At 43.9% G+C, this 71,008-nt stretch overlaps 1 protein-coding gene across 3 annotated transcripts; it reads left to right on the forward strand.

Annotated features, from left to right (window-relative positions):
* The first annotated feature begins 4,326 nt into the window (after nucleotides 1-4,326).
* Nucleotides 4,327-47,523, forward strand: MRAS (muscle RAS oncogene homolog). 3 transcript variants are annotated; one of them, XM_053402939.1, is made up of 7 exons: nucleotides 4,327-4,458; nucleotides 19,872-19,940; nucleotides 29,502-29,712; nucleotides 35,989-36,142; nucleotides 37,279-37,378; nucleotides 38,639-38,718; nucleotides 47,198-47,523. In XM_053402939.1, the coding sequence occupies exons 3-7, from the start codon at nucleotides 29,520-29,522 to the stop codon at nucleotides 47,295-47,297; spliced, it is 627 nt and encodes a 208-aa protein (XP_053258914.1). In that variant the 5' UTR covers nucleotides 4,327-4,458; nucleotides 19,872-19,940; nucleotides 29,502-29,519; the 3' UTR covers nucleotides 47,298-47,523. The 3 variants fall into 3 exon arrangements, with proteins under 3 accessions (XP_053258914.1, XP_053258924.1, XP_053258904.1); XM_053402929.1 differs by lacking the exon at nucleotides 19,872-19,940 and having other exon boundaries at nucleotides 4,328-4,458; XM_053402949.1 differs by lacking the exons at nucleotides 19,872-19,940; nucleotides 29,502-29,712.
* Nucleotides 47,524-71,008: the final 23,485 nt, after the last annotated feature.

Genomic DNA, 71,008 nt, shown 5'->3' on the forward strand with positions numbered 1-71,008 from the left:
GAAAAGTCTAAATATGAAGCAAGAAACTGGAAGAAGTCAGCTTCCACTTCTGTTAACGGCCAGTATGACGTAACGGTTAGAGGGTCAGACTTCGAGTAGGAAACCCCGGGTTCAAATTCCCACTTAGCTGTTAAGTTCACTTGGGCCAGTCACAATCTGTTCGCCTAACCTACCTCCTCACAGGGTTGTTGCAAGGACAAACATGGGATGTTGCATTATTCCACCAGTAACAAAGAATTCCCACTTCTGACATGGCTAAACTGAAGTTTTCCAAAATAGGGATTGTCACAGACATGGGCAAATCCACTTCCGAGCTAGGGAGGAGGTGGGGTTGCGCGCTTCACGCCCCTCCCCACACTCGCGGGGGCTGGCTCCAGCCCCACGCAATAGCAGGGAATCCTCGGCTGGTCGCTGTCAAGGGGCCTGGTAGGAATTTTTCCAACTGGCAAATTGGCCCCAGCCATTTGGTTTTCGCCTACCTTGTAGCAAACCGTCACAACTCCACAGTATGGGCGGTAGGCATTGGTGGGGGTACAGTCTATTGTTATGCAGATGAAGGGGGAGAGGGAGCGCCATCACCTTCTCCCAAATAAAGGGTAGTCTGGTAAGGGATTCCGGGGGGGCGTGGCCTTGTCCTAAGCCTATGGAGGTGTGGGCCCACGGCACGCCCCCACACGGTGACCTAGGGGGAGGTCCTAGTTGACGTGCCTCAGTAGGACTCCTCCACTGGTGGTTAACCCTCACCGGCCAGGCCAGTTAGTTGTAGGTCCAATGCCTAAGCCAATACCGCTCAATTCTTGTAATCAATAAAGTTGTGGCCTAATTTGACCCATTAACTCGAATTCTTGTGTCCTGTGTCTTTATTTCTAGGGGGGGAGGCGGGAACTTGCCACACAGCCAGCTGCCTGTCGCACATCATGATAAATGAGATATTATTTTGCACCAAAGTTCGGATACGTTTTCTTGATACTTGTCCTTCTATTCTTCTTACTATTTTTAATGTAATCAATTCTGAACTGAAGGAGTGAGTGAATGTTTAAATGGATGTTAGCCATCAATAGCTTTCAGCAGTTTAGCTATCTCAAATAAACAGGACTTTGCCTTGAGAAGATGAGCTACTTTCCTTGCAAGTTACGAATCAGCAAGGCATGGATTGGCGTCAATCAAGGCAGTAGTCTTACAAAAGCATCCTGATAGGGCCAGAGAGCCCTGTAATCATGATGCCAACTTGTCTCGCCACAGTAAGAAGAGAAAGAGGCTCGGAGCAAATGTGTGGGGTTTTTTTTGCTATCCCTGCCAAACATGTGTGCATGGATGAGAACTCTTGAACAGATAGAACTAATAAATGATTGAAAACTGGTACCGTTGCCTGGGTCCCCTTCCAAACCCAGGCTACATTCATGACATGCCAAGAAGGACAGTGTTTTTGGTTTTTGTATGTGAAAGCACCTTTGCTATGGCTGCAAGTTGGTGTATAAGTCAACAATGGATACACGCATTGGAGCCCTGAAGGCATATTTACACTGCAAATGTACATCATATTGTACCATCGTAACTGCCATGGCTTCCCTCAAACAATTCCAAGATTGTGTTCCTTAATGATGGTGTTGAGAATTCTCTGTCACCATCCCTCCTGCACACCCGCAGAGAACTACAAGTTCCCAGATATCCCCTGCTGTGTAGATATGCCAAGTGGCAGGAAAGTGAGTTGGCGCAACGTCTAGTCATCCTGATGCCAAAGGCACAAGTTACGCAGCCAAGGAAAAGCATCCCACTGGGAGGTTCCCATGTTGTGGTCCACAACATGTTTTGGAAAGTTAATGTTGGATAGAACAAGCACAGGATTTTTGCATTTAAATGAGTACAACTCTGTTAGCACATGACATCTCACGTTCCAAAGACTAACATGACCCAACAATCTCTCCCTCCCTCCTCCATGCAAACAAATCTCACTGCAGACAACCAACCATGCTTTGTCCCACTCCACCCCCACCTCTCGCACTGCCAAGGAAATATAATGAATGAATAGAAAGAGAATCTACCTAAGTGACACTGACACAAAACCTCACACATACACTATGTAAAAGAATGCAAGTTTGCCACCCAGCTCTCTTCTCTCCCAACCTTATACTGTATACAACATAAATGCCTCACATAGGACATAACTGATTTGTAGGAAAGATACTATGACTTGAAAATAGACAATGCATGTGCTTTTGAAACCCCCAAAAACTTAAATAAAAATTTTATGTGTGTGTGTGTGTGTGACTGCATTAACACTCCAACAGATCTCACCTCTCCATTAAGTTCCTGGGGTGCCCCACAAACCATAGCTTTGGTTTCAGCCCACAAAGAAAGTCAGCTTTGAGCTCCCAGCATCAGCAAAACTCACCCACATACGCTAACCCTCCTGGCTATGGCTCTCCTTCCTAGGGTGGTAAGGCATCTAGCCAGGTGAGGCAGGAAAAGGCCCACCCCACTCCTCCTGGGAGCATCTCCTGTGAATCTCTATAACAACAAGGCCATACCTCCAGTTACAGAGATAAGGATATTTAACTGGCCATCAATTTGACAAAGAAACTAGCTTAACCAGTTCAGCAGTTCCTCGATCCTATGACAATATTTTCTCATTTAAAGCTGGATTTACTTTTTCCATGGAAAATCTGGTGTTTTTCTATAAAAAAAACAAAAAGAAACCCAGTAACTAGACATCGTAAATCCAGATGAAGGATGCAATCCCAACCCTGGTTTCAACTAGCCAACAAGGAGGGCATGAGCACAACTGGCTTCTCCATCTTGTGAAACCCCCCCCCCCCAACAACTGATAATGGTTCTGGAGATACTACATAGCCATCATAACTAGAAGCCACTCATGAGCTGGCCTCTGTAATAGATCTAGTAGTATTAATGCTTGGGGGGGGGGTCGCTGAGGCTGAGAATTCCTGGCCTAGTTAGGCCACCTAATGATAATGTGGCAGAAACGGTTTTTTAAACCAGGTACCTTCTCAGTTTATTGTTTCAGCTGCTGTCAGCCAGGGCCGGATTTAGGTTTGGTGAGGTCCTAAGGTAATGGGGCCCTTTGGATGTCCAGCTGTCCTTTGTCAACAACAAATTGTCACTGTTTTTTGTGTTGAATATATGCTAATTTATGGACTTAATAGGTATCTAAAGCTATTTGCACATAACAAAATATGTACATCATAGGAGCCTACACAACACAAAACACTGTTGCCGTATATAAGTTTTATTTGTTTTTTATCTTATATTTTGGAAATGTACATCCAGGTGTTTTTCCACTCTAATTTTTTTGGGGGGAGCCCCAAGAGAGTGGGGCCCTAAGCTATAGCTTGTTGAGCTTATACATAAATCCAGCACTGCTTTCAGCACATAGCAGTATCTCTGGCTTTCTTGTTTTTTAGTGCAAGGGCTATGTCCCCTCTCCACTCTCAGAGGCAGAGGCAGAATACTTCTGAATACCAGGTGCTGGGCCCTGCCAAGTGTCTTGGGCTTTCCAGCGGCATCTGGCCGGCCAGGTGTGAGAACAGGATGCTGCACTAACTAGGTGGGACCCGACACGGCTCTTCTGGAGTCCTGACGCGCAATGCTAGCCCGCAACAACGATGCACTAAAGGCAAGAAGCGTAAGTGGGCGGAATGGATCTTTTTCTCCCATTAAGGAAAAAAAAAGATGGAGCGAAGGGTGGCCAGGATCAAATAGCAGCGCGTACACAGGGCAGGGATCTGGAATGCGCAGAGTTGGGAGCGGCGCGTGCCGTTCTTTGGCACCGATGACGGCTAGGGAAGCGCTAGCTTGGCTTTATTTGCGGAATAAAACCGCCGCCCCTCCCTTCTCAACCGTTGCTGGACGATCCCTCCAGCAAGCCCACGTGCAAACGGCCAGGGATCCCAAAGGACTGAAGGAGCAGCGCGTCTAATGCCCCCTTAAGGTGCCGCCGCTGCCCCCCAAACGCCTGCACCTTGTAAGTCCACCTTAAAAGCCAATTCATGGAGGGAACTGGGGAAGGACCGAACCATTTTCCTGAAGGAGGTGGGTCCGCTCTTGCTGACCCCGATGCCAAAAAGACTGTCTCCGTCTCTGTCAGTCTTAAACAAACCCGTTCAGAAAAATAAAGCCTGCCAATCGCTTTCATCCCTCCCCGCCGCCTTCCCGCGCGCGTTTGAGCCGATTCTATTTGTAATCGTCCCGGTCGGCCTTTAAAGAACCCCACAGGGAGGTCGCTGTAGCTTTAAGAGGGTAGAGCTGGGCTGATTGGTCGCAAACGGGGAGGGGGCAGGAGAAGGCGTGACTGACGGGGAGGGGGCGGTTTCATGACCATCTTCTCCTCGGAGTGCTTTTCCAAAGGGATGGATTTACTTTGAAGAGAAAGAAGCGCCAACTGGAGCCAGAGAGCGGCTTGTCCTGGGACGGGCGAGGCTTGGGCCAAGCCGGGTGCTGGCGGTGAGTGACTTCTGGGCTGCATAAAGCGCAGTCTTTTTTGTTTTGTTTTCGCCCACCGAGAGGCGATGCATGTGAATCTTGAGCAGAGTTCTGCTATCAAAGCTTGTGATTGTCAAACGCTGCACACCCTGTAACTTGCAGATCTCTCATTTCCAGAAATGTAGATCTCTCTTCGTATTAACTAGCCTGGCCAGAGTTATAATTCTACCCCTTCGAAGAGGTGCCAGTAAAGAACTTCGCCTGTGTAGTTCGCCTCTTTCCTGCAAACTATTTTATGCTCTTTAAATGATTAAATATAGTTCTGTTCGGATGACCTAATTTGTTGGGCGATATAGGGAGAAGCCTCTTTTTTGGTAACTGTTTAACAGTACAGTTATTCGTGAGCAATAATAATTTATGCAGCATACTTAGGAATGCTCCCCCCCCCCCGCGTCGGTTCTGTGTTTACTCAGAAGCATGTCCCATTGTACTAAGTGCGGTTTGTTTCCAAGCTAAATTTATACAGAACTGCAGCCTCAGTTGATCATAGTATATTTCACATGCCTGACCTTTATGCTTGGACTCTTCTCTGGCTGCTTTTGGAGATTCCTTTCAAGAATATACTTTTTTAAAAAAGGAAAAATGCATACACCTCTCTTTTCTAAAAGATCATTGGCTCAAAAACCGAAAGCCTCAGAACTGAAGCTATTGGCCTGAAAGGTACATAATAAAGAGCTGGAAACAAAAACAAAAAGCTGCTTCACAGCAGGGGAAGATGAAGGAAATGAATGAATAGCAAGCTTATACCACAGTAGCATGCACATTTACTCAGAAATAAGTCTCACTTTGTTCAATGGGACTTGCTCCCAAGTAAGTGGTTCTAGGGTTGCAGCCTCAACGAAGCTTTTTTTGTGTACACAAAGAACAACTAGCATACAGAATCTAATGTCCTGACTGAAAATCTGGTCTCTAGCTAGGTATGAAACAGATTTCATGCGGAAAAATCCAGTCAGTAGTTAAGCCAATTCATATAAGTAACAGATTGATTCTGTGTTGTGTAGTGTTGGGTTTGTCCAGAATCTGGCACTGTGGACTTGGCTAAGTGAAATATGAATAGTTGGAAAGTGGATTACCCCATCTCTGCCCAATTTCTTGTAGGAGTTTACAGCCGAAGCCTCTGTTCTTCTGCTCTTAAAGCAAGCCCCTGTCAGTCTTATTCTCAGGAAAGTATGCATAGGATTGCAGCCTTAAGAAAGAAACTGATACTGGTCATTATTAATAGTTCAGAGGGTGTATCTGTGCTTGACAATGTCAAAACAAGAAAAGAATAGTTTTTCAGTGCATCAGATGGAATGGACTCTCATCCTCAGAAGCTTTTGTCACAGTAAACTTTTCAGCCTTTTTAAGGAGCTACTTTTTTTGTGTCACGCACAAAGTAATAGACTAATATGGTTATCCCTCTGAGGGTCAAAATGTGAAATGGATGAGGTAAAATAACCTTGTGATGAACTGCTTCTCTCAAAAAGTTGCATGTGACTTGACTCTTTGGCATGTAGCCATGTGACAGCATTGCCACACATCCAGCTTGCAACATTTAGAGCTTCTTTACACGTGATTTTCCTGCACAAATATGACTTGTAGGTGGGGGGCGGGGGGGGAATTAGCACAATGTGTTCTGCCTCTTCTATGCATTTGCGTCTCCCGCAGTGGTGTGCATGGAAACCATCACCCCTTTGTCACAACAACGCTTCAGCCACATTGCAAGTGGAGCTGCAAACTTGAGCCTGTAAGAGGGGAAACTGTATGACTACATACGCCACATCATGGGCATAGCCAGGATTTTTTTGGGGGGGGGGCAGAACCGAGTTATCTGCGAGACAATTTTTTATTTATTTACATGATTTAGGGGGGCAGCTGCCCTCCCTGCACCCCCATGGACCACATGCCATGTTTCTGCACGGATTCACTGCTTCCATATTCTCAGTTGGATCAGTTCAGAATGCAAATTATTGCTAGCCCATTTTGTCACAGGACTAAAAGGCACTTTTGAAACTCGTATTTGTGCCTTGCGTGAATGTCTCTGATGCATGGTGGAATATAGAAGAGATATGGAATGTTTGCAAGCATGTTTCCTTTTGTGCAGACAGGGGAGGAGGGCTGGTGAAAAGACTAGAGAGGAGATGGATGGGAGGAACTATAGCCACCTCATTAAACTAGGAGACAGTTCTTGGACCAGTCACTATCCTTAGTTCCACTATCCCTAGCCACTGGTACCCTCCAGGTGTGAGCTCCACTCCCATCAGCTAGCATGGCCAATAGTTGGGAATGATAGAAGTTGCCGTCGGCAACATCTGGAGGGCACCATGTTGCTTTCCCTTAAGGAATGGATTTGGAAGAATGGCATAGTATAAGTAAATGAACTTTTAAACCAAGGCTTATTCATAATTTTAAATGCATTGCCTGTTTGTGGCTGGGTTTTTTGTGTTGTTGTTTTTTGTCTAGGAGTCTACATCACTTTCACAAGAAAGTAAAAGTATTATTTTGTGGTGGGGAGAGATTTCTCTGCAGTGATGTGGAATGCCCTCCACTAAGTGGAGCAACTTGAGCCAACACTGATTTAGTCCAAGGTTTTAAGACATATTTGTTTGTTCTGAGTATTCAGTCCGGATTCTTTAACCTGCTCTGCGATTGGCGGATTTTAGCTGCCTTAATTTGCTGTAGCTACATTTAGTCACTCTGTTGTATGGTTGCCTTATTTGTTAACTTAGTATCCATTGAGAGGAATGTGGGTATAAGTATTTTCAATAAATAAAACACAAAGACTTTAACACACTAGAGGATCAGAAGATACATATATCAAGTTGTTTGTATGCCACGTTTCCACAGTTTATCCATGTTCAGGGTGGCTTACAACATGAAAATAATAATAATAACTGCAACATAACAAAAGCAGTCATAATCAGTAAACCAAACATCAAAAATACGCAGCCAAACTGAATAATTTCCACATAACTCACAACAAGATCTAAAATAGAGATACAAAAAACCAACAAGAGTGCAACAGCCTCTGTTTTTGTCATTGGAGTCACTCAGGGCTCTGCAATCCCAGGCCAGGTGGGAAAAGGCCTGCAAGGCAAGGAGCAGGTCTTCCAGGACTCACAGCCAAGATGCCTCACACATGCACACTGAGTATCAAGTCTTGGTGAAGAGTCGATTGATACAACTAAATAGATGGTTCATTTTCCCCAAAGACAAGAGATGTATGAAGGAATCCATTGTGAATGCAGTGTGTGACAATCAAGTCAAGCGTGCTGTAGTGAATAGAGTGCTTGACTGCGTTCAACTGCTGATTCAGCCACTAAGCCATACAGTATTTCACTAACCTGGGTCCTCCCAATGTTTTGGACTACAACTCCCATCATCCTTAATCATTGGCCATGCTTCCTGGGACTGATGGGAGTTGTAGTCCAAAATACCTGGTGGTCGCGAAAGGCTGCACTAAACTCCTTGGACAGCCTTGGCCCATTTACTGTGTCCTAGCCTAACCAACTCACTGGGTTGCTGGGCGGATGAATGAGGATAACCTTCCATGGGCTGCCCTGATCTCCCTAAAAGTTAAATAGGACCATATGCCTCACTTGAGTCTTTCTGTTCCAAGCTTCCTGTGTTCCTATTACTCCCCCCCACACACACACCTTTATCATTGGAACATTCTTGCATGATAGGTTATTCTTAAGCAAGACCTCCTAGTGAGATTCATGACTTATATAGCTATTAGCTTTCTTGTTTTCACAGGCATTTATGCCTTCGTAGTATTGTATGGTGTGTGCTTTTATGTTTTCCTTTTTGGCAGCTTGCATTCTGCATGTTGCCACCTTTTATTGTTCATTGTGCTATGCCAAAGGCTGTAATCAAGTTTGTAATCTTCTAAGATCTATTGCACTGCCCCACCAAACCAGCTGGACAAAATGTTTCAGATTAAGATATGAGCCCACTTGCCAAATGAGGTCTCCTGATCTCCTCCCGCAGGGGTGGGGACCCTGTGAACCTCCAGATCTTGTTGGATGCTTACAAACTATGGATCTTCTTCCCTGAAGTTAGGACAACTCTTTGCTCTAAATATTTCCATCCTGCCTTTCTGTGAATTCTTCCCATCTGTTTGGAGGTGGTGTAAGACCCTTCTCATCCATTTAGCTCTGGATTTTTTGATTTTTTAAAAAACTGTTTTCTATAGTTCTTTAAGAAATTATGTAGTGATGTTGTATTTTCAGTTTTAATTTGGTTTTTTAAAGACATTCACTATGAACAACTCTGAATTGCTGTGAAAGTGGTATAGAAGTATTTTAATTTTTAAAAATGCATTAATGAAACATATTTCCCTATTAGGAATCAGTCCCTTGATAATAATAATTTTAAAAAATGGATGTGTAGTGTTAGGGGGACTCTGTCAGCATCAAAAAGAAGCATTTATACCCTAAATATATTCAATACAACATGAAAGGTCCTGACCCTGAAACTGAATCTTCCCATAACATTTGCTGGAAATCGATGGACATTTTAAATGGCTGCAAAAATCCATTTGTGTGGGGTTGGGTTTTAGGATGGATGCAATTAAGAGAAATTAGCAAGGGAAAAGTTAACTGGCAAAGAAGTACAACTGCAGCTTCTGCTTGGGACTAATGAGTCAGGCAACTAATGAATAGTTACCATGGGTACACGCACAAAAAGTTGCCACCCCCTATTATAGGGGGTCATATTCATGAGCCCGGAGTTGAGACCGGGGAGGTGCCAGACCATTGTAATGGAGTGGATGAGGACCTATAAGCTGAAGCTGAATCTCAACAAGATGGAGATGCTGTGGCTAGGTGCTTCTCTGGTCTGGGAATTAGGTAGCCCAGCTCTAAACATGGTTGCACACACACACACACACACACACACACACACACCCATATGTAGTTCAGGAGCACTTTAGATCCTGCTTTGACCCTGGGTGCCCAGTGGTTTGCCAGCTATGGCCATTCTTGGACAGAGCCTGGCTATAGTAATCCACACTCTGATAATCTCTTGGTTAGATTACTGCAATGCACTGTACGTGGGGCTGCCCTTGAAAATTATTCAGCAGCTACTTTAGGTATGTTAGTATAGGAATGATGTTTCCTCTTTTTTCCTGCCTGCTGACCTATGGAGAAAGAGCATCTCATCAGAATTGGCCCCCAGAACACTCTGCCTGCTGAAGGGGTGGCCTGCCAGCTATTCTAAAATTTTGGAAAATACAGATAGGAGCTTATGAAATATATACTTTGTGGGTGTTCTAAATACTGAAGGTAGAATTCAACTTCACACTGTTCCAATCGTTCATGCCTGCAGAAGCATTCCAGCTTGCCAGACAGAACAATGCCCCCCCTCCTCCAATGTGCTCTTCTGGGCTTCTCCCAACCGCTGCCCCCAGGGCCAATTGCAGGGGGGAGGAAAGCCCCATGATGCAAGTAGAGGTCATTGCACAGGGCTTTTGCTGATGGGGCTGGTTAGGTGAATCTTGCCCTCATATTCTTTAGATATTACTAATTTGCCTGTCTCCTAGCTTTGGGTATTTTATTTTTCAATTCTGCTAAAGCACACAAGAGTTGTCGGTTTTGCTATGTCTAGACAAAGAGGGTTGTGTCTTCAGCTTTGGATTGGTGTGACTTTTGCTGGTGGAGCTGCATTTATTATAACCGTAAAAATGGAGAGGAACAGAAGGAAGTTCACTCCCTCAGATCTGGGTTCCGACCCACTGACTCATACTCTTAACAGCAAGGTCAGAGGTTATCATGCAGCCTATAGAAAGAAGATGGGAGTCTTGTATTACTAGGTTCACAAAGCAACCCTATGCTTGCTTAGTTGGAACAAAGCTCTATAGCTATGGACTGGGTTTCTTGACTATGTGATTTGATCACCCCTGCCTGATCAAGGTAGGCCCTACCCCATCAAGACAAGCTTCGCCCCTCAATTCTGCTTACGCTCCAAGTCCTCCTCTGCCTGCTAGCCTATGTCCCTTTCCCCAAAGAGGGATAACTCTGCACAGTTTTCCTCTCATTGCAAGTAGCAGGCATAAGGGAGGGCTGTATTTGGGATTACAGGACAGGGAGAGGGGGGCAAAGGGTTAAAGCCCCCTACCCCAGTGCCATGCATCCCAATCTGCTCTGTGTGCAGGCTATAAACTATACAAAGGCAAGCTACATGTAGTTTGACCTTAAGTAATAATGACCCTGATTGAACGTCCGTGTAATCTGTTTCAGAGTGAGATCTTGTCATTCTTATCATATCAAGAATAGCTTTGGTGACCACACACACACTCACGACTTTATTTGTCCAGGAAGGATGTGAAACCCAATTTCTGTTTACTAGCAGACTTGCGGGCTGATTTCACTTACTCACAGTTTTACAGAGGAAGTGAACATTGCATAAAATAAAACGCCTTTCCCCTTTTTTCCTTACGAGAGAGAGACAGAGAGAGATTCTTAAACTGGGTGGAACATCCCAAGAAAGTGAAAGGGGATGGATGAACAACTGATCCGCAATCTGAAACAGCAAAGGGGTTTTGCTTTTTGCTTTTTCTGCCTTTATCGGCCTGAGAAATGTTAACAGTGTGAGGGTGGGGCTGCCAAAGAGACACCAGAGAGACATGAAAAAAAATCAAACCTGATGGGTTCCGTCTGCCCAAGCAGCTGGACGCCAGCCCCGGCCATACGCAGGCTTGTGCTTTTAATTGGCAGCGATGCATCGTGATGTAAGTAGAGAGCATGGAGATGATGAATCACGCTTGTAACTGGCACAGCGCCTCGCGTGTGCTTCCTAGCAGAAGATGCAGCAACAGGAGGCTAGGACTGCATGGAGCAAGAACTGCTTTGTGTGTGCCTCGGAAACTTCGTGCTATTCCGTGTGGAACAAATAAGTCATTATTGGGTGTGTTGATGGCTGAATGTGGGGGTAGGGTGAGGAATGAGGTGCTCAGCCATGTGATCACCCCCTACCTGAGTTCTTGCAAAGAGAATTGAGGCAGGGAAGTATGTATGTATGTGCATAATTATTTTCCATCTATATATGTAATGCAAGAAGAAGAATTCAGTTAAAAGCATCCATCACACACCATATATCAAAGGGGGCATCTATTAATAATATGATCAACTCATTATTCTGAGTTCCCCGGTATTGTAGTTAAAATATGGAACTCACTTCCACAGGAGGCAGTGATGACCTCCAGTTTGGATGGTTTTATAAAAAAAAAAAAAGCGAGACATAATCGTGGAGGACAAGTCTGTCAATGGCTGCTAGCCATTCTGGAGACTGTGCTCTGCTTCCACGGCTGGAGGTGAAATCCTTCTGAACACCAGCTGCTGGAAATCATGCTCTTGTTCTCATGTGCTGCTTGCTGTTTTCCATTTGAGGCATCTGTGAAAACAGGAAGGGGCACGATGATGGACCACTGGCCTGATCCAGCAGACTCTTGCTTTCTTATCATTCCATCTGTGTATATCCTGACTCAGATTATAATTCTAGACTACTGCATCTTAAGGGACACGGGTGGCACTATGGGTTAAACCACAGAGCCTAGGGCTTGCCAATCAGAAGGTCGGTGGTTTGAATCCCCACCACAGGGTGAGCTCCCGTTGCTCGGTCCCTGCTCCTGCCAACCTAGCAGTTCAAAAGCACGTCAAAGTGCAAGTAGATGAATAGGTACCGCTCTGGCGGGAAGGTAAATGGTGTTTCCGTGTGCAGCTCTGGTTCGCCAGAAGTGGCTTAGTCATGCTGGCCACATGACCCGGAAGCGTATGCCAGCTCCCTCGGCCACTAAAGCAAGATGAGCGCTGCAACCCCAGAGTCGGTCACGACTGGACCTAATGGTCAGGGGTCCCCTTGCCTTTACCTTACTGCATCTTAAAATACCATACCATAGCACCAAATACAACAAAGCCCTTCTCCTTATTTATAATTGATTCATTTTTCAAAATTTAAATTCTCTCTGTACTTGAGGAGTTCCCTGCTGGATCAGACCCAAATCCCAAACGGGTTCCGCACCATCCTGTTTGTCTTTCACTTATATGGCAACATATGGAAAGCAGCTTCTTAGACTCTAGAGTCTTCCTCTGAGTTGGTCATAGGCTGGATGGACCATAGGTATATTGCAAAGCTAGAAGGAACCCAAGATGTCATCTGGCCAACTCTCTATCCCAAGGCAGAAGTCTCCACATACCAGCCAGACACATACTTCCCACAGTCCGGTATAACAAATCCAACTTTCCAACATTTCAGACACAAGTATTTCCCATCCCTGTTATCTGAGATCCCTGCAGCAACACTGATAGTAATATATCATGCCAGCAAAGTGCAGGATCTGCTCCACAATGGTGTTCAGTGGGGCTTACACAGGTTTGCAGACTGGAGGCACTTGAGAAGGGTAGATGATTCCTGCTCTTCCAAAGCTGTGTAAAAATGGCAAGCTGCCTCAGCATGAATGCCCTTTCAGTTACTTAAAACAGTCATTTGTGACATTTCGATGTGACACAACTCTGTGGATATCTAAATGTGAAAAAAGGAAAAGAGAAAAAGAACAGCTGAGTTTTCCTTGTGCAGAGTTTTGGAATCCAATGTATTTGTGCTTGATTTCTGAAGATTGGTATGAGCTGTGGAAATAATAAGAGAAGAAGGGTAAGCGAAAGTGTTTTTCTAATCTGTGCTATAATAACACACGTGTGTGTGTGTGTGTGTGTGTGTGTGTGTGTGTAAGGCAAATCTGATAAGTAATTCACTTTCAAGGCTACAAGGGGATCATATTATCCACAAGCTTGAGAAGGAACTTGAAAGGTTAAGGAAACACCACTCAGAACTATTGCTTTAAAGATCAAAGAGGCCGGACTCCTGTGAAATGCTGAGAAAGTAATGAACACGAGGGACTGAGTCCCAATTTGAAACAGAACTTGTGCAAAAGCAGGAGATAAGAGAGTGGGCAAAAGCGGGATGGGTTTGGGGACAGCATTTGTTGCGGCAGTTTAGACTTGCTGTGGAAATCTGGCAGGCAATGGGAGAGGAGGGGGGAAAGATCAATCACGCAAAACATGTTCTGTGTCTTTCTTCCGGAGTATCTGCTACAGACTCTTGCAGAAAGACCATCATATCCAGGACCATATTTCAAGAGGTAAAAATGCGGACACAAAAAGTTGTTGAGCTTTTTTAGGGCAATCACTGCCAGAGCCCGGGTTGCCAGAGCCTAAACCCAAACCACCCATGCACACACACACACAAAAAATGGAAACACAAAGTCCAGGGCATTTGCTTTAAAATGTAAAATTTCCTCCAAATGGGCATGTAGAACCCCCAAAAGAGGACATGTCCAGGAATTCCCAGACGTACAGCAACCCTACTTGGAGTCTTACCTATTTGTGACCCATCTATTCTGCCTGTTCTGTGGAAGACAGCATGACAGTTGAGGCCTTCTAAGTTGGACACATTGCATTCCTAAATATGACTGGCAGAGATGCTACCTCTGATATTACCAGCAGCTACTGGCCATGATAGCTATGTTTTACCTGCACTGTCAGAGGTATAATGTCTCTGAATACCAGTTGCTGGGAATCTCAGGTGGGCAACGTGCTGTTGTGCAGATTGCAGGCTTCTCACAGACATCTCATCAGCCACTGTGAGAACAGAATGCTGGACTTGATGGACCACTTGCCTGTTCCAGCAAGCTCTGTTTTTCCCTATTCAGCTCCTTAGAATCATTGAGTTGGAAGGGACCTCGGTGGTCATCTAGTCCAAATCTGCCCCTCACACAATGCAGGATCTGCATTGCAGGATGGAATCAGAGCTTCCCTAGCAGATGGTTGTCTGCCTTTGCTTTAGTACTCCAGTAACGTGGAGCCTGCCACTCACTGAGCAGTCTGCCCCACTCTCTAACAGTTTTTACCATTAGAAATTTTCTCCTGATGTTTAGATGAAGTCTGTTTTCCTATTATTATTATTATATTGAATTTATATTCCGCTTATACCCAGAGGTCTCAGGACAGTTCACAGAAAAGATCAACATAAAACCTACAATATATATAATCAAAATAAAAACAACAACCCAATAACATCCCCCCCAAAAAACCCCACATTTTAAAAAGGAATAGGATGTCAACCAGATCAACCAAAGGCCTGGTTAAAAAGGAATGTTTTTGCCTGGCGCCTGAAGGTGCCACATGAACTTCTCTGGAGACAGCATTCCACAGACAGGGAGCCACTACAGAGAAGGCCCGTTCTTGTGTTTCCACCCTCCTGACCTCTCAAGGAGGAGGCGCATCAAGGAGGGCCTCAGAAGATGATCTCAGGGTCCAAGTCAGTTCATATGGAAAGAGGCGGTCCTTGAGGTACTGTGGTCCTGAGCCATTTAAGACTTTATAGGTCAAAACCAGTACTTGAATTGGGCCCAGAAACTAACTGGTAGCCAGTGCAGTCCTGCTTTCTACAACATGGGTAGGCAAAATAAGGCCCGGGGCCTGGATCCGGCCCAATCGCCTTCTAAATCCGGCCCGCAGACAGTCGGGGAATCAGTGTGTTTTTACATGAGTAGAATATGTCCTTTTATTTAAAATCCATCTCTGGGTTATTTGTGGGGCATAGGAATTTGTTCATTATTATTTTTTCAAAATATAGTCCTGCCCCCCACAAGGTCTGAGGGACAGACCTTGCTGAAAAAGGTTGCTGACCCCTGCTCTACAACATCTTAAGTCTGTTCCATCTTCTCCATTACAGCAGATCAGATATTTGAAGACTCTTGTCACATCTCCTGGCTAAGCACACCCAACTCTTTCAACCATTCCTCATTCAACTGTTTCCAGAACACTGCCCTGGTCTTCCTCTGGACATGCTCCCGTGTCCGTAAGGATGTGGCTCCCAAATTTGAGCAAGGTGCTCTGTATGCAGCAACATGCAGCATGAATCTGCAGCCTCCTTTCCTTTTCCTGCCTTGGGATGCCCACAGAGTTCAGCTGCAGCTGAACTGTTCAACATTCCCTGATATCCAGGCTTGAAACCCTGAGAGGTCTGGGGTTTTTTTTTTTAAAAAAATCCTAATAGTTGCGGTGTAACTCAATACAACATTGTAATACAATTTCTCCCTGCCCTCCCCATCAAACTGTGGCAGGATGGGGGTGGGATTTGCTGCAAATTCTTCACAGATGGCATACTTACGTGGGAGTCTGCATTTCAAATATGTTCATGTTCCAGGCTGTTTTAAAAAAAGACATAGAAAAAAGTGGAGATTTTTTTTTCTCTGTGGAAAATAGATCTGACTTTAAAATGCCTCTTCTCTTCCCCTCACCCCACCCCCATTCCAATTAAAACAACCATCCCCTTTCATTTCTTGCAATACTTAGCTCTAATCTATACTATAGCTATTCCGAAAGGCTGTGTTATAATGTCACTGCCAGATTCAGCTCAGAAATGGTACCTGGTGGAAGGCCAGTTCAAAAACCTTTTCGTGCTTCTTTCAAGAGGTCCAAGTGCACCCATGGATGCTAGAATGGGGAGGGGCGCTGAAAGTGCTGCTAAGTTAGTCACTAGATGGACTCGGAAGTTTCTTCTTGCTGTTCTTGTTTAGGAGATACAATAATGTTCTTGTCTGTCTTCCCGAGTCGAGCATCCTCTAAGCCTTACATGACAGGAGGAAGGAACTTTGACTTGGTGTGCATTGTCTCCTCCCAGTAATGAAAATGCATTATTATTATTATTATTCATTAAATTTGTGTACTGCCCTTCATCCGCGGATCTCAGGGCGGTTCACAACATAAAACTGCAATATAAAACCCACAAAATACATAGGAAAAATAAAAGCAACAGCAAACCAATAATTCCCCTCCCTCACAACATATTTAAAAGGGCATTGGATGCCAATCATCCAAAGGTCTGGTTGAAGAGCAACATTTTTTCCTTGCGCCTAAAGGTCTATAATCTATAGGTGAACCTCCCTGAGGAGAGCGTTCCACAAATGGAGAGTCACTGCCACCCTCTGGACTTCATGTGGAGGAGGCACACAAAGAAGGGCCTCCGAGGATGATCTCAGGGCCTGAGTAGGTTCATATGGGGAGAGGTGGTCCTTGAGGTATTGTGGTCCTGAGCCATTTAAGCTCAGGTCAAAACCAGCACTTTGAATTGGGCCCGGAAACTAACTGGCAGCCATTGCAATTGGGCCAGGATTGATGTAATATGCTCAAACTGTCTTGACCCAGTGAGCAACCTGGCTGCCGAATTCTGTCCTAGTTGAAGTTTCTGAACCATCTTCAGAGGCAGCCCTACATATAACACATTTCAGTAATCTACCCTAGAATATTAGAAGAGCCCTACTGGATCAAGCCAGCATCCTGTTCTCACAGTGTCCAGCCAGTTGTCTTCCCAAACTCATCCTTCCAAACTCAGTGCTTTCTTTTTGCTGATGTTCATCACCTTGCATGTGAGTGTGTCTTTGCTGCCTGTGGTAGCTGTTTAGTTCTAGCATTCATGGCACTTTTATCAAGCTAGGAGTACCAGCACCTTCTCTTTTTTTCAGCCAACCCTCCAACTCATACCTTTCACCAGAACTTCCCAGAGTAGGCTACAGAATAAGAAAACAATGCAGTAGAACACAACTCATAAACAGTCAAAAGCAGTTTCTGGAAAGGAGGAGAGTGCTATTGCCCTCATTTCCCATCTGTGGTCTTCCCAGAGACATCTGGGCTGCATAGACCTTTCCCTCTGACCCCCCAGGAAACCACTTATGTGCTATTGGCCACACAACTCTTCTGTGAAATGTGCACTCTTGAGAGACTGTTCCATGAATGTCTATATAGTATATAATTTTAGGTGCTGTTGTCTACTGTCAATAAGCCAAACTTATTAATGAGCAGCATATTGCGTAGAAGGCAGCATGGCAGACCCCAGACATTGGCCGTTTTCCAAGCTACCTGAAAGAATGGTGCAAATAGGCAACAAAGCAGCAGTAATCCTGTTCAAATTTATATTCTCCACAGGAAAAATAGGGTGGGGGCTGGTGGAGAAGCAATTTACATTAATCATCATCCTAGAATTATTCTACTGAAGGTCTTTACAGCTTATGCTATTCTGGCTGTGAATTTAACTTGGCACCGTGTTGTCTGAAGTATAAACTAAGGTTGCAGAAAGGTGCCACAAGAATACCAAGTGAGGAGTATTTTATTACACTCTTATTTTCCCTGAGAGGCCCCCCACATTCCCTCTCCCCAAATCATGCTCTGTGTTGTGTTGTAAAAAGAGGGAGGCAACTCTTTTATGCCAGTCAGCGGAGCCCATGAAGGAAGATGTGGTTTCTTACTCACTTTTTTCCCCATCTAGCAAAACTGTTTTTAATTAAGCATTTGGGATTTGAATTATTAAATAACAGAGCAGTTTCTGTCTGCTTTTGTTCCCTAGCTAATGCGCCTGCCAGACCATTATTGACCTATTTTTTAAGAGATTGGATAATGAAAGCAAAATGGGGATGTTTTACAAACATGTGGCAGAGCAACCCTATCCCATTCCATATTTTAAAAAACTGCATGTGCCGGTTGTTTTGGTCAGACCTCCCCACTCCATCTCAATTTCAGCAGGGATATAAATTGCACACTACTCAAGGGACAGCTCTGGTTGCTAAAATATTTTGCTGTGACTATCAACAAGCTATTGTCCCAAATTTCCGAGGAATATTTAAACCCCCATTTTCTTTAGGAATTCGCTAGGATGTTACTTTAGAACGTTCAGATGTTCACTTCTTATGTGGGTTAAGGTCCCCATGAGATATTACTACATCACAAAACTTAATGTGGGAATAATGCCTTTAAATGGTTGAGATGGAGTTGAACGCTAGAACCTGTGTGATAGCTGCAACCATCAGCATTCAATTTTTTGGGCTTTCCTCCAGATCAAAAGCAAGCTAAATCTTCTATAGTGCATGGCTTTGAGAAAAATTTGCCTCTGTTTTTCCAAGTTCTTATGGCTTTGCCAAACACTTGCCACTCACAGTGTGGTTGTGTTCACTTGGGTTCTCTTTGTTTTGTGGGTCATTTCCCTCATATTGATGAGTCCATATTTGTAAGATGTATACACAGTGCATACCCTTCCTAGTTCCTGTGTGCCAAATGTGTCTTTTACATGCCAGCAAAATAACAGCTTAACTTCCAATCCAATAAAGATGAAAGGAATTAAATGAACTAATAAGATTGAATTAAATAAAACTGAGCTGTTTTTAATTGGGTTACTACACTTAGAGCCCAACATTCCTCCAAGGAGCTTAGGGTGATATATATACCATCATCATCCATGGTTCTTCCTCCAGCACCCATCCATTTAATCCATACAACAACCTGTGACGTAGGATAAACTGGGATAGCATCTGGCCCAGTGTCACCTTATGACAGAGTGGGGACCTGAACCCTGGTGTCCCAAGTCTCTTTGCTGTAATCGCTACACTGCCCTGTCATTACACCTCTTGTAACTGTCATGTTACAAGAAGGGTTGAAAAGTACTTGCACAAGCAATTCCCCTTTTCACACTTTTGTCTTCAAAATATATACGTAAATGGTGTATCTTCTATTACAGGGAAATGCAGTTTCCTCCTTAGTCACTAAAGGTCCATGTTGTGTTATGGAATGCCTTTTACTGTACCTTGGGTTTAAGTTAGGGATGGGCATAGATGTCAATTTCCATTTCTCCCGGTTTTTCCAACCTTAAGTTCAGTTCTCCATGTTTCCAAATCAGTTTGTGATTTTTCAAAAGTCCTTATGAAAATTCATCAGCATTTTGTTGAGAATTCGTTCCTGACATACACATTTTTGTATGCAGTTTTGCCTAATGTACGCAATTTTACAAAACAATTCCCACTAATACAATGCATTTCCGTATATTCTTTCCACCAATATATGTGTGTTTATGCATGCTCTACCCTTCTACACACAGTTTTGTACACATTACTTGCCTGGAGAAGTGCATTTCAAACTTTGGAGAAGGGATGTCCGTTTCAGTTTGCTTATTGTGTTGGAAAATTCAACTTTTTGAATTTCTCCTCCACCCCTAGTAACTTTGGATCCTTTTCTTTTCCTTCCCTTGTTTACTATATAATTTTCACAATCAGCCTCCAGGGACTGGAGTCCTTCCACAAATATAAAATTGTGTTTTTATTTCCATTGGTTAAAATAAATGTGTAGATAATGTTGTTCACTTGGTTTGACAGTGAATACTTGGAGGTACAAAAACTGCTGAATGTGACTAGTGGCTAAATGAAAACATGTTGTGGTAGGCCAAGAGCAATTCCTTTCTTAATCATCCCCCAAGGAGGTTTTGTATAATTTCATGTGTTTGTTTTAAAGGAACTCTGTTTTAAAAGCAGTGGCACGCATCTCTGTTTCCTTTTGTGCTTTTTTTTTCAGCAGAGAGGATTTTCTATCCAGGAGCTTGTCAAGAAAATGTCAAGAGTGGGCCTTCTTGGGTTGGTGGTCAAGGTAAAATACATTACACTGTCGAGATCCATTAAGGCCGGGAGAAAATAAACCTCTGGAGGCAGATCTTAGCTGTGTTCTTGAAGTTTAGAAGTCTGTTGAAGCACAAAAAATTGAATATATGCAGTTTTAGAGTGGGAGGAGAAGTGGATGTCCTTTATACACCTTCATGTGTGCACAATTGTTGAAACAGTTCCACATGCTGGTCCTAAAGGAACCAAAGATTAGGACCTTTTGATGTGAAGAGTATTGTTTTGGTTGGCCCAAAACATTTGGCTGCCTGAAGTGGATGAACACACCCATTCCAAGTTTAGAAGCTGACTGGACTAGGAGTTGAGTTTCTTTTCCACACTGGTAGGATTAGCAAGTAGCACACCTGAGGATAGTAGGTTTGCTTAGGAGTTGGGTATGCTGCTTTAGACCAAATCAGACCACTGGTCCATCTAACTCAGTACCGTCCATACTGACGGGCAACAACTCCCCAGCATTTCAGACAGGGGACATTCCCAGCCCAGATGTAGGGGACTGAACCTGGGATTTTTCTGTGTACAAGGCAGGTGCTCTGGCTGTCAGCCTGGCTGTCAAGGTGGTGCTCTGGCTGTCATCCTTCCCCATCCAGCTGTGGAGAGATGTAGGGCACTCTGTGTGACAAGCAAAGAATCAACGCCTTGCTGCTGCCCCTCGTCTCTCTGCCAAATGGTGGCCCAGTCCTCTTTTAGCCCCAGAAGCTGCTGATGCTTGTCTGCTCAGGAACACACACACACACATTTTTGCAGATCGACAGCAAAACAGAAAGCAAAGGTTTATTGAGCTCTTGTGGGTCACAAGTTGCAGAGGCCTGCCTTTAGTACAGCAGCCTCTGCTTTCCCTTTAAATGATGGTTCTTAAGGTTCTGAGGGCATGTAAGCGGCTTGAAGCCACTTTTCTTTTGTGAACCAACCCCTCTTGCCAATTGGCAGAGGGACCTTGCATTCATAACAATAACAACTTACTGTTACAAAGTATATCCACTGGCAGTGTGCATGAACTTGTGCAAATAAGTTTTTCCTCTATAAGGAATCTTCCATGCTCATCCTCAACATGCTGCTTTGAGTCTAGATCCTTTCTACCACTGTGGTGGCTGCGGATACATGACACTTATCTGAAAACCCACTACATACCGAATTTTTCCGTGTATAAGATTTTTTTACCAAAAAAATTAGGTTTAAAATTTTGGAGTCCCCAAAAATAGGGGGCGTCTTATACATGGGGGCGTCTTATACACGGGAAAATATGGTAATTAGGTTATCCATGCCTTTTTTGTCCCTGCACATCCCCCAGGTGAACGAAGAAGGAGGAAAGTAATTGTGATCTTGAGGCAGGATTCAGCTCATGAGTCCCATCAGTGGAAGCCCTCCATGGTGCAATTTCACCTTTCCCCCTCCATGCCCATCTGAAATTGACTATGTGGGGGTCAGTAAAACTACCAGAGTTGGGGATCTGGTGAGCTAACATGCATGCCCAGACAGAACAATCAACAGCATGATGTTGAATTTCTCCCTTGGTATTTGCACCCACCCACAACATGGGTGTGGGGGTGCACCCCCCGTTGCTGGAAGCACATCCACCCCTTCGGACACAATGGATTGTAATGTAGAATCAATCTGCATTGATATTTTATTTCTGGACTGAAACTAATTTGTTTTAAAGCTCTTTTTGGGGTACGTAAAGTATGCAGTAGGCCTAGATTGTATGTGTGCACGAAGCAACAAAATCAAGATGGCATTGTACACTGAATGTTGAATATAATGTTGTGTGTGTGCAGCCCTGTGCTCCAACACCTACTGATAGAACAACAAGCAATCTGTAGTTCTGTTATCTTGTGTTTACAGGTGGCTTTTGTTTTACGAAATGCAGCTGCTTAGATTGCAATTTCACAGGAAGGTGGCAATGGTGGCGGTGAAACACGTTCACCCCCAGCCATTTTCCTGCCCTCAAATTGTCAGCTCCAGCTGCTTTTCCTCCACCTCCATTTTCTTGGAGATGGAGAACTCTTGCCTTTCACCCGTGTGGCACTAGAGCATGTACCAACAAGCTTCCAACAGGATTTGTGATCCTAGACTGGCCTTTTCTGCGTAGTTCCAAAACTATATTATGTGCAGACAAGTCCATATAGGCCTTTCTGACAACTTGGTGATTTGCTGTTTTTGTTTGCTTGTAGTCGACTAAAGCTAAAATGGATTGAAACTTCCTTTGCAACGTGTGAGATGCCCTTGAGAGTCTGAGAACAGATGGAAACAGGGAGTCTTGAGCTTAAATAAGAATTACTGCTCTCAGTGCTGAAGGCACCTTTCTCAGCTACAGTTTATGTAAGTGATCAAGCCTGGAGCTGTTGCTAGGCTTTGAAACCTTCCAAGCAGAGTACAGAATTTCAGAGCTTTAGGTGTATGCGCATAAGAAGCTTTGTGGCGTTAAAAATGATTGTGCCTTGTCCCAAAGTAGTGTCTAAATGTGGTCACCTACTATGTTAAAATCCATAATGCAGATCCCCTGCCAAACCACAAAGGGCTAATGAAAGTGTTAATAGATGCACATTTGAAAGCCTGAGCTCAGTTACCAGTCTAGCCGTGGGATCCTGGAGCCATTCTTGTAGAATGAAAGGGTAGCTTGGAGGAGGTGGGGAGGGAGTTTACATTTCTGAATCACCTTCCCCGCTTCACATCAAAAACTTCCTGCAATGCAGTAAAGCTAGCACACCAGGGAAAGGCCTGTACTCAGCAATAATAAAATAAAATAAATTCAAAAATACATTTTCCCTTCGCGGGTACAGCCTGGGGTGGGGGGATGAGTTCAGCAAAGTGGAATAGAAGTTGTCTGTGCATGGTGTTTGTGACGTCATTAAGAAATTTCCCCATCCTGGAAGAAGTTTGCATGGGGAAGGGAAGTTGTGTTATTCGGGGAATACATGACAAGTTAATTGATAATCCTTTGTGTGGCATTAAAAATATATATGAAATAATAGATGCCTGAATTGTATGGGAGAAGCGCTTAGCCGCTGCTCAGTTTGCTGCTTTGCATGCCTGTCATTTTGGTTGTGACACCAGGTCTTGCTGCATGAGCTCTTTTTAAAATATTGCAGCTTTACGCCCTCCTCCCATAAAGTTCAATAGACATACTACACATATCAAGTCTTCTTTTTTGTGCAACATCCAAAAGAAATATCCAAAATAGTGACAGTTGTAACAGTGATCAAAGGCAATTAAGACGTTTCCCCTTGATTTCCTGGTGTTTTGAGGAAGTTTGATCTGGAACAGCCAAGGGTGGTGAACAGGAGGGATTACTAATTCATTTACTAGAAAGCTGTGATTTCCAAGAGGGAACTTGCCCATTTCCAGGGATTGTGCTAAAAGGAAGGGCAGGGGTATTTTGGAATTCCAAGCAATTTCCTCCTTGTGTGGATTAGCTTTCTTTCTGTTACGTCTACATAGGCAGGCATATGGACTTCTCGCGTATCTGATTTCTTTCTCCTGCCTAGTTAATTCAAATCCACTGTGTCGGTGATTACTACTGAAATGAGAATCGCTTTCTTTGCATTAAGTACTTTCATTGAAGGCGGTATTTTTTATTGTTTAAAAAAGGAACAATAATAATGTTCTCCAGGAGCAAAATGGAGAATAATATTTTTTTTTAAAAAAATAATAATAATAATAATAAAGGAAGAAAGAATAGGGCACAGTGCAGCCAAAGTTAAGCCCTTTTATGTGTCATTTGTTTCTGCTGGGGGAGGTCTAAGTGCAAATTTCACCCTCTCATTGTGAAGTAAGGAGATTTAAAAAGTGCTTAATGAGATAAGCAATGTGCTGCAATGGCCTGGGTTCTGGACCTGCATGCAGGGAACAGTGGGGCCCTCAGGGAAGGAGTTTGGGGCAGAGGTTTAGGGCCACACTCAACAGGTGGGCTCTGAAATAAGGCAGGGCTGGCTTTTAAAAGTTTCCATTTAAAAGCGGGGGCAGTGTGAAGAGAATATAAACACCTTTTGGCAATTACCCATTTATTCATGTGTACATGCAACTGCGGGACGCGGGTGGCACTGTGGTCTAAACCACTGAGCCTAGGGCTTGCCAGTCAGAAGGTCGGCGGTTCGAATCCCCGCAACGGGGTGAGCTCCTGTTGCTCGGTCCCAGCTCCTGCCAACCTAGCAGTTCAAAAGCATGTTAAAGTGCAAGTAGATAAATAGGTACCGCTCCGACGGGAAGGTAAATGGTGTTTCCGTGCGCTGCTCTGGTTTCGCCAAAAGCGGCTTAGTCTGCGGACAAACATTGGCTCCCTCGGCCAGTAAAGCGAGATGAGCGCCGCAACCCCAGAGTCTTTGCAACTGGACTTTACTGTCAGGGGTCCTTTACCTTTACCTTTTTACATGCAACTGCACACATCACCGCAAAACTGGAAGTGGCATTAAAAAGGGCAAAGAAGAGCATGAAAATGGCATCTAGCCATCCCACAAGGTTTTGCAAGTACAATCCCAGGAGCCTTTTCTGTCCTCACACTGCAGGTCTCCTGGGAAATCTACAGACACTTTTTAGTTTTGCTAATTAACCTGTAAGCAGGAGGGGTGTGTAAAATTGCACTCTCCACTCAGCCCTTTAGCTGCCTGTCTTCTTGGAAAGTTTGCAGCGCCGTGACACTCTGATTCTGCCTACCACAGTAATTTACGGTGACGTGGGTTTTATTGCCGAAGCTATAATTTTGTGTTTCCCAAAATAACTGTTAAATGTTCATCAAGGAGCAAAGGCCTTTGGCTGTTCCTTTGTGCAATTCCAGGACTGTGTTGCTTCTTAAACGCACTCCACATAGATGGCGAAGCGAGCAAATGCTGCTCTTTCAGCAGAGATGGAAAGGGCATCAGGTGAGGAGCTCTGGTTCCCTTATGTGAGGTTTGGGGGGTAGCAGGGAGAGAACAGCTGGCAGCCGTAAAATGAGGTTAAGAATTGCCAGCATCATATGAATCAGCCTTGAAGGGTCATTCACTCTTCACAGAAGTGTTCTCATTTCAGCCACCAAGTTGACTCATGAGAATTTTAGAAATGGCGGCAGTGAGAGAGTGGGGGCAGGAGTCATTGCCCTTGTTTCGAAAGTGGAAGGATAAACACATGCTCATTAGAGTTCTCCCCCCACACCCTTTCCCTCGTATGCACCCAGGGCTTTGGGGGAAACAAAAGAACATATTTAGGGAGAGGAGAGGGGGGAAGCTTGGGCACACAAGTGTAAATTCTTGTACTGATGGAATGGGGGACTTGGCACTGCTTTGGATATAAGCCATAGTTTTTTAAAAAAATAAACCAGCCGAACTTGAATAGTCATTCAAGCCATAGTTAGGGACAAACAGACCATGTCAGTTTTACACATGTTCACATGTCCGTTCTGTCCCATTTTTGCCGTAATTTGTGATTACTTTTTTAAAAAAGTGAAAACTTACAGTTAAATATATATTCCTCACAATCTTAAAAACATATTTTTCTCTCTCAATGTACACAATTTGAAACAGATGTAATCCTAAAATATGTGTTTTAATGCACTTTGCCACCGCTTTGAGCCAAGATCTGCATCTCAAAATTCACAGGAATCCAAAGGATTGTTGCGTTCCACCAATATATTAGTCTAAGACATTTGAATTTGGTTGGTTCATTTAAATGCAGGCCTGAACAAAGTTTTCCACTGTACTTAGCAATGGTTTTCAAACCTTTTGTCCTCCAGGTACATTTTTCCGCATAGATCTGTCCACCGTGGGTACCTTTATGTACTTACCTTGAAACCGCTATGGATTACACAGCAAGTTCTGGGGTGCATCTAGCCATAGATTCTAGGACACATACTTAGTTAACAAATGGGTGTCATTGTCCATTCTTATTCTGAAAGGCAACTCTACAGTGCCCGTTTTCTTATTTCCCATTTATCACTGATACCATCCCTGTAGTTCCACTGATTGCTTGATCCTAGACATGTGTTGAGCTGCTGGCAATAACTATAGAAGTAGATAGAGACTGTGCCTTTAGGTCTAATGACCAGCTTTCTCATTCACTCCTGCATTCATCCCTGGGTCTGAAACCCTTCATTAATAAGGCTGAAACACCCAGGGAAGCAAAAACCAATATTGATAGTCCATCACTTGGCCTGCCCTTTGCCCACCAGTCTGCTGCAGATGCACATTGCAAGGGCAGATTGACAGTGAGAGACAGAGCAAGCTCCGTCTTTCGAGGAAGCTTGCCTCTCTCCATTATTTGTTGTTATTTATTTGTTAAATGTATAGTTTAGCCTGACTTTTGTTTTATGATCCCAGGGAGAGTTTCAATGCAATTAAAAAAAAAAATCCATTCTAAACAATTAAGAATTTTTTTTAAAAAAAATCCACTAACATTCACTCATAAAAACTAGTGGTGTGCCAAAAAATTGTCCTTTTTTAATAATAATAAAAAACAATTTCCCATCTATTAATGAGAAAAGAGATTTAATCTGAAAATTCTCAAAGGGTGGAGAGAAAATGCCAGTGACATTCTCATGGATGGGATGCAGAGCTGTGTTGAGCTGACCCTACTTTCAAGGTGGCTGAGGGAGGTCTGTGAGCGTTGTTTTGTTCTGCAAATTATCTCTCCAGGGGTCTGTACTCTGCGGCATTCTTAAGTGCTCACCTTCCCTGAAGACCTCAGCTGGATGGTACACCTGACAGCTTTTTGTTGGTTGTTTTAAAATGAAGTTGTTGGGTTTTTTACTTTTAAAGAAATGCACGTAGAACATTTTTTGGGGTACGTAAAATGCAAAAGGAAAGACTTCCATTAAACAGTATTAGTGAGTGCACCAATCTTAGGCGTTTGGTAGCCATCCTCCTTGGCTTTCCACACTTCCATTAAAGCTCAGGAGAAGATGCCACAAAGTAACTCCTCCCATGGTGATTTTTGAGATCCAGAAGGCTGCTGAAGTACAAAAAAAAAAAATCTCAAGTGGAGAGCAAGTGCACCCTAACCTTTGGCCACTGTGCAACAAGGCATAATAAAAAAAACTCATACCCAGTGAATTCTAAAGTGCCATTAGAACAAGACCAAAAAACAGAAGCCACTTTTGAACTGAAATAAATCTTTTGATAAACTGGAGGGCAGGTTTCAGCCCAGCAACTAATAAAAATCCTCCTTACAGCTCCCAGGTGCAGCTAATGTCCCATAAATGCCCAGGCAAACAGGCAGGTCTTTTCTTGGTGCCAATATGCTGTAAGCTCTGGCACCAGAACTGCTTCCAGGAGAACAATCCACAATGGGGCACCACCACAGAGAAGACCCTACCCTGTGTCACCACCAGGCGAATCTCCCTCAATGGTGCAATAACAAGAAAGGCCTCCCTCTGCCATACCAGCTATAAGGGGTAGGCTGTTATGGGGAGAGACACCTGTTCAGCCATCTGGGCTTCAAGTCATGACTGACCCCCACCAGTTTTACTTCCATCTCTGAGTTCTCATGATCTCCTCTGGAGCTTCCTGCTCCTGTAGAAGCCCCCAACCTGAGCTGGAGCAACAAGATTTCCTAGGGCTCCAAGCAAAGTTGCCTTGAGCTAGGGAAACGGGCAATGGTTGGTATGCGAGAACCAACCAGAATACGCTGGAGACTACAGAATTGCGGACTAGACGAATGTAGGTCTGATTTAGGAAGGAGACCAGCCCCAGGGACCCTGGCAATTCCGAAACAGGGGCAGGAAAATGATGGCTTCTCCTGATTGGTTTAACCCCAATGTTCAGAGGCTTAGTATGTCTGGGGACATGTGTCATGAACAAACAAGGTTGCTCCAAATGGCTCACTGGTGATCATTTATCATTTCCATCTCCTGTGCAGTTGGGCTGGGACAGAGAGCAGGTTGGGAGATACAGGTTCGCAATGATTGGGTGCACTGGGTGATCTCCATGTCCCTAAGGAAAGCCATGCGCAGACCCACCACTGTTGCATTGTTCAGGGATTTGGTGCCTAGTCTGTAACACTGGACGTTTCTCTCTCTTTTTATTATCAGCTTCATGGCCACAATTAAACAGCAATAGCGTCCTGTAGCTGTTGCTAAATCTGAAAGCTACAGATTTTGAGAGAACCATCTGGAAGAGAGAAGGAGGAACACCGAGGCAGCTCCAGCTGCTGTTGTTGTATCTAAGTGTCCCCCCCCCCTTTGCAGGTTTCATAACAGGATTAGGCAATTTCAACGTCACACAGGTTACCATGGATACTGTAAATCATTGTCATGAGCAGTTTCTCAGCCGAGGAGTTTATACATACTCAGAACGGCTCCCCCCCCCCCCCCCCGATAACTTTTTATTTCTTTTTTTGGCAAGATGAGATGTTTTGGTTCTGAGCTTCATGCTCTCTTCTAAAAGGCATGGACTATGTATTGACTTTGACCAGAAGGGAAAAGAAGAATTGAGGTCTCCCGCCATCTTTTGTCTCCTGTCTCCCCCACTTACAGACCTTGAATCAGGCTTGTCTTGCAAATGAAGCCAAGCTAATCCAAACCTGGGTTAGACGCTGAAAATTTAGGGGTAGTGCTAAATCCTGGATGTGGTAATGGGTGGAGGCAAGTAAGCTGAGATCCAAGTCAGAGAAGACAGAGATCTTTGTGGGAGGTTCATCCTGCCCCGAGTGAGTGGGGTTCCAGCTGTTCTGAAGGAGATTGTGGGGTTATACTTCCCTTATAAGGATCAGGTTTGTAGTTTGCAGATGACAATGAGACACATGTGATCTCTCTAGAATGGAGAACTCTCTTAGCAGCTTAGGATGGGGTACCAACTATGACCTTTCCTGGCTTCAGTTGTGTATCCAAGTGTTGGTACCTCCAAGTTGGATTACAACAGTACATGATGCTGCATTGAAAAGGATCTGGAAACATCAGTTAGCCTAGAATGGAAGTGGCTAACCTGGTGTCTTCCAGATGTCCTTGGACTACAACTCCAATCAGGTGAAGTCAACATGTCCAGTGGCCAGGGATTATGGGAGTTGTGGTCAAAGAACTTCTGGAGAGAACCACATGGGCTACTCCTGGCCTAGAATGAGGCTGTGAGATCACTAACTGGGACTGGATGATACAATACAACCCTATTAACACAAGTGCTTTATCAGGCAGGTTACTACGACATGTACCTACTGACCTGAAGATCATCTTGCCAGAGTCTTAAGACATAACAGGGGAGGAGGCAGCAGAGATGTAAATGAGGCTTTGTAGGATGATAGTTGGGAGTGAGTTGCACCATGGCCTTTTGGGAAGGAGAAACATGTAGTGGCCATTTTCTCATCTCTGACTTTTACGCCATCCTTAGGGAGACATATGGCTTCCTTGATTCCTTCATAGTACCTGCAGAGTCTCATCTGCATGACTGCTACCTCGTTCTGTGTTTCATATTAGGCTCTTATGAGAGCCAGGTCCCTAGCTTTACTACCAGCTACCTTTTTTCAATATTCACCCCCCAAGTTTCTTTGTTTACCATCATCTTGACAAAGAGTTTTGGAGAACTCGAAAGCTTGCATGCTGTTTTGTTGTGACACAAGAATTCTCTCTCTTTTCCAGTTCTAACCTATCGGTACCATGGCTACAAGTGCTGTTCCAAGTGAAAACCTTCCCACGTACAAGTTGGTGGTGGTCGGAGATGGGGGTGTGGGGAAGAGTGCCCTCACCATTCAGTTTTTCCAGAAGATCTTTGTGCCAGACTATGATCCAACTATTGAAGACTCTTACCTGAAGCATACGGAGATAGATGGGCAGTGGGCCATTCTAGATGGTGAGCCACCTATTTTGAATTGATGGGCTTTCATCTGATGCTGCTCAACTTTTGTGTGTGCATAAATTCCATATATCTTACTGATTGCATATGTTATATCTCAGTGTAGATAAATGAGGTGCAAGAATCAAGTGGAGCTATTCCGATTTGCCCTTTATTCCATGTAGAGTATATTTATCAACCTGCCTTGGTCTTTCTTCTCCAAATGAAAGTTATTTTAATGATAATGATTTAAATCACTGAAGTTTTGGTTTGGGGGGTCATGGCCAGAACACACAGGCGTTTGGGTCTTTAATGGAGTGTTTTGCCCATATTCAAAAATATGTTTATCTTGCTAGGCAGCGTGCTACAGAGAAAATACAAAAACCACTGAGAGAAAAAACAATACAACAGACAAAAAGGCACCAGACAGAAGTCAAGCCAAGAACACACACAAAAAGAATGAAACACTTGGATAGAAGTAGATTTTGCTAGAGACAAGTATAATGTGTAGTTAAACTGTGGAACTCACTGCCACAAGGTGCAGTGGTGGCCACCAACTTTGATGACTTTAAAAAAGGATTGGACAAATTCATGGAGGAGAAGGCTATCAATGGCTACTAGGCATGATGGCTATGCTCTGCCTTCCCGGCTGGAAGCAGTGAAACTTCTGTGCTACACCCTCCCCTAGTTCAAATAAAGAAACTCGGAAGTTCTCTCCTACCTGTTGTTCCAGGAGCGAATTTCAGTATATTAGCACTGTACTGTATTTCTCTCAGTACTGGCTCCAAGGTATGAAGGTGAGATTGATGGTATTTATTTGTTTGCCATGCTGAGTTCCTGGTTTTTCTTCAAGGACCTGAGAGGGGTTTCAATTCTCACAACTATGCTATGGAACAGGTGAGGCGAAGAGAGAAAGAGAGAATGTGGCTTGTTCTAGGTTACTCCATGAGCTTTGTGGCTAAGTGAAGATTTGAACCCACGTCTTCTCAAACACCCTCTTTATCAATCCATTGCACCAGCCCTTCAAGGTGTTTCCGAATTTACACAAACAAACTGAAGCCGTTCCTGAAATCGACTCAGCTACAGATTCACATTTTGCATTGTTGTTGTCATTGCTGTTTTTGCTTCAGATGACATGTGCACTTGAAAAGCACTCTTATGGGTCTGAAAAGAAATCCGACCCCCTCTTGAACTTTTACTTTTACTAGAGAACAATGTAGGAAAATAAAGGTAACCAAGGCAGGCGCTATTCATAAACTTGTGAATTATTATGCAAGCGATGTTTTTTGATAACCACTACCACTTTCTCTGCACGTAGCTATTTTCATCATTTCTCTCCTGGGGCTGCTTGTCCAGTTGCTCACGAACTCAGTGCATTTGTATACATGCAATGTTTATGCACACACGGCTGGAATCCAAGAATTAATCTTGCTACACTAAATTAATTCCACCTTTGTTTTGAGCAGTTTGGATCAAACAACTTGTTTTAGTCTCCTGTTTTCTCCCACCGCTGCTGCAACCACCCAACATCTTCTGTCTATTTGCTGCTGAATCTGATGCTTACAGAGTATTATTATTATTATTATTATTATTATTATTATTATTATTATTATTATTGCTAGAGGCCAGTCTGGTGCTGGTGCTCCAAATCTGAAGCCAAAGAAAAATGCTTTAACAAGACAGGCGAACAGTAGTCTCCTGAGCATATTGGCTCACAAGAACCTGAACACTGGCCCCCAGCCCCCGCAGGCAACCTGTTCATTGAGCCTTCATCCTGATTTGCTTGCACAAAGCTCAAACAGAAGTTAGGCTCAGGCCAATTTTTATTGAGCATTCATTGTGATTTGTGTGCAAGGATGTTAGATGACAATGAGCATTCATCCTGACTTGCTTGCAAGGTGTTTTATATGTCTTCCCATTAATCCTTCATTTGTTCCACACTTTTCACTTTTGTAACTGCAAAAAGTTTTGGGGTTGTTTTTTGTTTGTTTGTTTGTTTGTTTGTTTGTTTGTTTTAAAAGGGGGCTGCAGGGTAGGATTTGTTGCACCAGGGTGACAAATCCATTTTATCAACTTCAACTGTGCAAATCTAAAGTTGCAGCCTGTACTTTGCATCCCTCCTTCAAACTACCGACCAAGTACAGTACTACCTTGGTACTGGTAGGTAAAATAATGGGAAGGAAGAGGTGTGGTTTTTATTTTGTTTTAAAGGATGCTTGGGAGGTACCTTCACAGTCTTTTGATTTCTGGCTGGCATTGTAAGCCTACTTAATTGGAAGCAAATTCCATCAAAATCCCTGAGACTTGAGCAAATCTGGTTAAGACAAGGCGCTATGCCCACAACGCCATAGTCATCCAGGATATTTAGAATTGCAATCTTATGCATTTATGCTCTGGTACTAACTGCACAAGTATGTATGCTTCTGTTGGCTCAGAAGTGAATTCCACTTGGGTCAATTTAGCCTTCCCCTAAACAAGTACGTGTAAGCTGGTTGCCTAAATTCTTCCCATAAGTTCTGTCAGCGTTTCTTGCTGTGTTTGGCTTGGCCCACCTCCAGATGTGCTCTTGCTTCACACCAAGATCACGCTGGTTCGTCTGCCTGGCTTCTGCAAAGATCATAAAAACAGCTTGGGAATAATCTAACCAGAAGGTTAAAGGGCCAGCAATCATTCTGAAAGCATTCATGCTTGCATAGTCGCTGTCACTGAGAAGCTGGTGCCTGGGTTTCTTGTTTTGTTTTAAATCTGACTTCTAAACAAGCTAAACGGTTAAGGTTTTTGCCTCTGTTCTGCCGGCCCTTTTTGCACCAGGGTCAGTGAACAGGTTCCTAGTTGTGCCATCTCTTCTTAGCACTCCAAATCCATGCTTCATCAGAAGTGAAATTATTTCTTCCCTTACAGAGGAGAGGGATAGTTTTGAATCCTGATGTTTGCTTTTTTTGTATTAGAATCAATCCCTCCCCTCTCCCCAAAATTAGATCCCTTTCTCTCTGTCTTTGAAGGGGGGAAAGTATTGGCTGTTTCACACCACCCTCACAAGTTGTAAATCTTCTAAGGATTTCTCGTATCATGTGGTATGCCATCACATCATGGCAAATGCAGAATCAGAGCAACAGATCACAAATTAGCATAGCAGCAATTCAGAATTATTGCTTGCTGCTCTGATATTTTATGATACAGAAATTGCAAAGCCTTCCAAATTGGTTTTTTGTGCATGAGTGTATTCCATAACATGTCTTTGACACAACAATAGTGCAATAATAATGATAATAATAATAATAATAATAATAATAATAATAATAATAATAATAAAAAATTTTATTTATATCCCACCCTCCCCAGCCGAAGCCGGGCTCAGGGCGGCTAACAACAATAAAACAGTACAAAAGTACAGCATAAATGGATGGATTTACACTGGACCGTCCACACATCATTTTGCTCTATTATTTGTTCTAAGATGCTTCTCCAACGCTGCGTCATTATTGCTGTCTTGAGGGACGAAAAGTAAACCAAGACATTTGTGGTACAAAAAGAAAATGTGGGATTTCAGTAGGATATTATGGGGATATACACTAATTAGAAATGGAACAGTATTTCCACTTTGAAATTTTGTAGCCACAGAAAGTATTGAAAGCAAGAACATATATAACTACCCCAATACCATCACGAACACAAATCATCATGAATGCACAATAAAAATCATATCTGAGGGGCTCTAAATAGATAGTGTAAGCATATACCTTACATATTGCTTTTTTAATTTTTAGGGGGGGGCTAATATCTAGGGGCCTGAATCTGCCTTTACTTTTCACCAAGCAATGAATACAGTGGACCAGATTCAACTAAGTAGTTGTCCTGGCAGAAGCAAGCACAATGAGTTCTGCTAGCGCATCAGGACTTTTCCCGCTCTTCCCCTCATCCTCCCCAAATCGTATTGGGAGAATTGGGAAAACTCCTAGAACAGTATACAGTGGGAGGAAAAGGGAGGTCATTCTGTCTGGCAAGCTTGCACTGACGGAACAATCACCTTAGCGCAACTTGTTGAACTGTATATCTAGTCAAGTTAACTTTGAAAAACAGAGGTGTAAACTTGCCTGGAGGCCACAGTCTTTGACCTGGAGCCTCTGTGCTCCCTAATCCCAAATATACAGAGGCTGGCTGTGGCTCCATAGTTTGTAGTGGAGGAAAATGCATTCTGTACATGCTCTGAGGCATAAGAACCTCTTTAAGATTACCAGATCTTTTTCAATGAATCTGGGGACACTTTTCAACTTCAATGGATTTTGTATGGGGACTGGTTTGTAAATCCGGAGACTGTCCCCAGGAAACGGGGACGTCTGGTAACCTTACTTTAGATATTAAGGAGAAAATGTGGTACACCCTTAAGTGTTGAGATTCCTGCATTGCAGGGGGTTGGACTAGATGACCCTCACAGTCCCTTCCAGCTCTGCAGTAATATGATTCTAACTGTTCCATTTGAAGCTTCAGGGGGCGGGTCAAGTTCTAACATGTCAAAATCTCCCTGCATTTGCAAAGCATTTCAGGATAAAGGCCAAGCTTAGTGCCTTCTCTGTTGTGCTAGCTTTCCAAGTAACCCGCTAGCTTGACACGAGGCAGTTTCAAACAACTCCACTTGTATGCATTCAGAGATTGTCATTGTTCCATGAGAAGACTGTACCACGTGCCATCCCTCGGCACTTAAATCCACTCACAAGGTCTGCCGGAGAAACAAGGGCACGATATTAAAAGAAAGCAATTATAGCATAATTCCTTTTTTTTTTCTCCTTCCTGGGCTTTTGCTTTGCTTTTGCTTAATGGCTTTAGAACAGTCATTCAGGAGTAGCCTTGAGGTCATGCCTTTCTCCGTCTGGCAACAAAGAGTTATGGAAAATAACTTTTATAAGAAGGAAAGAATGTTCTCAACCATCCCCCCCCCAAAGGGTGCCTCAGAATTGGACCCACGCAGACTGCAAATATATGGAGCAGGGTTCGCCTTCCCTCCTCCTAGCCAAGGAGAGAAGCTAATGTTTCAGAAGGGGCAGGTTAAAGAATACAAAGACGTTATAATCGTAACAGCAACATTTATTTCTCCAAGCGTACACCAAACATACAGTGGGACTGATGTTTTAAAAAGCAACAACAACCACAGGCCTGTTGGGTTCTCTAGACCAGTATCCTGTTTCTAACAGTGAGTAGCTAAATACTATAAGAACATGAAAGAGCCAAACCTCTGTTGGTTCCCAGGATGGAGGTAGGTAGAAGTGGCCTCTGCTCTGCTCTTCACTACAGGTGTTTGAGCATAGTTTATTTTTCAGAAATATACTAGTGCATCTGCCAAAAGTGTACCATGTGAAGCTGCCCTAGGCTTGGACTCTATGGATTATTCCATGGTCCAGGGACTCCTTTGCTGCCTATGTGTTTAACAAAATGCAGTTACACAACATACGATGTGACAGAATGCCCTGTCTAGCTTAGTCCTCAAATGCTGAGGTTTGAGTTTTAATATATACAGTCGTATTTTGGTGGTCGAACGCCCTGGAATTCGGACGTTTTGGCTTCCGAACGCGCAAACCCGGAAGTGATTATTCCGGTTTGCAAACGTTCTTTGGGAATCCGAATGTATGACGGGGCTTCTGCAGCTTCTGATTGGCTGCAGGAGCTTCATGCAGCCAATCAGAAGCTGCGATTTGGTTTTTGAATGTTTTGGAAGTAGAATGGACTTCCGGAACGGATTCTGTTCAACTTCCAAGGTACGGCTGTACATCCATAATGCAAAGGGAGAAGAAGATTGTCAGAGGGGAATCTTAACTGTTGCAAGGCTCAAGCCCCCTTTCAGTCTAGTTCTTGGGTTACAATGGGGTGTTCATCATTGCTAAAACTAATAATCTGGGAGACTTCAGCTGCCATCCTAAGCACATCTGCCACCCTCTTTGTGTATGACTTCACACATGCACTGAACACATGTAGGGGAGAGCTGGACCCCACTGCCCTGGCTGTACCCTCCCAACATCCAAATGTTGAGCTGGGCATAGCCATAAGGAGCACCTACATGCATGCACCCTTAAACTCTTTTTACCTTTCTTGGTCAGAGTGCAGATGTAGGGGGGGCTGGAGGTGGGGCAGGGTTAGCCATGCACAGCCCCACCTTCTTCCAGCATAGACCTGGAACCATGTACAAAGGAGGCTTAGCTCTCAAGCAGATATATTTAGGGCAGGAGAGACTGTATGGACACACAATTTGGGTGCAGGCCAACTGAGCATCTTCTACTTTCTCTTTTCCCTTGCCATCCCTAGTTCTGGACACGGCAGGCCAAGAAGAATTCAGCGCAATGAGGGAGCAGTACATGAGGACGGGGGATGGATTCCTCATAGTCTACTCAGTCACAGATAAAGCCAGCTTCGAGCATGTGGACAGGTTCCACCAGCTCATTCTCCGAGTCAAAGACAGGTGAGTGCATTTGAGCTGCAAGTACTCTGAACTCCCATAGATTCTTTTGAAGAGTAAAAATGTCGGAGCCCTCCCTCGAGAGACTTAACTTTTTTTCTCGACTGAGTGGACATTGAATTGATTTGCATCCTTACCTCCTACATTTTTTATGACTTTATATTTTTATGACCCATCCTTTAACCCATTAGTTATATTTAAAATATCTGCATGTTGCCAGAATATTTAAAATATATGCATGTTGCCCTATGGAGATTTTTTAATGAACAGCATTGGCGTTTCTGATGTGGCCATTCAAAACCAGATTCTCTTCAGCCCGGATCTCTTGTAACAATAAGATGTCATACCCAGTTATAAAATCTTTGAAAGTGACATCCTCAGTTTGCCAGCCTGTGTGTAAAGTATGCTTGTTTACATGTTACTTGAACACAGGTACATTTGGGGGTGTGGCAGAGCTGCTGGAGGGAGCAAGGGAGATAAATGTTCCCTTCAGTGAGTTTCCTTAAGTTGCCTTCAAATCCAAATTCCCCAGTCTCCCAGCAGGCACATGCCTCATCCCGCATTGTTCAGGAGTGCCTACTCACCTTCCAGATAAGGTTTTGGGGGGTTACAGGTGACTGCAAGTGCAGGGAGGAAGAATGGAAACTATTTCCTCCTTGAATGTAAATTGCCATCCCAGCATCCAGTCCACTGACTTGTTGTCCTATTTTCTGTGGATTGTTTTTGTGTGTACCGCTTAGAAATTTGAATAGTTAAGCAGTATATAAACGTCATCAATAAATAACATTTATAATCGAGCAGTCAGTCCATACATTCAGCTCCTAGCTGCTGACAAAGACCAAGAAGAGAAATTAAGCAGTGTCCTTGCATGTGTGAACCAGGCCAAAGCCTGGTTTTAGGTGTCCACTGCAAGTACATTTGCTATTAACATTTGCTATTTAATGCACAAGCAAAAGATAAGAAAACCCTTGGTAGATCACCATGGCATTCATTCATGATTTGATCAAGCTCTGTTCTTCAATTAAGCAGCAAGTGCTTTGGTTTGTGGTTTCTGTCTTCTTCAGATACTAGAAATAGTGTGACACCCAAGAAGCAGCGAGTTTTTGTACTGATGTTCTCTCTTTATTCGCTTCTTCCAGGGAATCTTTTCCAATGATCCTGGTGGCCAACAAAGTAGACTTAATGCATTTGCGAAAAATCACACGGGAGCAAGGAAAGGAAATGGCAGCAAAGCACAATGTAAGTATTTTGGTTTCTTTCCATAATGTTTTCTTTGACCATTCAATGGCCTGTAAGAGCCTATGGCCTATTGGAAGTACATAGGATGCTAGGTCTGTTCTTCCATCAGCAAAAAATCCACTATATTTTGTATGACTAGGTTGACTGTTTGCATGCACATGTGCCCATTTGTACACCAAACCCACCAAGTATATGACTTTTCTGGAATATATGAATATATTTATGTCAGAAATTTCTATGGTGCCTTCACCAAAAATTTCCACAAGGTGGCTTTAAAAAAATAAGGTACAGTGGTACCTCGGGTTACAAACTCCTCAGGTTGCAAACACTTCGGGTTATAGACTCCGCTAACCCTAAAGTAGTACCTCAGGTTAAGAACTTTACCTCAGGATGAGAACAGAAATCGCATGCTGGCCCCATTAGCTAAAGTGGTACCTCAGGTTAAGAACGGTTTCAGATTAAGAACAGACCTCCAGAATGAATTAAGTTCATAACCAGAGGTACCACTGTACTATAAAGACATTGTATGTATTCTAAAAACATACTATCATTCCTTGGGCTACATCAGCAGCAAATTTCTATATTTCACATGAATGCTTTTGAATATCCCTTTTCCATGGTCTGCTGTTCTGTTGTGTGCTACTGTATTTTATTTGATTATGTTGTGACCCACACTGGGATGTTACAGGATGAAGTGTGGTTTAAAAATGAAGTAGTAATAATAATATGGATCTCCTTGTAAGTACATATATAATTTGCAGACAGCCATTTCTTCTCCCCAGGAAACTCTAGGAACTGTAATTTTGAGAGGGGCGGCAAAGCTCTCTCCAAACTACCCATTCCCAAGTTTCTTTACATGAGACTATGTCAGTTAAACTGGTATAAAACTGATGCAAGGTTATAGTGCAACTATGCCACTAGAGAGCACCTTTATCAAGTCATTTTCTGCCATGGAATAGTGTACAAAATGTAGCAGCAGAAACCCTGGAACATGTAACCCACCCTCTTCTTGTCCTCATTATCAAGTATCAGTGTGACAAGTTCTATCTGTGAACAGCTCTTTAATCTTTCTGAGCTTCTAGTTATTCAAACTGTCTTCAGGCAGTTTGGGGAAATAAAAATGAAACAAGCCACCTTCCTTCTTTGTTATAATGGAGTCCCTCCTGTGTAATCAAATGTTTTCTTTCTCGTGAATCATTACATAAAACCATTTCCCCAATAACATACATATTTAAGAGTTACTGGGCCTTTATTTTCCAGATTCCATATATAGAAACCAGTGCAAAGGATCCCCCATTGAATGTTGACAAAGCCTTCCATGATCTTGTTCGAGTAATCAGGTGAGCCATCAGCCTGTTGAGTTGGCCAAATACTGACACGGTTTGAAAGGGTTTAATGAATCTATCATCCACGTGCTAGAAGCAAGAGCTGGTTCATATCTCACTGCTAAATGCCAGTTTTAATATAATGCACAGTTTACATATATATTTCAGCACACAAATGACCATCTTGGTAGCACAGTACTTATCCCAGATCAGTTGTGGAACCATTTGTTCTCTCTATCACAGATGGTCCACATGATCAGCTCAAATGGCCCATGTGAGCTTGGTCAGCCTTGAGTTCTGATGACATGATGTCATCTAAGCTCAACATGCCCCTTCCAGCTCAGGCCATTGTATCACCTGATCCTTGAAGGTTAATGCCTTCTGAGATGGTCTACTGCGGTGACTTTCAAACTTTCTTCTTTTTGAAAACTGGGGGGGGAGGGGTGGAAATTACCTGCTAGGTAATTTGGGGGCAGGTCCTAAGATCCATGCTCAGTGTTCATTGGGTATCATCCAATCGTCTTAAGCCTCCAATCAAACTTACTGTGCTCCTGGAACATTCTTCTACAGCTGCACCATGATCAGTAATGGTGAGCAAGGTGCCTTTCAAGGAAGAGGACTCTCTTATGCTGAAACCCTAGAGAAGTTTCAAATAAGCTCCAGGTTTTCTCAGAACCCTTCTTAGAACCACTAGCTCAGGGTAATTGTCCATTTCTAAGACAAGAGGTGCTTAGCTCCAATCTAGCCTGAAAGCTGTTGGACTGGGTGTGGGTGCTTAGCTGGGGGAACGAGAAACCAGCTTGGTAGTACAGCCCCAGAGAAGGTTCTCTGGAATAGAAGAGACTCCTCAGAACTGGAAATACCTGCTTTAAACCATTGAATCTCATTTGCAACAGTGGCCCAATGTAACATGAACCCATATTCTGCCACATGCAAAATTAGGAAAAGTCCAGTTGGCTTTTATGTAAACAAAAGTCTAAAATATGGGCTTAATGTGCCTCTCCTCTCAACTTTGCCACTTAGCTTGGAAGTTTCCATTACTCTTACTTGGATTACAGTGTCTGGTTTTCCTCTATATCTTATTTTGGCAAAAGTCCAAAAGCACTGGATGTCTTTGTCCATTTATTTAGCTGCCGAGTTGTTTTACTCGCCCATCGAGTGGAAAAAGCACTGCCAGTTCAAGTTGAGAACCCACTGTGGTGGAATGGATGAACCATCAATCTGTCCTGTCTAAACTGGGATTATATTTCCAGTTCGGCTGCAGATTTTCTTCAAGGGGGTTTGTTTGCTGAATTTCTACACAACCTGCCTACTAAAGCTGCAATATTATAATGCTTACCTGGGTATAAGCCCCACTGAACTGGCAGGAGTATGAATCTGCTGAAAAATAACTCCACCTGGAAAATGTGCTTCCATGGAAATGGTCACTTTTACTAGATTTCATGTACAAGAGAGTTGGAAAACATGTTGTGTGATGCCTCTCCCCTCCCCCTGCCTCAGTTGAGCTGAGGATATAGGCCTGCAGAAACGCTGCCATTATCATGGCCATTTTTCCAAGCAGTGTAGAGAAAAGGAGAAATACGTGGCGCTTCCTTCTTCCTTGCAGTCATATCTTTTGCTGATTTATGCCTGTTTCTCAGGAAAGCAGGTGCCACTACCCACTCATCCTACATCATCTCCTTTGGCAGCAGAAATAGGGAGTGGGTGGTGAGGAGAAGTCGCTTTGGGAGGACAGATGCAAGCTGGAATTGTGCCATGTTGTTTTCAAATCATTTTCCTCATTAGTAAAGCTGGCACTGAGAAGACTCCCTCAGAGCTGAGCTGGTGCAGCCCCCGTGCGTCAAGGACAGGCGCACGCACGGCACTGTGGCAAATTGGGCAACATCTGGTTCTGCCCAAAGAATCTTCATCATAAGGATGGCGAAGCATCTGGTTGCTCTGGTTTTCCATTTGCTAATTGTCTTCTAGGGGTCGGCAAAATTTTCAGCAGGGGGCCAGTCCACTGTCCCTCAGACTTTGTGGGGGGCTGGACTATATTGGGGGGGGGAATGAATGAATTACTATGCACACTAGGCAGGCCCCACAAATAACCCACAGATGCATTTTAAAAGGACACATTCCATGCAAGAGCACCAGGCAGGCCATACAGTATTGTAGTTGATAAAAATTAAAATTATTTTTTTTTCTTACCTGCACTGATGATCGTCATTGTTTGGATGGGGGGGGGTCCTCGCCTGGGTTTGGTGCTGCATTGCGGCCTGCTGGGTCTCCTGCTGCTGGCACCTCTTTCGCACTTTGGGGGTGGGATGGGGGCCCTCCCGCTAGCAGCGGAGGCCGAATTGCAGCAGCTGCAACAGCGGCGGAGAGAGCTCTGGACTGCGGGATGGTCTCCAGAGGCCTTCCCACAGTCCAGAGCTTTCCTGCCAGCAGCGGAGGCCAGATCACCACCGCACAGCCAGCGGGGAGAGTTCTGGACTGCCCACAGGAGCACCAGGGCGGCGGCTGGAAGTTGAGTGGCGCGCAAGGGCTGGCTCTGCAGAGGGGCTGCTTAAAATGGCGCCCAGCCAGCTCAACCCAGCTCCCTTCCTCCTCTAGGCAGGGTGGGAAAAAGCCAGGAGGAGGGAGGGAGGAGGCGCCCCTGTGGTGTGTGTGAGGGGGGGGGAATGGCGCAGGGGGGGGGGGGGAATGGCGCAGCCCAAACAGAATCCCCACGGACAGTCTGCAAGCCGGATCCTGAAGGCAATTGGGCCTGATCCGGTCCTCGGGCCTTAGTTCTAGGGCATCACTGCTGTTGGAGTTGATCTGGTGGAGAATGGATCTATGATGCATTTTCATGAGGATCTTTTTAAAAAAATGGCAAACTGCTGAAGAAATTAAGATTGAATCTAAGACTGGAATAATGGTAAACCAAGAGAGACCGAAATGAACAGATTCATCCATTCCTAACTTGTGAGTGAGAATTCCATCAGTGCCAGATTTACATTCATATGGTAAACCTGAAGCAAGCATCGCTTTTGATCCCCTTATATTGAAAGCCTTCCTGTTTTACCATTCCACCTTTGTATTTTTACAGGTAGAATCCACACTACTTAACCCTTATACAATGATGGTACCTGCTTACCTTATTCCTTTGAATTCTGCTGCCACCATTAAATAAATTCTAAATACTCCCCTGTTCACATATCACTGCACACCCCACACAGTAGCTGGGTCTAGGCACAGGACTGAGGGCACTTCCAGAGGACCTGCTTATTGAGCGATCAGCTTGATTTGCTAGCAGGGAGATTAGGTGACATTGCGTCAAAGCAAGTATTATGCCACAATTTCCACTCCGTTTTCCTGACACTTTCTTTATTGCCAAAAGTCTGACATTCTGGGGAAGCAGGCGTGTTGCACAAGACTTCTCAGTCAACTATAACTTTGCAACAGGAATTTCTGCTATGTGCTTGAATCCTACCCAAAATTAGTAACAGTCTGGAAGCACCCTAACAGACTGGGAGACTTAGAATCATACAATCTTAGAGCCGGAAGGGACCCCAAGAGTCATCTAGTCCAACCCCCTGCAATGCAGGAATCTCAGCTAAAGCATCCCTGACAGATGGCCATCCAACCTCTGCTTAAAAACCTTCAAGGAAGGAGAGTCCACCACCTCTCGTGGGAGTCTGTTACATTCCTGAACAGCTCTTACCGTCAGAAAGTTTTTCCAAATGTTTAGTCAGAATCTCTTTTCTTGCAACTTGAAGCCATTGGTTCGAGTCCTACCCTCCAGAATTTTAAATTTTAATTTAAAATTCAAACAATTTATTAAAACTTGTTTATAATGTCATATAACAGGCTTGTCTGCAAGTTAGATGTTTAACGATACTTTGAAATTATCTTCAAAATGAGAGTTAGTTCTAAAGAAATCTTAACTTTTTTTTTTAAACTAATACCCCTTTTGTTCACAGGCTTTCCAGAGGGCTTTAACCTAAAAGTCTTCCTTCTGGTTAGGGTTCTCTTATCTACGCACACACACACCAAACTCACAAGACACGGTTACTAAAGAGGTGACTATGTGTCAGACAGTTTCTTTGCACACTGGCAACTCAAGGTCATCTATACATTTTATTTCTCAGGCCTTGAGAGTAAACTGCAATTCTTTTCTTCTCATGCAGTTAACCAGATACAAGCCAAACCATTTTTATAGCAGCACAACATTAACTTGGGCATCATAAGGGCTGCATATACACTATTCAAAGCACATGTCCTCCCCGCCTCGAAGAATTATTGTCATTGTGGTTTGTGAATGGTTGCTAGGAGTTGCAACTCGGTAAACTACAGGGCCCATAATTCGGGGGGGGGGGCAGAATGTGCTTCAAATGAGCTTTAAAGGTATAGTGTGTATACAGCCAATATTTCTGCAAAAAAGGACTGGGAGCCTCCCAGCCCATATGTGAATGACGTTGTGCAGATTCATGGAATCAGAATGTGGGTGACCATTAATTCCATTCTGCACTGAAAATAAAATGCTATAAATATTATCTTCCTCATTTTCATTGTGACTCATAAGAAATTCTGCACATTCAATTGGAATTTCATAGGGATGATGTGGCACCTGTCACTAACACGCTCTATCGTGTCCTTAAAGACAGGTAGCTGATTTTATCTAGTGAGGAAAAAACACGTTGACAAAGAAGTAAGTTCCATTAGGTCCAATAGGACATGCTTCCTAATGTTTTAAATATAAAGATCGGTTGCAAACTTAGGTAATAAGGAGAGCTGCTGTTCTTTGTTTATTTCTTTGCTTTCTGTGAAGCAATGCTGATTTGTAAGCCTCTCTCTTTCTTTGAATATCCCTGAAGCTGGCAGTCTCCCTAGCTGCCCATCAGAGCAGTTTAAAAGGGCAACCTTTTCTTTTTAATGCTGTGTTTTGCAGTGTCCTCAACTCTGAGCTGGCCAAGTCACTTTGCACCCTATGTTGTGCATGACCCATTCCCCATTCATCCATGTAGCATTAGCTATAAAGTAAGATCCTTTCCCTCAACTGTCTTCCTATCCATTAATCCAGGGGTGGTGAACTCCCAAGAGACTGTGATCTACTCACAGAATTAAAAACTGGCCGTGATCTACCCCCTTTTGGAGGGTTCAGGGCAAAGATGATGAGCTTTTTTTAGGGAGAAAGGGGGACAGCCACTCACCAACAGATCGCTGGGGAAACAAACAGCCTCGCTGAGTAAACTCAGTCTTCAGTTCTGCAGAATTCTATTTTACGCTAAGGAAAGGGACCCAGCGATCAACCACGACCAACCAAAACCTCCTGGGGATCTACCTCCTGGGGATCCTGATCAACCTGTTGGGCATCCCTGCATTAATCCATCTCAAAATGGATTTCTGGGCTGCCTTTCCGTCTTCATTAACTGTAGGCCTTTAACTGGAATGGGACATCTGGCATTTGTATATGTCCATTATGCCACACTGACCCATTCAGCCAGGAAAGATAACCCAGCCTTGCCTTGCAGTTGTGTTCTCTAGGAAGCTCTGCTAGAATGGAGGCTTTATATGCCTGCCAGCCCCAGTTTTGCACAGAGGAGGCAGCATACTCTGCTTCTCCAGCATACAAGCTTTTCAGTCATTGCTAGACTCTTCCGGCTTTTCCTGGCTGGCAGAGAAGGGATGTGAGATAGAAGGAGGATTCAGTGGAAAGGAAAAGCTTGAGAAATGCTGCTGCTCTTGGTGTTACACCTAAACGACATGACACACACTTCAGAACCAGAGCCACAACCATGCCACACCATAGGGACATTTTGTTCTGCCCTTTCAACAAAATTCTATACAGAAAATACTTACGTTGGCACCTTTCTGCATTCACTGATTTGTACCAAGTCCTATGGGAGGAAATGGCAAAGGTCTACCTTGAGCTGGAAATGGAGGGGGCTATAGATCAGCGACAGAGGGCATCCTTGGAATGGGTGAAGCAAAGAAACCTGTAGCCCTCCAGAGGCTGTTGAACTTCCATCAACTCCAGCCCAATGTTCAATGATGAGGAGAGCAACATTCAGTGGCCTGCAGGTTCCCCATCCTGGGGCCAAAGTCTCTTGTTCTTGAGACTAGGGCTGGGTAGAGGAGCCCATCTCTCAACTCACCACATTAGATGCTGTGGGCTTGCAGCCACTAGATGAAACTACCAGCTCCTTTATTTTAAGAACACACCTTTTCTATGACATGAATTTTCTCGGCTGTCAAAGTTCAAGACTAGAGACAGAAAATAGTTTTTGAGGGAAATGAAAGTAATGTGAGCGAGTTCCTGTTCTCCTTGGTATCTTGCATGTTTCTTACACCTCTGCTCACAACAGGTTTTGAAAGAATAGCAGGAAGGGTGGTGCAACATAACTATGGCAACCCCATAACTCCTGACCCCAGCATAGCTGCAGCTTACCTGAATGGAGAGCTGCAGGCCACGAATGCCAGATTGGCTCTGTTGGTATGTCCATGCAGCCCCACCCAAACCACTGCTCTGCCCCACCCGAGTTCTGTTCAAGTAAGCTGTTGAGAGAGTAGCTCCTCTGTTGGACATCAGTCACTATTGCATACAGGTCATGTGCCTCTTTCTACCAACTTTAAAATAAAAATAAAAATCCAAAGCCACTTCAGAAGGTTGTGAGATCTAGTGGAGAAACAGTGAAGGGGAAGAAGGGATTGATCCACCATCCTCTTCTTTTTTTCACTCTAGGAAATCCATCTCTGTTCCTTGGGAGAAGGAGAGCGAAATAGCTGGGGTCAGAAGGTGGTGCTCAAATACAAAAGATTAAGCAGATGCTATGACAATTTTTCTTTTTCAAGAGACCAAGTGCACAGAGCAAGCCATGCCCACTTTTTACACCGAGCGAATTTAGCCACAGCAAGGTCCCCAGTTCAGTCAGGCTCTAATTAGTAGAGTACTTAGCATAATGATTAAAATCTGCTCTCCCTTCAGGGCACAACTCTGTACCAGCTGTTAGGGAGGGAAGTCTGCTTCGCTCCAAGGGCCTCGGAATGCTGGAGACAGAGGAAAGAATTCAGCATTGCACTCTTATGATCATTCCATCAGCTCAAGTATTTCTGCTTGCCAGATGGAAAGATCTCCCCCGCTGTGCAGTTCTGGGGGTTCTCCTTGTGGAGGTGGAAAATAGATCTGACCCACATGTGGGTAATTAACAAAAAGAATCGGCTGGGCATCTAGATTCAAAACAGAGGGCCCCAGAGCCCCCAGCATAGTTAAAAACACTATTAGAATTAACCCTCAACATAGTGTGGAATATAGGTCGTCAAACCCTTTTGCATATCCCACTTAGTCTTCCTTAAAATGCTTGCCCCCTCTCTCTACCACTCTAGCAATGAACACACCACACCCTGTTAAGTAAGTTTAAAAACTTTACTTACTAAATCCAAGGGTCTGATTCAAGCATTGTTCCATGCTGCAGCAAGAAGAACATTGGTAGATTGCTCTTGGGTGCAAAATACACACTATAGTTTCAAACATGTGGTCTGAACGTTGATTGATTACATGGCACAGAGAGAGAAAGAGAATAAAGGAAGAGAAGCAGCTTTACTTCCTCCTTCATGGAGGTAAGGGGGCATGACCTAGTAGTTGTGTCTAGGAAGAGGCTCCTCTATGTTAACTGCACTTACGCATAGTTATGTTTGACTGCAATTACCCACACTCCTGACCCTTCAGAGTGGATTTGGAGGAGGAGGAAAGTGCTATTGGACTAGTGGGAGCCCTACTGTTTGCACACCCTGTTAATTGACTCCAGCCCAGAAAGCTCAAGACCTAACTCAATGTACACACACATACAGGTATGCGTAGCGAAACCCTGTCTACCTTTTTTTTTAAAGAGGGGAGAAAGCTTCTGCTGTGACCACACCATGCATCTAAAGTGCATTCAAGGCACATTCTGCCCTTCAAACAAAGAATCCCTGGGAGCTGTAGTTTACATCTCACAGAACTACAGCGCCCAGCATCTTTAGCAAACTACCATTCCCAGGATTCTTAGGCTGGGGAGTTGGAAGTATTCTTTAAATACCGTATTTTTTGCACCATAACACTCACTTTTTTCCTCCTAGAAAGTAAGGGGAAATGTCTGTGCGTGTTATGGAGGGAATGCCTACGGGTGGCATGCCTACGGATTTTCCTCCTCTAAAAACTACGTGCGTGTTATGGTCGGGTGCGTGTTATAGAGCGAAAAATACGGTATATGATCTGTATGTACCCTTCTTCAAGAGAGATCAGGGAAGCAGGAGGGATGTGTGAGTTGCTTATCTTTTTCTACATTCACCACTTCTTCTTCTTCTTATCATCATCATCATTAGGACCAATGAGTCTTTTTGATGAACTGCAAACTCAAAGAAACTTACAATTCACTGACCTAAACCCACACCCAATTGCTATGCCAATGGCGCAGATCCAAACACATGTTACTTTGTGTGAAAGAAATCCTTCTGTCCTGAAAGCCTGTTTCTTTTCTTTCCTGTCCAGGCAACAGGTCCCAGAGAAAAGTCAGAAGAAGAAGAGGAAGACCAAGTGGCGTGGGGACCGAGCAACCACCTCCCACAAACTGCAGTGTGTGATTTTGTGACTGTCTCTCCTATCTTTCTCTCAATCCATTCCAACTTGAACCTAATTTGAAACTCAAAAGGAGGAAGCGGGGAGAAGAATCCAGCCTTGAAGCCCTGTGCCACCTAACTGCAACGTAATGTTTCGAGAACGGCAATCCTTGCACGGACGGACTCGACGGGGAGCAGAACCTCAAAGGCATTTTTGAAGCTCAGCCAAAAGGCTGCTTGACAAACGACACAGGGTGGTTTTATTAAGAAAACGGAAGAAAAAAAAGCGCCCCCAAAGCAGGGGGCAAACTACTAGGACTTGGGAGTATTTGTGAACATTCACCATCTCGGCAATCTTTTGTTTTGTAATGGAGACACAGTGTTCTCAGTTATACTTGCACACATTTCTGGGCACAGCCCGTTTCTATACAGTCATGAATGATTCCATTTTGTACAGTTGTTTGGGGTGGGGGGAGGTGACTGGCAGTCGGAACTTCCTTGCTCAGCAAGTGTGGAGTGAGGAAGAAACAGCAGAGTGTGTGTGTGTGTGTGTGTGTGTGTGTGTGTGTGTGTGTTCTTGCACTGTACACTCCCAGAAGTACTTGGCTATGCAGCCAAACTGCAGTTTCATATGAAATTGCATAGATTTGAAGGGAGAAAATGAATTCCAGCTGCTCTGGGGACTCCAGACATTGTGTCAGATCCTGGAGGGCAGCCAGCTCTCCGTCTGTAAAATGCCAGCGAAAGAGGATGGAGGGGTTTGTTTGTTTGTTGTCATTGTCCTTCTTGTTAATCCCAGTTTGGGGAGGGGGGCTGTATTTCTGTTAGCAAACTGCCATGGGGGGGGGAGGAGAAAAGCAGTCATTTTGCTAATCCTGACAATATTTAAATTAAAACGTTATTTACAAAATAATAAGAGTACGATTGGTTTTAAGAGAGAAACTTTATACTGATGCAAATTGAATACAGTTGTGTGCCTATGCATTTTGGTGTTGAAAGGTGAGGGGTGAGGCTCAGTTCAGATTATTAATTCCTTTGCCTTGCCTTTCATTTATGAAGTCAAATAGTTTTGAGTTTTATTAATTAATGAATGTTTACATACCACCGTTCCTCCAAGGAGGTCCAAGTAACACACAGGGTTCTTCTCCTTCCTATTTTTATCTTCCCAAGAACCCTGTAAGGTAAGAGAGAGACAGTGGCTTTGTTTACACTCCCATTAACTGCATTTCCAGTGCTGCGTTTTTAATCTGTGGTCACACAATGCTATCCCAAATGCGTATGTATCTTGGTACAAAATACTGCTGTTCTGCACATTGTTTTTTATTCCAACTTCACACCAACTGGAGCTCTTTAAGCAGTTCCTAATTTGTCTTTAGCCAAGGTGTGAACAGCTTTGCATAGGATAGAGACATCCCTGTCCTGTCAACCCCCAAAGTGCAGAAACGAACAGGAACAAATCTGAGAATAATGAGGCCCTGCTCATGTGAACAAGCTAGGAGTGAAAGTGTTCAGGCTTGCAACAGAGGTTGTGTGTGTGTGTGTGTGTGTGTGTGTGTGTGTGTGTTTATTTGGCTATGTTCAGAGCAAGAGGAAGCAAGTGGTAGGTCCTTTGTGTGGAGAAGACAGAGAAATGCTGTTGGGTGGCAGGGAAAAAAAGGTGAAACTGCTCAATACCTACTTTGCCTCTGTCTTCACCCAAAGGGAAAGCAATGCCCAACCTGGTGATAACAGAATAAATGATGCAAGGAGGGAGCTGCTGCCCAATATAGGAAAAGAGATAGTAAGGGAATACCTAGCTACATTAAATAAATTCAAATCTCCAGGGCCTGATGAGCTACACCCAAGGGTACTATAGGATCTTAGAACCTCTGTCTAAAATCTTTGAGAATTCTTGGAGAACAGGTGAGGCCCCTGTGGATTGGAGGTGGGCAAATGTTGCCCCTATCTTCAAAAATGGGGGGGGGGGAGACCCAGGTAGCTACTAGCCAGTCAGCTTGACATCAGTACTAGGAAAGGTCCTAGAACAGATAATTAAACAGTCAATGAGCACTTAGAAAAGGATGCTGTGATTACCATGTCCCAGCATGGGTTTCTCAAAAACAATTCATGCCTGACTAAGCTCATTTCTTATTTTATAGAGTAACAAGCATGGTGGATCAGGGGAATGCTGTGGACATAGTGTATCTTAATTTCAGTAAGACTTTTGACAAAGTCCCCCCACGATATTCTTAGGTGGATTTGTAGCGGGTTGACGTGACCCGAAGAATCCTGGGAACTGTTGTTTGTTCAGGGTGCTGGGAATTGTAGCTCAGTGGCAGATAAACTACAGTTCCCAAGAGGGAAACCATGTGCTTTAAAGGTGTGCAATATATACGGTGTGGGTGTGACCCATTCCAGGTTTCCTTCTCTTGCTGCCCAGTTAAAACCGCTAATCCTCCAGCCAAAAGAGCAATTAACATGCAGTGGCTGTATGGAAGCCACCGTTTTTGGTCTTTGACAATAGGTTAGGGCAAGGCATTTCTAAGACAGAGTGAGGGTCTCCTGTGCACATTTTGCATCTTAATGGCATGAGTGCCTTTTCTGCTCTCGGCAGCCCCAGCGCCTGAGCTGTGGGAACCAGCCAAAGAGTCTGGGCATACGCTTCTGGCACAGCACACACTCTTTTCTTGCCTACTTTAGACTGAAAACTGACTTATTCCAAACAAAGACAGCGTTAAGGATGCAACACAACACCAGCAGCAACAAAAAAGCAGGAAATCCAAAATGAGGGCCACTGCACCCTGTTCCAGCTCACACCATTGTGAAGAGGGAAGAAAACACAATGGTGTGAACTGGGCACCCAGCAGGATCCTCCCTTTCCTTTCTGAACTTCCTGCCTTCCATCACTGCTGACTTCCAAGACCTAGTTTCTGAGCTGAATGCTCCTCACTGCTATACATTCAAGGTTGGTGCTCTCATATATATGTGCCCACAATTCCTGGTTTGACTTTGCCCCCAGCGGCGCACTCCATTGTCTTTTGAGACAGATGGATGCCAACAAAAATTCCTGGAGAAGGGTATTTTCATTTCTGACCATCCTCTTCTTAAGAATCCTGAGTCCTGTCCAAAGATACTTTGTTGATAGATAGACAGATCTGTAACAATTGGACTCTTTCTAGAATAAAATATAGGTAGGCATTTAATAACCTAATAGGCAAAGGAGAGAGCAGAGGTGAGGAGCCTGCGATCCTGCAGATGGTGCTGGACTTCAGCTGCCACCAAACCCAGCACAGCCAAGAGTCAGGGATATTGAAAATTTTGTCAAACAGCATGTAGAGAGCCACAGGTTGCCCGTTCCTGAAAGGGTGTGTCTGTAGCAGCAATTTATTTACTGCTGATATTTATAATGGGGAAAGTAGTTTGTGCAGCATCCCAGGTAGAACTGGCTATTTCTTCATTCCCAGGTTTTCTTGCTGAAAAGTGATTCTCAGTATGTTTGCACACTAGGGATGGGTAACTTTTATTATTATTAATACTACTACTATTATAATTGTTATTATTATTTATATTGTGCCATCCATGTGTATTGACAACACAGAAAAGCACCCCTATTGTTGCCTGATTCCAGAATAAATCAGAATCTGTTGCCACATTTAGGGACTTGATCAGATCAGCTGCCAGAGTCTGTGGCCTACCCAACAGCTGTATTGGTTGCTGCTTGCAGAGTTCGGGGAAATGTGAGGATGTCACATCTTGCTTCCCCTCAGTGGCGTAGCATGAGGAGACCACAGAGGAGGTTGTCCTGGGTGCAGAATTTCAGCCCCCAGTGCTGCGTGCTTCCGTTGCTGGTCTCTGTTGAAAACGGCTTCTCCATGCAAACCAGGAGGTGATCTCTCCAGACAATGGAATGATTCTTCTGCAGACACCATTAGGCAGTGCATGCATGCTCTGTCCATTTCCCTCCCTCCCTCCCACCCACCCCCCTCCACACGGCCCCAGGCACTGGCAAACCACGCTACACCACTGCTTCCCCCTGCCCATAAACTCCACAACTTCATGGCAGAGCAAATACAGGTCAGCAGCATCTGTGTGTCTCCACCTAGTTTGAAGTTTGGATCTGAGTGGATCAGGACTGGACTCTGAAACAGTGCATGTGTGGTGTCCACAGTGAAACTGGGTATCCACTAGTATGCCTGGATTGTCCCTCCCTCATCCCCATATGCAGCAGAGCATGTTGGAATGCCCATGTTTCCTTTTGTGGTAGGATGGACAAGTGCCCCCTATTCAGCTCTAACAACATGATCCATTCCTCCACTAGGAGCTGCATGAAATGTGCCCTGGCATGGTATGGTACAAGCCTTTGGGATCCATAAGCTCCACAAATGCAAGGGCGAAGTTGTGCTGGCTCTAAGTTACTAAAGTAGTTGGGCAGTGTGTAAAACAGGCTTCCTCAAACTCGGCCCTCCAGATGTTTTGAGACTACAATTCCCATCATCCCTGACCACTGGTCCTGCTAGCTAGGAATCATGGGAGTTGGAGGCCAAAAACATCTGGCAGCCAAGTTTGAGGAAGCCTGCTGTAAAAGAATGACTTGTCTTCTGCCTAAATTGAGTTTGAATTATAAATTGGAGTCAGCGGGCGAAAGAGAGAATGTCTTTTTGGCTGCTTGAGCCAAACGTTTCAAAAAACGAAGCTCCTTTTATCACATGCCCCATTCTTCACTGAACATGATCTGGATGCAGGAAGCACTCTGGAATTTCAAATAAGATGCTAACATTTTCTTTTAATTTTTGTCTGGAGATGGAAATATTGCTGGATGTGCTTTTTCACAGCAGCCCTGCTGAAAGAGTGGGTGTATTATCAAGAGCGGGTGTGGCACGTGACAAATCCTGCTGCAGCCATAAGAAAATTCCTCCTACAAGAACATTATGCACACATTGTTGACCTACATAGTCCTCTTCAGCTTTTTGCCATCTCTCTCTCTCTCTCTCTCTCTCTCTCTCTGTGCCTGCTCTTCTTCACCCACCTGAACTGCAATTATTAATTAATTAATTAATTAAATTCCTAGAGCACCCTTCATCCAAAGAGCACAGGGCAATTTACAATATAAAAGCACAAAAATACATAACATAGCAACATGCCACAAACAACAACAACCCAACCCCGCCCCCCAGTTTAAAAGGCCGTAGATGGTTTAATTTGCCTGGGAGAAGAGCAAAGTTTTTGCCTGGCACCTAAAGATATGTAATGAAGGCGCCAAGTGAGTCTCCCTGGTGAGAGCATTCCACAAATGGGGAGCCATAAAAGGCCCACTCTCGTGTTGCTGGCTTCCAGACCTCTCACATAGGAAGCACATGAAGAAGGGCTCAGATTAAGGTTGCAGGGTCTGGGTTGGCTCATACATACAGGGAGAGACGGTCCCTGAGGCAACGAGTGTGTCCTCCTCCTCTTCTCTCCACCCACCCGGATGAAAAGGCTCTATAATGAGGGCTATGACATGTACCACAGCCAGCATCTATGGTTTTCTTTGTGCTATGTGTGTGTGTTGCAGGTTATCTATTGCAGTGCTGGGCTTCTGTTGCATGAAGGCAAAAATGACCTAATGGAAAGGTTGCAAAGGTCACATTAACATTCTTGTAGATTGACTGAGAGTGCTGAGGTGCATCAGTCTTCTTGCTTTGGCTTTTATACACGAAAAGCCCACCTCCGCTGTTGTTTTTTTCTAAATGTTTCCTTCTGCTTTGTACTGTCTCCTCCAGCTCATCTATTTTTCCTCCCTAGTCTGCTTTTTAAGACTCCAGAAACTGCGCAGTCCCACCCCCAGTTTGCCCAAAGGGCACAAGAAAATTCAGTTCTGCTTTAATTCAGGGAGGAAAACAGGAGATTATCGGCTTGACCTCATGCCATAATAAAACCACTATATACGCAGGCACATCCTTCACATGCAGTTAAGTGTGCATTCATTTGTACTTAAGAGGATTAGTTGCTGGCATTAAATAAATAACCCATCATGAACACCCAATACATGAAATGTTAAGCATGCATCAGCTTGACATTAGCAGCAAAATTAGCAGAAGTAGTATATACAAATAATATTTCAGTTAGGTTTTATGAACTCGTGAGCAGGAGGAACTTACACTGTACACTGTACTCAGCTCCAGGAGCTGTTTCCATTAGCATATGCTTGAAAGTGATTTTTTAAAAATACGTATACTCAAGAGGGCATCAAGGTTAAGTGCAACCTGACACATGCTCAGCCCTAATGACAGACTGTGATGGCGTAATCGTATTTTTCCACTGGAAACAAAGGCTGCGATGCCAATGAAAAGGCCAAGTGGGATAACTTTGTGTCATTAAAAGCATGGGGGAGGCAGGGGGAGGTTCCTATATGCCATTTGCCTCCTGCTGAAACACAACAGGGACGTTCTGCATTTATTCTCCATTTTCTCCATGGAAAGCAAGGATGGGAATACCTGTGAACCTTCAGATGTTGCTGGACTACAAATCCCATCATCTGTAACATCTGGCCATGCTGGCTGGGGCTTTTGTGGGAATTAGAGTCTCATGATATCTGGAGGGGGCCACAGAGAAGGAGTCTCAGATATTTGGGGCCTGAGTCACTTAGATATTTAAACACTAATGTGCAGACTTTGAATCAGGCCCAGAAATGAACTGACAACAAAACAGGGGGTAGCACCCTGTTTTGACCCTGACCAGCAATCTGGCTGCTGCATTTTGGAACAACTGAAGTTTCTGAGTCATATTCAAGAGTAGCCCAAAGTAGTGCTTTTTTTTTCAGGGTACCAGCACCTCTTTTTGTTGTTGTTAAAAGGTGTTACACTTACTGTAACAACTTCTTGGTGAGTACAGGCACCTGTTTTCCTAGGGGGAAAGCACTGGTCCTAAGCATGGTGCATTGTAATGATCCAATCTGGAAGTTACCAGAGCATGGAATACAATGGCCTGCTCATCTCTGTCCAAAAAGGGGCATAGCTAGTGAATCAGTTGTAGCTAGAGAAAGGCATTCCTAGCCACTGAGACCGCCTGACCTTGCTGAATCCAGAAGCAACCCCCAAGCTGTGAACCTTCTCCTTCCAGAGGAGGGCAAACCCACCATGAGAAGCCATCTCCCCGCCTCCTGGATGTGAGACTGAGTTGTGTGTTATAACACCTCTTCGTTTCACCACCTCCAAGCACTAACACCTCAATCACCTCCCCCAGGTCAAAGCTGGGTGTTCTCTGCCTATTGATGACACCTTACTTCAGATAATGGGTAGGCAAACTAAGGCCCAGCCCAATAGCCTTCTAAATCCAGCCCGTGGATGGTCCAGAAATCAGCATGTTTTTACATGAGTAGAATGTGTACTTTTATTTAAAATGCATCTCTGGGTTATTTGTGGGGCATAGGAATTCGTTCTTTTTTCTTTTTCAAAATATAGTCCGGCTCCCCACAAAGTCTGAGGGACAGTGGACCGGTCCCCTGCTAAAAAAGTTTGTCACCAGTATTGAAAGCCGCTGAGGTATCAAGGAGAACGAGCAGGCTCACACTCCCTCTATCTCTTCTGGCAAATGTTATCAACCAGGACAACAACCAAGGCAGTTTCAATGTCATGGCCAGACCTGAAGCTGGACTGGAATGGATGCAAGTAGTCAGTTCCTCTGAGCATACCTAAAGTGAGACCGCCACCAACTTCTCAAGCACCTTGCACATAAAAAAGTGATATTTGCCACTGGGCAATAGTTGTTTAAGACCCAACCAACATCAGACTGCCCTTAGCCAGCCTCTGTGTCTGCTTTCATATTGACAACAAGTCCAGTGGGTGGAATTGCCTGCCAGCTTCCTCAGTGTTGCTCTTGCATAGAACTCTGCCGGGGAGGAGGATAGGGCAAAACTAGAATTAGCTCTGGCTGCCATTGGCTCTGCTTACTGTCTGTCTCCTTGTCTTCCATCCTCCCAGTCCCAGTGGGCATCAGCCAACAGTGGGAGCCACTGTCAGAGAAGGACTTCCAGGTGGAACTTCACTGTGGTTTATAATTCAGAGAGATTCCTTTCTATGAGACACTAAGTAACCATGTTAAGTAAAGGGTAATGCAGGGAATTGCCTAAAGTCACATGAGACTGTTAGGAGGCAGGAAGGCTTGAGTCTTCTGGACCAATGTACAGATTACAGCTTTCTTTTTTATCAGTCCTTGTTTATAGACACACCCCACAAAAACCCACACTCAGCAGTTTTCATTTTAAAAATTAAAGGTATCATACATAAACACACACCCACACAACCCTCAAGAGGACTTTGTGTTATCCATGTGTAAATATGGAAAGAGGGGGGAAATGGATTGCATTCTGGCAGAGTCAAGCTACAGATAACCAGAATGATAAGGTCAAACTGGGAGTTTTTCTGTTCCTGCCAGACGTTTTGTACAACTGGATCTTTTTGCTGGAACATTTGATTTGGCAGCCTCACCTCTCAGTCATGTACTCTCAAGCTGCGTGGACGCACTGACCAAGGAAATTGCAGCCTCAAATTACCAAGAAAACACCTGCAGGACAAGCAAATCCCATCAAACATCTCTGTAAGAGTCATGGATCTGTATATGCCATTCAATAGTACCATTAGCCACTCTGGGCCAAGCAGAACAGAATAGAATACAAATCTGCATATGTGCACAAAAAGATCTATGTAATGCCCAATCATACCCAAATCACTAAAAGGGAGGGGAAACCTCTCAGTGATTTTAAGTGGTTTATTACTAAATGAACACACCAAGATTGTTGTTGGTTTTTGTCCTTACTCAATGTCTGCCTGCCAGTTCATCTCATTTACCCAGAAGTCATCATTCCACCAGCTCCTTATCCTGTATTGCCTCCAGGACCCACTTCTAGTAGCCAGGCGTGCATCAACCTACCTTTGGCCGATTAATTGTGGCTACCCATCTTCCTGATCGATCACTGTCAATTGCCATGGGGTTCACCAGTCCTTTAGCTGTAGAGCCATCCCAGAGCCATGAATAATTCACACCGCTATAGAGCTAATTCAGCACAAAGTCTCCCCATTTCACGGGGTCTTTTCCTGCTTCTGCCAGCTAATAATGCTGGAGGGTTCAAAATAAAGAGCAGGGACCGGGACGTAAATCAAAGAGGCCATTACAGGCAACGTATATCTCAACGTGATTAAGTGGTCCCCTGATTTCTAGAGAAAGATAAGGGCCAAAGAAAAGTAGGTCCCTTGACAGCACTGGGTAATTCTTAAAGATATTCCCCAGTAACTAAAGCATTACTCAGGATAAACCTGACGTACAGATTTTAGGAGCAAAGCCATAGATCCGCCTTTATAAATGAGCTCTGCACAGTGACATCTATTTACAGTGGTTATGAGTGATGAGCTGGAGTCCAAAGATCCATCTGCAGAGTATCGTATTGAAGCCAGGCCTCCCTATGGAAGCAAGGAGAGAGGGAGGATTGTTCTTCAAGTAAGCACAGGGCTGAGACTTGGACAATCTGCAGGCCCAGACTCAGCCTTGCTCTGCTTGATTTTCTGCAGCAGCCAAGCAAGAGCATGATGACTAAAGCTGACATTAAAAAAGTGTAAACACACACTGAAGGGGGATGTCTAGTGCCTCAACGGGGCCAGCCTAATTATTTTCCAGTAATAGGCATTCCCTTAAATTACAACTTGTATTCCAAATAAGTATACAAAGCCCTCTCATTTCTTTCTCGAATGTGTTCATGGCTTATTGGCAATGTAAAAGAGCTCTCTGGAGTACTCCTTGCTCTTTAAAAGAAAATGTAAGCAAACGCGAAATTCCAGAGGACAAAACTGCAAATAAAACACAGAACAGCAGTATAGGAAAGTTATAACTTTACACCTGAAAACTAGTAGATTTACTAATCTACTATATAAGACCCTATCTTTGAACTTGATGGTGTTCGCTGTGCTGCAGGAACCTCAGAAACAATCTGAGACATGGAAAAATAGGAAGCCATTATTAGCTCATCAAGCTGAGGGTTGTCAACACGGACTGACAGGAGCTGTCCAGGGTTTCAGACAAGGGACTTCCCCAGCCCTGCCAGGAGATAACAGGGATTCTTCTCTGAAATGACCTGACAAAAGGCCTTCCTCTGTGCTTTACAAAGAACTTGTTTCATTTCTTTCTTTAGAGCAATCTAAAACAGAAATTAAAAATTACTGTTAAAAAGAAACATGAAAAGCAAGTTAATGCAAATCTTTTAAATGTAAATAAAACCAGCAATTTCAAAACAATTCCACATAATCAAATTATATACCAAAAGTCCCATGCCTGGGTAGGCTTGCCATAACAAAAAAGTTTTTTAGCAGATGCTGAAAACAGCATAGTAAAGGTACCTGCCTAATATTAATGCGTAGGGCATTTCAGCGAGCAGGTGCTGTATATATTTATGTTCTAATGCATGTATCTGCCAACTGTAGAAAACACAAGATGCGTATTGACAAAGTGTCCTCTAGCCTACAGAGGTTTATGTCACTATAAATCTGCCTGTTTTTAAGTTGCCACAGCATTTTTGAAAATAACAATAATAATTTAAGAATTAAAGGTAATGTTATATGCACACGAGCACTTTTTTCATACTCATTCTAGATGGGTATCTTCTTTGGAACCCTTAGAGAAGATCCACTGGTCTTTTATGAATGCTGGTTTCATCGTTTAATAGTTTGACTACTTGGCTGATCAGTATCAAGTGTACAGCTTTTTCTCATGTGTTTATGCTTTCTCTTAAAGTTTCTCTTGCTGCATTGCATACAGTAACTAAAATATGCAGTGTGATTATCTAGGTTGTGGGTGTCAGAGGGGGGGAAAATGTCAGCTGCCTGTATTGTACTATATATGAAACTGAACAAAAGCCCTTTTTCTCTTTCTGAATCCGCCAGCCTGTCAATCTGCAGTAAAGAAATAACTAACCACCCACTCTCCTCCACCTCCTTCTTACACATTGTCTTTTTCTTAAAGGAATACATTGTTAAGTTTAAATTTACAAAAGTTGATCTATGTGGAAATGTGCAAGTTAAAGATCTATATGTCTATATGTTGGGTTGTTTACTGGTGCCCTTACACAGATGGTTGCAGGATCTAAGGAAGCCATGCAGTTTTGACAAAACCTATGTCATGGTTTGTATTTAAAGGTCAGCGCCAACACTTTGAATTGTGCTCAGAAACATACTGGGAGCCAATGTAGATCTCTTAGGACCGGTGTTATATGATCTCGGCAGCCCCTCCCAGTCAACAGTCTGGCAGCTGCATTCTGGATTAGTTGTAGTTTCCAAGTCGCCTTTAAAGTTGGCCCCATGTAGAGCACATTGCAGTAGTCAAAGCGGGAGGTAACCAAAGCATGTACCACCTTGCTGTAACCGTGTGCAGGCTCATAGGGTCTCAGCCATTGTACCAGATGGAGCTGGTAGACAGCTGCCTTGAACACAGAATTGACCTGTGCCTCCATGGACAGCTGTGAGTCCAAAATGACTCCCAGGCTGCACACCTGGTCCTTCAGGGGCACAGTTACCCCATTCAGGACCAGAGAATCCTCCACACCTGCCTACCACTTGTCCCCCAGAAATAGTACTTCTGTCTTGTCAGGATTCAACCTCAATCCATTGACTGCCATTCCCCCCAACCACTTTCAGACATAGGACGTTCACATTTCACTGGTTCTGATTTAAACAAGAGCTAGAGCTGGCTATCATCTGCATATTGGTGAACACCCAACCCAAACCCACTGATGATCTCTCCTGGTGCTTTCATATAGATGTTAAAAAGCAGAATTGAGTCCAAAATGGGCTCTTCATATCACAATAGAATGATGCGGATAGGCTGTAAGTATGTATGTGTGTGTGTGTGTGTGTGTGTGTGTATATATATATATATATATATATATATATATATATATATATATGAATGAATAAACAAACAAACAAATGCAAAGCTCTCAGTTGTCACAGATGCATCTCAAGCATGTTTTCCAAAGACACCAGGTTTTATTCAGGCTACTTTAAACAAAGTCAGGAAAATCTAGTGCATGAAACTGCCTCAGGTAGTATTTCACTTCAAGCAGGAGTGTTTGTACCAGCTGCCACTGTGCCCCTGGGTCTCTGTGAAGTGGGAGCATTGCTTAACTTGAAAGCTTTTCTCTTCCCCCCACTCTCCTTAAATACATATTTCCTTTCATTTCAGAAACAGCCTTCTGGGCTCACATTTGCAGTGACAACGCTGTGCTCAGAGGGAATGTGTAGCAGCCGATTGTCTCTAGTAAGAGTTGGCAGATGGGAAGGTAGCAGTATTCTTTTGCTTGACAGAAAAGGGAGTTTAAGTAAAGGAAAACAGATAAATGGTGGGGTCTGGAGAGGGAGGAATCGAAGGCATCCTCTTTTCTAAATTATCTGAGTTTGCTAGGCACGTGAGTAGCTGGCAGAACACAAGTGGGAGATGAAGAAAAAGAAGCAGTTTAAAGCCCATATTTGTTATGCATGCAGATGTACATAATTTCAGCAGTGGAAAGCGCACGTCCTCCATTTTGTTCCAATGACAAATCTTCCCTTTGTCCTTTCAAGACTTAGAGGGCACCTCTGCCAAAAAGTTAGACAGGAACTACTATCTCAAGAACAGAATAACAACATGAAACTCACACATTTAAAGTACAGTACATTTCTGAACACACCCCAAGAATCACGGGAACTGTAGTTTTCCTCACAGGGCTCTAGATATTCACATCCTTATCAAACTGCAGTTCCCAAAACTCAGTGAGCGGTGTATGTGCTTTGGATGTGCTTTAAATGCATAGTGATTTAAATAGGCATCGCAGGGGGTCGATGACCCTTGGGACCCCTCCCAACTCTTCAATTCTGTGACTCTTAAGTCAAGTGCCACTAGTTTTATTCATTTAACTTTTACTCAGAGTGGACCTATTGAAAGTAATTACCATAACTAATGAAGGTTCATTCATTTCAATGGGTGTATTCTTCGTAAAAGTGAGTACAACGCTATTGTGAGCCTATCCATAGAGAAGAGAAGCTAGCTGTATCCAGTGCAAAACTGACTGGATAGTACAGTGGCACCTCGGGTTACAGACGCTTTAGGTTACAGACACGTCAGGTTACAGACTCCGCTAACCCAGAAATATTACCTCAGGTTAAGAACTTTGCTTCAGGATGAGAACAGAAATCGTGCTCCGGCGGCAGCGGGAGGCCCCATTAGCTAAAGTGGTGCTTCAGGTTAAGAACAGTTTCAGGTTAAGAACGGACCTCCAGAATGAATTAAGTTCTTAACCCGAGGTACCACTGTACTGGTAATATCATGAACCACCCTGGCAGTTTTTCAACATTCAAAAAACAAATTGGGCCTTTATTTTTCAAAAAAAGAAGGCAGGGGTGAATATATGTTTAATTGAATTAAGCATTCAGTGCTTTAAAACATTGTACAGTAAAGGTAAGGATAACTATGAAAAATGTTGGATGGAAGTGAAAAAGGATTTAGAAATGTGGTCAAACCTGAAGTTATCATTGTTAGGCAGAATTGCAGCGATAAAGATGAATGTATTGCCAAGATGTTGTTTTTGTTTCAAACATTGCAAATTTTGGATAAAATGGAGTGTTTCAAGAAGTGGCAGAGAGATATTTCTAGATTTGTCTGGCAGGGCAAGAAGCATCAAATAAAATTTAAGATATTAACTGATGCCAAGGAAAGAGGTGGATTTGCCCTGCCAGACTTAAAACTTTATTATGAATCAGCCGCTTTTTGCTGGCTGAGAGAATGGATGCTTCTTGAGAACACTGATGTGTTGGATTTAGAAGGTTTTAACAACTTTTTTGGGTGGCATGCATATTTGTGGTATGATAAGGTTAAAGCACACAAAGCGTTTAAAAACCATATTGTCAGAAAAGCACTGTTTAATGTTTGGATAAGATATAAGGATTTGCTTGAAAATAAAACCCCAAGGTGGCTGTCACCAATGGAAGCGAAGGCTCAGAAAAAGCTCAATATGGAGGCCAAATGGCCGAAATATTGGGAAATTTTGGAACAAGAGGGAGACAGATTAAAACTGCAGAGTTTTGAAAAATTAAAAAATAGAGTGTGAGATTGGCTTCACTATTATCAGATAATGGTGGCATATAATTTGGATTAAAAAATTGGCTTTCAGGTGGAAAAATCAAAATTGGAAACAGAACTGTTAGACTCCAAAACTAAGAATTTGTCAAGAATGTATAACTTGCTGTTGAAATGGAATACTCAGGATGAAACGGTGAAATCTGCTATGATTAAATGGGCACAAGATGTTGGACATAACATTATGATGGCTGACTGGGAACAATTATGGACCACAGGTATGAAGTTCACGGCATGCAATGCCTTAAGAGAGAATATAATGAAAATGATATACAGGTGGTACATGACACCAGTCAAGCTTGCGAAAATTTATCATTTGCCCGATAATAAATGTTGGAAATGTAAAGAGACTGAAGGTACATTCTTTCACCTTTGGTGGACATGCCCAAGGATTAAGGCTTTCTGGGAGATGATCTATAATGAAATGAAAAAAGTATTTAAATATACCTTTCTGAAGAAACCAGAGGCCTTTCTCCTGGGCATGGTCGGCCAATTGGTGCCAAAGAAGGATAGAACTTTTTTTATGTATGCTACAACAGCAGCAAGAATACTTATTGCAAAGTATTGGAAGACACAAGATCTACCCACCCTGGAAGAATGGCAGATGAAGGTGATGGACTATATGGAACTGGCGGAAATGACTGGCAGAATCCGAGACCAGGGAGAAGAGTCGGTGGAGGAAGATTGGAAGAAATTTAAAGACTATTTACAGAAACATTGCAAAATTAATGAATGTTAGAATGATGTTGGATTGAATTTATGTGATTTTAGCAGAAAGGTTATAAAGGTTTAGGAAAAAACAGACTGTTAATTGGTGAAAGGAGGGAAAGTAAAGTTATATCAATATCAAGATAAATTTACAGGAAAAAATTTGAAAGGAGGGAAAGGATTTGCTGAAATGGATAAGTGACCTAGAATACAAAAAAGGGAGGTGTGAGGAGGTCAGGGAAATAAGCTAATGAAAGATAAGTAATGGGAAGATTTGCCGTATTTTTCTTTGATTTTTCTTTCTGTTTAATGAAACTTAATTTTTTGCTCTTTCTTTTTTATTTTTCTGTTTTTCTTTTGTATTTTATCCTTTTTTGTTTAAAATGATGTGTTTTTTTTGTTTTTTCCTTTTGTATTCCTAAAAATTTTAATAAATATTTTAAAAAAATAATAATAATAAAACATTGTACAGTAAAGGTCCACAATCTTCCTGAGTGACGGGAACTGCATCATTGTGAAGCTAGAACACTCAGCAGCCTTAACAAAATACAGTTCTCAGAATTCTTGGTGGGGGGGGCGGTATCATGACCGTTCAAGTGATAGGAGTGCTTTAAGTGGATTTGAGCTGGACCTTCAGCAAAATGTTGTAGCATGGAATGCTCCTGTTCTGTGCTCCACACAACCATGCCTTTTTCCGGGACAATCTGTCCCATCCCACCCCTCTAACGGTCAGCATTTTAACTGAGCATGCACAGTCTTCATTGGGCTGGTTTGGATTTCTCACCACCACCCCTTTAAAGCCCCTCCCCCCATCTTTTGTACATCTGCAAATATTTGTGTTCCCCTAATCCTGCTGATCTCTTCTTCTTGCCTGTTCAGCTACCTAAGGATTGGCGTTCAGAGAATTGAGTTTGCTGATCGTTTATGATGGTCTTGTCAATATACCATGTGTACACTTCTTTCTCAAAGAATCAATCAGCAGTCTTTAATAACTGTTCTCTGAGTTGATAGTTTGTCTCCTGCGAGCTTACTGGTATAATGTTAATATTTAACCTGAAAGATAATTTATGTATTCAATACCAGCATATTACCAATGCCAGAAGCACATAAACCTGTGCATCATCTCTCTCTACAATTATGTTGCCCAGTATATCTTCCTGAACTCCTTTGGGAGGAAGGGTGGTATTTACATTTAAACAAATAATTAGCCACATTTATCTGTACCATCTGAAATCTCAATGTATCTGTCTATATATAGGCCTTTCTTAAGGAGGAAACTCCATTGCTGAGCAGAGTAGCTGCTCATCCTTTTCTATCATGACCGAGTTCATGAAACTGGCTGGATACAGAGGAGTGGTGGGAGGCATCAGCTGGGGAATCCCCAAGGGGAATCCCAAGGCAAGAAGGCTCAGAGCCAGGAGATTGGAGGTGGGACAACAATAAGTAATCAGAGGAAGAAGAGGGAGCAGACTGGGAAGAGAAGGTGTGATGGTCCGGGGGGGGGGGGTTGTTACCGTGCAGCATGGTCCAAGTCTGAAGCGGGGTCCAAGGCAGGGAGTCGGGAGTGGTCAGGAACTCTGGGAGAAAGCAGGACAGGATGCCAGCAGGAACAGGAAACCAACGATGTTGCTCCTGCAACCTTGGACTGGGCGGGCTGGCCTTTATCTCCTCTGAGGCATAGGGCGGCCCTGGTCCACAGGTGACTCGCCTCTCCTGGCCTGGAGGCGAGCACTCCTCATGCAAGAACCCTCCGCCTCTGCTCTGAGCCTCTGCAGCTCAGGAGAGGCTGGAGGGTTACTGGACCCAGAGGCAACCTCACCCTCCCCTGACAGGGCTGGGAGAGGAGCACCTGCAGGCAATGGGTCTTCAATCACCTCCGGAGCCAGAGCGGATTCAGCTGGTGTCTGCTCCTGAGGATCCGGCACAGGTGAGGGCCCTTCAGGTTCAAGCCCCTGTCCCAGCTCAGCCAAACCTGGAGGTGGGGACTCCTGTGCAGGTTGGGATTCCTCAGGTTCAGCCTCTGAATCAGATTCCCAGGCCATCACAGAAGATGTTGGAAACTGAAGAGGTAACAGGGTTTAGTGAGCAGGAAGAGACTGTGGCAGAGAGCAGTCCAGAAGCAGAAGCAGAGGCTGGAGAGGAGCAGGGCCGAGAGGCAGCAATGAGTCAGGCTGCTGAAGAAGCCAGGGAGTCTCCTACTCCTGCTGTGACCAGCTCACCTGCCCCCTGGTCTTCCAGAACCTGAAGAGGTATTGAGGCATCTGATCATAGCCTGCATTTTTAATCAAGGCTTATATTTTGATCAGATTCCTGTATTCTAAAAATGACCTTAAAGAAATATATATTTGTAAATGTTTGTATCTCTCATGCCAGGCAGAAACCATACTCTGGCAGCTGTTTATCTTCTTGATCAAGGGCCCCCTGATTTATAGCAGTGTCTCAGGGTTGTAAAAGGAAATTAAAGCCTGGGAACAAAAGGTCACACTGACCATACAAATTATAGAATACAATCAAGGTTGCAAAAATAGTAATTAATTATGATGCCTCCCATTAAACTTGAGCCACATCTTCCTAAGGTTAAAAGGGCAAGAGCTAATACAAACAGCAGCTGGCCAAGGGAAGAGGTCTCTCTCTCTCTCTGAAACTGCTTTGAATCTTTAGAATTTAGCTTAGCTTTTACTAAGTTCCCTTTCTTCTAAAAAAACTATATATGTATGAAATATATTGGCTTAAATGTAATTATGCAAAGGATTTAGAAAGTAAGAAATTATAGAATCATAGAAGAAGTTGGAATAGACCATGAGGGCCATTGAGTCCGGACCCCTGCCAGACAGAGAGACGCCATCGGAGCACTCCTGATATATGGTTGTCAAGCCTCTGCTTAATGACCTCCAAAGATAAAATTAGCCACCATCTGTTTTGGAGTGAATAGGGCAATAGGGCAAAAGATGAAATGTTAGTTAAGGCGCCTAGTCTAGGGCAAAAGGTTATTTGGTAATTAAGGTGCCTTGTAGAGGTTAATGGCTATTTATTTGCCAATTATAAATAGAAGGAAATATAGCTCTTTGTCTCCCATAAAAGGTAATAGGAAATGGGTGTATCTTTTATGATTGGTTCTAGCAAACAGCCAATAGGAATTTTAACCAGGCTGATTGGACAGAGGCAGCCAAAGGAGGAGCAAGGGGGCTGAGCTGAGGGAATATAAGTGCTGGCCATAAGGGCAGGAGGGCAGGCCAGAGCTTGGTAACCATATACCACTGTGCCTCTCATTTATTTGTCTGACAAATAAATTATTATTTTAATTTCTCTATTGCTGCGTTGAATATTTCATTCCAGCTAAGCGTTAACCACAAGCAGGGTGCTACATTTTATGGTGCCTCTGTGACTCGGATAAGTGGTCTGCTGGAACGCAGCCCCTTCGCCTTACTGGGCAGGGTACAAGAGGGAGGACCACTAACTGCTTACCCAGCGCGCACTGGAACATTTTTTCCAGGGGAACGCAGAAGTCTCGTCTGTCTGATACCCTGCTCACCGACGGCGACGGACCGGGGGGAACCAGAGAAATAAAGAGGGATCCGCTAAGGGTAAGTGCACAAAGGGGTTTTGGCCCTCCAATTAATTGGGAGGAAGAGAAGTCTTGATCAAACTTCTGCGTCTCAGTAAGGGGAAACTGAGTACGCTACATGGCTGGGTACATCAGATGGTGATCTGGTGTAGGGAAAAGGGAAAGGTTGGGAGGTAGAGTGTGGTGAAGTATCCAGCGCATTGTATGTGTGAGAAAGTACAACCTGAGTGTGGAGTGGGTAGTACTTCGGTTCCCAGTAAGGCGACTTCACTGGGCAAGGAACCCCACGAAGCGAGTGTGTAAGTGACTGAGTGGATACTTCACAGGGCCATACAATGGGAGTTGGAGGTTCAAAGGGGGAAAATACACCTCTTGAATGTATGTTAAATAATTTTAAGAAAGCCTTCTCAGGGGCATATGGAGTCAAAATGACGCCAGAGCGCTTGAGAACGTTATGTGAATTAGAGTGGCCGAAACAAAATGCTGAATGGCCATCTCAGGGAACCTTTGATATAAATTTAGTAAGCAAACTTTGGACTAACATCGCCAAAGAAACGGGAGGATGCCCAGAACAATTTTCATATATAGATTCTTGGCTGAGCACATTAAATAAAAATCCTCCATGGATAAGGGAATGCAAAGTCCAACGATGCAAATTATTGGCTGTAAAAGCCGAAGCTAGGAAAGGAATCTTGCCAAATAAACTCAAACCCATTTTTGAGGGACCAGAGGAAGAGGTGCTTCCACCTCCACCCTATGCTCCACATCGAAGGGAGCCTAATCCAAATACTCCACCAGTTGTAACCCCAAGGCAAGAAAGTGGAACGAATAATGGGGGTGGAGTCACAGAACTTGATTCCTTGATAGATTATGATAAATATCTTCAGGAGGCCTTGGAGTCCTATAATAAAGCCCAAGCAGAAGTGGTTATTCCACCTGTGAGTCCCAGTAGAACTCCATCTACAGTCTCCTTTAGTGGAACAACCAATTGCCCACCCCAAACCCCTGTACATCCAAATCCTAGAGAACTATTACAGAAGTTACAGGAAGACCTTGATCGGTCAGCAAGCAATACAGCAAGGCGTATAAAGCTGCTAAAAGAACGCCTTGGGACAGATACCATCCCCTATGATTTGAGGCCCCTAGAGCAAAGCGAAGAGAAAGGTCACGTAGTAGCCCCTCTTAGAAGAGTATTTGATGCACTTGAGGAGCCTGTGCTGGTTAACGGGCAACCCGGACCACGGCCACCTCGAACTTCGACCCTCCAGTATATTCCATTCACAACTACGGATCTGATGAATTGGAAAACACACACCCCATCTTTCGCAGAAAAACCTCAGGCTATGATGGACTTGGTGACTTCAATAGTAAATACTCATAGTCCTACTTGGACAGATTGCCGCCAACTCCTGAATACTCTGTTCACCACTGAGGAAAGAAGAGATATAATTGAAAAGGCACAGATATATTTGCGTGAGCAGGCCAGAATGGGAAATATTTTTAATATTGACCGTCATCTCCAGGATAACTTTCCTTTGGAAGATCCTAATTGGGATCCAAACAATGCAATTCACCTGGCCAGGCTTACCACCTACCGCCAGACGCTTGTGCAAGGTATCCGCAGGGCATGCCAGAAGCCCACTAATATGTCTAAAGTCTCAGAAGTAGAACAGAAACCAAATGAGAGTCCGGGAGACTTTTTAGAGAGGCTGCAGGAAGCCTATCGTATATGGACTCCTTTTGACCCTGAAGCCCCTGAAAACAGCAGAATGATTACTGCTACATTTGTGGCCCAGTGTGCTTCTGATATTCGTAAGAAAATTCAGAAATCAGAAGGATGGGAAGGGATGCTGATGAGCCAAATCATGGCCATTGCACGTCGAGTTTATCGGAATAGGGATGAGGCTGAGAAACAAGAGAAGAAGAAGTGGCAGAAGGAAAAGATGGTGATGCTAGCCACAGCAGTGAAGCAAGACTACCGCCCTTTAAATGGAGGGAGAGGGCGGGGAAGGAATCCACCACTGGGAAGGAATCAATGTGCGAATTGCAAGAAGGAGGGTCATTGGAAGCGGGAGTGTCCTGAACCCCTGAGGTTGGAAGAAGTACGCCCAGGTCCAGGCCCAGGCTCCGGCCCAAGAAACCAGGGACGGGGACGGGGAATGATCCGAAATGGAAGATATCAGAGACCTGGACAAGGACAGAGTAGAGACAATTTCATTGGACTGGCAGAGGAGGATTTTACCCAAGACTAGGAACGACCGGACTCCATAAAGTTAGGCTTCCAGGAGCCCACGGTCACGATTCAATTAGGGAGCCATTTAATAGACTTTATGATTGATACTGGGGCTGAATACTCAGTACTCCCAGAACTATTGCAGAAAAAGGCATCCAAAAGTGTAGTCATTAAAAGTGCCACTGGTCAGTCAGCTAAGAGGTCTTTCCTCCAACCTTTGGAATGCCAGATTGGGGGACATCGTTTAACCCATCAGTTTTTGTATATACCTGAGTGTCCAATACCTCTCTTAGGTAGAGATATGCTGTCCAAATTGCAGGCCCAAATCACCTTCACTCCTCAAGGTCCAGAAATGAAACTGCCATCAAAGGCAGCAGGAATAATTACCCTCTCAGTACCTAAGGAACAATCATGGCGCCTAATGTCAGCCCTGCAAGTCCAACCCACATTGGATACAGAATTAAACAAGCTCCTCCAAACCCTACAGGTGCCACCAGGAGTATGGGCCGAAAATAGCCCACCAGGAATGGCTAAGAATATAGCTCCAATTGTAGTAACCCTAAAACCTATGGCTACCCCTGTATCTGTAAAACAATATCCTTTACCCCGGCGAGCAGCAGAGGGCATCCAGAAACATTTGGACCGCCTATTAAAATATGGTCTGCTTAAGCCCTGCCAATCAGAATGGAACACACCCCTTTTGCCTGTTCGGAAACCTGGGACAGATGAATACAGGCCAGTACAGGACTTGAGGCTCGTAAACCAGGCTATCGAGACCTTGCACCCAAATGTACCAAACCCATATACCCTGCTGAGTTTGATCCCACCAGAAGCAACATTTTTTACTGTATTGGACTTGAAAGATGCATTCTTCTGTTGCCGGCTGGCACCACAGAGCCAACCTATATTTGCCTTCCAGTGGGAAGACCCTTTGACAGGAACAAAAGGCCAGCTAACCTGGACAAGATTGCCCCAGGGATTCAAAAATTCCCCAACTTTATTTGGTACTGCCTTGGCGAAAGATTTAACAAGTTACCCCTCAATACCTGGAGAAAAGGTGGTTCTGCAATATGTAGATGACCTTATACTAGCGGCAAAGGATTTTGATACCTGTAAAGAAGGGACAGAGGAACTGCTCCACTTGCTCTGGGAAGCTGGCTACCGAGTTTCCCAGAAAAAGGCACAGTTATGTTTAGAAAAGGTCAAATATTTGGGCTTTGACATCTCACACCAACAACGAGCATTGAGACCAGAGAGGAAAGAAGCTATTTGCCTTATTAAGGAACCTACCACAAGGAAACAACTCAGAGGATTCCTGGGAACAGCAGGGTTTTGTAGACTATGGATACCTGATTTCAGCAGTCTGGCCAAGCCCTTACATGAAAGCACTCGAGGTGCAGAAAAGGACCCATTCGTATGGGGACCTGAGCAGCAACAAGCCTTTTTAGCTATCAAACAACGACTTATGGAGGCCCCAGCCCTTGGACTGCCTAATTCGGAAAAACCCTTTCAGCTGTATGTACATGAACAGAATGGGATTGCAGCGGCAGTCCTGACCCAGAGATTAGGAAGTTGGAACCGTCCAGTAGCTTATTTGTCAAAACAATTGGACTCAGTAGCAAAAGGATGGCCTCCATGCCTAAGGGCAGTAGCGGCCACTGCAAGCCTTGTCAAAGAAGCTGATAAATTTACCTTTGGCCAGACGATGTATGTGAATGTACCTCATGCTGTTCTGACACTTATGGAATATAAGGGTAGTTATTGGCTAACAAACCCAAGGATGGCTAGATACCAAGGCCTGTTGTGTGAAAATCCCAGGATTCATCTACGAGTAGTGAATATGCTCAATCCAGCAACTTTGCTGCCCCTACCAGAGGTAGATGATGAAGAATCACATGATTGTCTCCAAATAATGGATGAAGTTTATTCCAGTAGACCCGATCTGAAAGATGAACCATTGAAAAATCCAGATGTTGTATATTATACTGATGGTAGCAGTTACCTGCATGAGGGTGCCAGACGAGCAGGATATGCTGTGGTCACCAATGAGGAAGTTGTGGAAGCTGAAGCTTTGCCTGCTGGCACCTCAGCACAAAAAGCTGAACTTATAGGTTTAACTAGAGCTCTGCAATTGGCAGCCGGATGTAAGGCAAACATCTATACTGATTCTAAATATGCCTTCTTAACCCTGCATGCACATGGAGCTCTATGGAAAGAAAGAGGTCTAATCGGAGCCCACGGGAAGGCCTTGAAATATGGACCTGAAGTAGAAATCCTGTTGGAAGCAGTATGGGCTCCAGAACAGATTGCTGTAATGCACTGCAAAGGTCATGGACGTGGAAGGGATCCAATAACCAGAGGAAATCATGCTGCTGACAAAGCAGCCCGAGAGGCAGCCCAAAAGCCTGTGGGAGGATTTATAGCAGCCCTCATACCAGAGGTAGTTCCAGAAGAAGTTAAACCTCACTATACCCCAGAAGAGAGGAAGTGGGCTGAACAGGAAGGGGCGATTGTGAAGGACGGTTGGATGATCCTGCCAGACAATAGGATTTATGTACCTCATCACCTAGCAGGTACAATTGTAAGAAATTATCATGAATCTACTCACCTTGGCGGTACTGCAACCAGAGAGAGTCTCAGTCGGAAGTTGTATATTATTAACCTATCACAATTAGCAACTTGCATTTCCCAGAAATGTGTTCTTTGTGCTAAAAACAATCCCAGGCAGGGACCGGTACAACCTCCTGGAATCCAACATGTGGGATACGTCCCCATGGAAAGCCTAATTGTGGACTTCACAGAGCTGGTCCCTTCTAAGGGATTCAAGTATCTCCTTGTGTTTGTAGATACTCTTACTGGATGGGTTGAAGCTTTTCCCACCAGAACTGAAAAGGCACGAGAGGTAACTAAGAGACTCCTCACTGAATTGATCCCAAGGTTTGGATTACCTAGATGCATTGGAAGTGATAATGGGCCAGCGTTCATTGATCAAGTAGTACAAGAAGTATGTCGAGTCCTACAAGTGAAGTGGAGACTGCATGCAGCATATAGGCCTCAGAGTTCAGGGAAAACTGAAAGAATGAATCGGACTCTGAAAACCCAATTGGCAAAATTAACCCAGGAAA

This window comes from Podarcis raffonei, chromosome 1, assembly GCF_027172205.1.
Source record: "Podarcis raffonei isolate rPodRaf1 chromosome 1, rPodRaf1.pri, whole genome shotgun sequence".
Classification (NCBI taxonomy): Eukaryota; Metazoa; Chordata; class Lepidosauria; order Squamata; family Lacertidae; genus Podarcis; species Podarcis raffonei.

What these genes read in the sequence shown, in the direction of transcription:
- MRAS (XM_053402939.1), top strand. Translation starts at nt 29,520, where the DNA reads ATGGCTACAAGTGCTGTTCCAAGTGAAAACCTTCCCACGTACAAGTTG. An exon ending in ATTCTCCGAGTCAAAGACAG is followed by an intron (nt 36,143 to 37,278) that starts GTGAGTGCATTT and finishes CGCTTCTTCCAG; the next exon opens with GGAATCTTTTCCAATGATCC. An exon ending in GATCTTGTTCGAGTAATCAG is followed by an intron (nt 38,719 to 47,197) that starts GTGAGCCATCAG and finishes TTTCCTGTCCAG; the next exon opens with GCAACAGGTCCCAGAGAAAA.